We start from the raw sequence: 72,089 nt of genomic DNA, 5'->3' as shown, positions 1-72,089 counted from the left end.
AAAACCTGATATGGTACATAACCGAATTCATTTTATTCGTAACATAAAAATCGTATCACAGTATATCTTCAAAACTAAATACATGGAGAACCATCTCTCGAAAGTAGCAACTGAGTACCTCAGATATAATCAAATGATACCTCAAATAACATTAAATCATAACAGTATTATATGATGGATCTCTCAATACATCATTCCAGCGACGGACCTAGCCCAAGGCAGCTCACAATTAAAATTAATTTTTTATATTAAAAAATAATTTTTAATATAAAAAATAATTTTTTTATATTAAAAAATAATTTTTAATAATAAATTAGTCCCAAAAAAAATTATAGCCCACCCCAAAATCTGTGATGTACAATTTTACATCTTAAAAAAAAAATTCAGCCTCCCTCTATATAAATTTCTAGATCCACCCTTACATCATTCGTAATACATACATTCTTACATTTAACAAGGCAGATTCTCAAAGAAACATAAGTTCCTCAACATGACTAAAACATAACCATTCGTTCAAGAAGAAGCAAAATACCGGAACAAAATGATAAGCCCATTAGACACGTCATCACGTGTCGTTATGTTTCAACCATTTTATTGCCCTGCCTGCAAGTCTCCAACTAGAATGTTTGAAAATTATAGGGACATAGCCCAATTAGAAGATGAACCTTCTAGTGAGAGTCTAAAAACAGATACATGAATGCATGATACAATGACATGAACAAACATATGTCCTAGTGTAACCTCCCTAGCAAACCTGCCCGGCACGGAACCCTAGGTAGTAATCCCGACCTGCTATCGTTAGAAAATTACAGCTACATTATCAAGGCAACATCCTGTCTCGACACAAATATCAATATGCCAATAATATCATGCCGAAATGAAATATCATAACCATCGATGCAACAACACATGCACAGATATGACAAAATGCTCATAGAATACATATAACTTAGCCACCTTCATGATTATCATACTCAACATAAGCAAAACATAACATGTATAAGCTTTTGGGAAAAACCACTCACCTTGTGCTTTGACTCCACGCTTATCGAGCCTAGTTTGCTGTGAAACCCGAGAAACTTGAAAGGTAAGCACCCAATCTATTTGCACAAATACCTTCATCTTATTTTTCTCCTTTTTCTATATTTTTTTCAAAATTTTCTGGCCCTGGACATCAATCATAACTCATATCTTACATCATGGACTTTCAAAACATTCAGATTTCCATAACTCATATCTTACATCATGGACTTTCAAAACATTCAGATTTCAAAATAGCAGAACTTAAACACATGGGCTATATTACATACATTCATCTTATCATTCATTCATTATGTACTTTGTTAAGTGCCATTTCATGCCTCATTCATCCTCATACCTACTACAATCTCTATCTGGAACATTTGAATATTCTAGGAGCAAAGCCCAATTAGATGATGAACCATCTAAGTAAGGGTACAAAAAAATCATTTTCGTGCATGTATGTAAAATGCAAAAATGTCCTCGTAATTTTCGATTTGAGTCGACCGTACCCAACTGCTGCTCCCCATTTTTACAGCCTCCTTCCCAGACCGAGATGTATGGGTGCATCTTTAGTAGAGCAGCAGCGCCAATCCATAATCCCAAACCCTTTATGTAATGCATGATCAATAATAATATCGTAAATGTATGTAATTCATCATCAATACATGTAAATGCAATCTACATGACATAATCACATCAAGACATGACAACATGATAAAATCGTTTTCATCAAATCAGGTTTTGGGTTGAACCCCTTTCATACTAAGCATTTTTCGTAAAACTAAATCTAGTTTGGTAAGTACCACTTATCTCATACGCATCTCATAACATCTCAATTCTCATGCTAGGTTTCTAACGTACTCACTTCGAAACATCAACATACCCTGGCCATCATATTTATTCAATAAATCAATATTCTATTTATTTCCTAATTTCATCATAATTTTCCTCTATTTCTTCCTATTTTTTCTCAATAAATCCAAACTAATATTTTCTCAAATATTTCTCTATAATAATTCATAAAATAATATTCTTAATTTAATAAAATTTTTCAAAAAATTTTACTTACTTTATCTTAGCCTCTCAAGCTTCCTTAGTATATGCGACATGCCTCAATTTTTGTACACAACCTTGATCCTCGAGCCTTGCCTCTATTCTCATGCCCGACCTCGATTCTTGCACACCACATCAACTTTCATGCACTACCTTGATTTTCGTGCATCATCTCAAAACGCATGCTCGAACTATTTTTCTCTCCAAAGTCTTTGGAATATTAATACATCTTCATTTCCTATTTTCTAGGATTTTTCTCTATTTTTTTTCCTTTTTTTCCATTTCTTTCTTTTCTTTTTCTTTTTCCTCTTCTTTTTACTCCCTTCTTCTTCCTCCTATGCCTGCAACTCTCGCGAACCAGCTCCTCTGCCTTAGTCCGCCTTCGCTGCTTGGCCTCCTTCGGTCGCCACCCGCTGCCAACATCGTGCCTTCAGGTCATCCTCGGTAGCCACCAGCCTCCCGCGTCGTCGCCTCGCCGCGATCGGCCTCCCCTGCATCGCTTGCTGCCGCGCCCAACGACTGGCCTGGCTTTGGGCCATTTTCAACTTGCAGTTGTGGCTCATTTCGGCTGCCACTGGTCGACCTCGAGGTTGCCTCTAGCTCGCTGGCCTCCTTTGCTCCACTCGAGCTTGCGGCTACAAAGAGCACCAGCGAGCCATCTCCCGCCCTCTCTGATCTCTCTCTTTTGGCCCTTCTCTTTCTCGGCCATTCCTCATGCTGCAACTCTCGGCCATAACTCTCCTTCTTCCTCTCATTCGATCTCTCTCTCTCTCTCTCTCTATATATATATATATATAGGCGACGACAGCCTTGGCCTCCACTCTCGACATCTCTTAATCCCTCTGCAATTCCCTTAAATGGAGAACAAAATTCCAACATGCTTCTCCAATGCCTCCCACGCCTCACAGATAGAAATCTGGTGTTTCTCTACGCGTGCATTCCTATACTTATATATAATACATATATTTATATATTTTATACTAATAAAATTATAGAAAATACATATTCAATCCCCATAATTATTCTATATTACACTTGGGTAATTTCTCTAATTACAATTATACCCTCTAACACTCAATTAATTTGCATTACGATGCTTTAAACTCATAATTAATAACTTTGAATTTACTCGATAAAATCGATATTGTCCCCGGGCTATTGATTCATCCTGAAACTACCAAAGGGTTCATCCTTATGAAAAATTGGAGCCCCCTTAAGGTTCCGTCGACTTCTCGAAAGCCACCTACGATAATTTGGTATTTCAGCCTCAATCACAGTTGTATTTTAGTTGTACCGAAAACCATCTCAATTCCAATTTCTTTTAATTCTATAATTCCTATCTTGGAACGCTCATTGAGACCATGTCATTTTCCAAGGACATTTACACTCCGGGGCATTCCTTATAGTCGATTCGGCGATTCATTTTACTATCAAGCCAATTTTTTGGTATTTTAATTTTACTGAAATTACGTGGCAACCTTATGCCGAAATGGGGTCTTACATTCTCCCCTTCTAACAAAAATTTCATTTTCAAAATTTGCCAGATATTATAAACCTCAAAATTCCATCCTCGAAATTAACACTTGACTGATCAAACAACTAGAGAAGATCCTACCTCATTACCTTATCTCAATTAATCCTACTAAAGCTCTTTACAACAATCTCATCTCCAGGACAACTATACTGTCTATAACCATCTCTTAATCACAAGATCCCTGGCACGCGTATCTTATTCGAAACATAAGAATACCATTGTGCATAAAAATTAGAACCCTTAGCTGACTATGCTCATAAATCCCGAGACAAGCATACTTGTCAACCATGCATATCTTTCGAATTTCTCTTTCAAAAATCATAACCGCATAACCCCGTCCTTGGGCCACGAGTCTCAACTCGAACTCCCATCCAAGTCAATACACATATCATTGCAATGAGCTTACGACTCTCACATCATCAATTTCAATTTAACTTTTCACTAGGTCATCCAATTGATATCCTTATACATGCCACTTCTCTTATTACCGATTTCCCACGACGTCATTTCTCTTGAACTTATCGATCATGCCTTGATAATCTTCCAACCTTAACACAAAAGTCCTTGATCTTAATACATCTTAACTTCTATCAAATGAATCCACAAAGAAATATTCTTATGTCATCAAACTATTTCATGTACCCTTGGATCCTCAAACATCACATATATTCATTATCACATATCCTCGAAGCTAGATACGCCTCACCTTAAGTCATCACCAACTTAATCATTGCTTGATATTTACTTGTGATAATCTATTCGAGATTTTTTATAATTACCCGATATAACCTCAAGTTTTCGTCAATTGTCCACAATTATCTTTTAATCATGCCATATAACTATTTCCTAAAGAAATCTTTATAATTTATTAATAGATTCTATCTTTCTCCAAATTTTTCTTCCGTAATCTAACTTTTCATTTCAATTGAAATCTAATGTTGTCTTCCAAATCTAGCAATACTAATATCCTTGCATCGTTTTGCTCATAACATTTGTTACTTGGTAGCCAAACTAATACCTATTCATCCATATACTCATAACTTAAATAATTCCTCGCACTTTTCGAAGTGATCCTCAAATAATATTTCATATCAACAGATTAATCATTTGATCCTCAAATTTGCTTGAACTAATCCTCGAGTAATAACGTTTCATGCCAACCAACTCTAATCATGCTTGATCCTTAAGGCACCATCTCATGCCAAATGACCATAATCATACTTTGCCATAAAGAAATCATCTGATTACTTTCCTCGCATCTGATCATCGGCTCTTTTGACTTCTAGTCAATCGTAGCACAGGTTCACTTGCCAACTCGCAATCTCTCAATTACTCAACCGGACTTGTTCCTTGACTCCAAGTATCTAATCGTCTTGATAATAGTGCTATTAACTGTGATGCCCCAGCCCCCACTACCGAGTGCCACCATAGCCCATGATACCACCCCAGCCTATCTTGAAGGACAACTATACCATGCCAACATAAAGTATTAAAATAATATGGGCGCCCTGGGTGGGGTCCAGGCATCACCACATTCGAGTGGTCGAAAACTTGGGTTTAAAAATATTTAGGCAGCAAAAACTCACTCGATTCTCTAATCCGATTAGGCCCTTAAAATATAAAACTAATTTTAAATAAATAAATGCCATTATGCCCAAATAAATACTCCAATCGTCAAGCATACCTAATTCCGACCGCGACCGACCAGTTCACACACACACTCTGAATTACTCATAGTGGGAACCTTAACTTGATCTTAGACAAATTTCATTTAAATCAAAGCCGTCAACCGTAGTTAAACACAAAGCATTTATATATTACATAAGTGACACATGAATTCAACCCGCATCCTCACTGTTTGCAATCACAGTTAGCCGATGTTTCTTCCACCAACACCGTCTTCCTTTCTTGGACCCCGAGCCATCTGTTGGGTTAATAGGGGTAAAGGGAGTGAGTCCAGGGACTCAATAAAGATAATATGCAATGCAGTAAATTAATGAGCATGACATCATAGATAAAAATAAAAGCAACATGCATGCAAGCCCGTCCACCGCACCTTGGTCCGGCTTTTGGTGGCCCCGCCGATTTCATCTAGGACCCCATTTCAAGACTCACATGATCCACTATCTATAGCCTCATGCTTAGGCACTTCCTCAATGTTTTATGCAAGTCATGACAAAAATAATTTACCCACAAAGCATATTAAACCCTTATAGCGCGTTAATCACCTGTTTCGCGTCGGTTTCACGCCCCAATTTTCTATATAATTATAAAATAAAATAATTTAATTAAACGCATAGTTAATTTTAATTATCGCTTCTATACCACAGGATATTGTAACTAACATGCAATTAATTTTAATTAACAATATTAAATAAATTTAAAATATTTGTATACCTCGCATATACGCACGGGCAGAGTTTTAGCGCGTTAAAATTTACAGCGTTTACAGTAGTGAAAATCACTACTATTTATAGGCGTTCAGCAGAATGAGGGTGAAACATTTGGGGCTAGATGAAGCCCCCAGATGCTGCCACGTGGGCTGGGTGGCTGGGGTAAAGCCTCAGCAGCGCCGCGTGGCACGGCAAGGCTGCGCGACCACATGGTCGCGTGCATGGCACCGGGCGTGCCCTCGTGGCATAGGCACCATCTGGCGCACCCCGAAATGGCGACATTTAGCGCCTGGGACCTGCTGGAAAAAATTCCAGCTTTTTCCTTGCATCCTGGTTCTATCCCGCACCGCCCACCTGCACACGCAGACGCGTGATCGTCCATGCTAGCTGCTCCCTCATTTACATATTGCCCCCTATTAAATTTAAACCAATTCTCAACCCATTTTCGGGATTTCCACTTTAGCCTCATAACTTTCAGAAATTAATACATTCACCCAACACCTCATTTCTCCCTATTCCACTTAAGTCCTAAATTTTTCCAAAAATTCACCAAATCAATTTATTTTATTCTTTCATTATCTCCATAAATATTTTCAAATAAGATAATTAATTGTCCTAATTGCTCATTTCCTCAAAACCATACATTAATCACCTTAAAACCCATAGATTGATTATTTCCAAAGTCAAGGATGTTACAATCTCCCCTTCTTGTAAAATTTCGTCTTCGAAATTTTTTGAGCAATCATCTCTACCATATATACATTCCTAAAATCAACATGTCCCTTGAACAAACATCATACACAAACTTCTAACAATCATTTATATAAATTCTCAAAATTCCACGCACATGTCCGATAAAATTAACTATAATCCTCGAATAGATAAGGAAGTTCCTCTCGCCTAATCTGTCAAAAGATGGACACAAATCAATTTCTCTTATAAACACAACATTCACCAAAATCTCACATAATCATTTAATCTTCCAAATATAGAATGGGGCAAATTATTTAGCGTCTATGGCTTTTCCAGAAGATAAGGTATGCACTGATGTCATCAATAAATCCACAATCGCCAAAATAACCTCAATTTCCTTTGAAGTTCAAGGTAATCCCATGATAAAATCTATCGTCACATGTACTCACTCCCATTCAAAAGTCTCTGATGTTCGTAATCTCCTCAGTGATTATCATATTTTCTCACAAATTTAACTTAACTTTTCCATTAATAAATCATAAATAAATGAACACTAATACATAGTCCTCAATATCCATATATTTTCTTCATTCCCAACCACCAATATAGGGTTCCAAGGTGCACTACACACAATTGCAGTGTCACGACATGGCTTACCTTGAAAGCTAACTTTACAAATTTTCCAATCAAGGTTTGCAAATGAGTGATCAAATGAACCCCCAGGTGCACAGTATATCAAGTCATGCGGGTCTCATCTAGAACCCGCTGCCTCAATCCTTAAGGGTTAGGCACGTATATCCTTCCTCGAAACTTGAGAATACCATCTCACATCTCGAAAATCAGAACCCTTGGGCTGGCCATGATCATCAATTTATAGATAAATACATTTGTCAACCGCACATGCCTTCTGTATCTTGTTCATCAGATCCAACTAAGCCGTCAAGCTAGCGATAAAAATAGGTAATCCTTTCAGCACTACACTCACAGTCAGGAGGCTAAAAGCCCTCAACAACTGCCACTCACAACTATCCACCTAGTTATAGTAGGCATACTCCTACTTAAAGCACCAGACACCTCACTGCCACGCCCTGGGTGATATGAAATAGTGTAATCGTAGTCCTCAAGGGACTCCATCCACCGTCATTGCCTCATATTTAGCTCATTCTGCAAGAACACATATCTTAGGCTCTTTGTTGTTCATGGGCATTGATTAGTGGTTAATTTTGTAAAAATTTTGTTATAATTATACCCTTCTTTCGATCTTAAATATGGTTTAAATTAGATATTAATATATATTTTATGGTTATATGTAAATTTAAATTGAAAGATGAATGAAATGAAGTTCTAAAGTAAATAATAATAATATATAAAATTATATATAATACATATATATCATTATATGCATGCATGTAATATATATATAATATAATCTAATATATGTATGTGCCATGTGTAATACATATATATAATATATAATTTATTAATAACATTAAATTATTTTTATTTTTTTTAGGCATGAAGAATTCAAGTCCATGAAGACTTAAAGTCCATGAAGAATTCAAGTCCATGAAGAAATCAAAGCCATGGAGAAATCAAGTCCATGAAGAAATCAAACCCATGAAGACTTAAAGTCCATGAAGAATTCAAGCCCATGAAGAATTAAGGCCCAATTTGAGCAACCCATGGAAAATATTATTTGGAGAAGGCCCAAGGATTATTTTTAATCCTAATGAAGATTAAAAACCAATTTATAGAAATCTATTTTTATTTTTTATGTGAGAGCTTTATTAGGTGTGTTTTTTAGCTAAAATCCATTTAACTATTAGGTGGATATTATAGCTAAAATCCATTTAACTTTATGAGTGCTTTATTAGGTATGTATTTTAGCTAAAATCCATTTAATATTAGGTGTGTATTATAGCTAAAATCCATTTAACTTTAAGTGTGTGAGTGCCCATTAGATATAATTATGTCTAATTGAATAATTGAAATTGTGTGGTTTGTATTGCATCTTGTGGCCTATAAATAGCTCACTTGATTGCATTTGTAAGTGTGATTATTATTCTTGAATAAAAGTTTAGTTGTTTCCTTATAATTCTCTCTTTGAGAATTGTTCTTGTTCTTTCTCATTTTCTATAGTACTTTCTCTTATAATCTTACTTTTTTTTCTTTCTTCTTTTAAATTCTTATGTCATTTATTATTACTTTATTATTCACCGCCTAAATGGCCGGTTAATTTGTGCCTTTAAATTTCTGCAATTTTAATTCTTGTCATTTAATTATTCACCGCCTAAATGGTCGGTTAGTTTATGCCTTTAAATTTATTGTCATTTTAATTCTTGTTATTTAATTATTCACCGCCTAAATGGCCGGTTAGTTTATGCCTTTAAATTTCTTGTCATTTAAATTCTGTTATTTAAATTACGTCATTTAAATTTATGTCAATTAACTTTCAAATAAAAATGAGTAGTTAAATCTAATCTTGGGTTAAGGCAAGAACAGTGTCCAACGCCAATGATTCCCAAAGAAAGCTGCGCTTTAAATAAGTAACATTAATTTAAATTTCAGTATGAGTGTATCTTAATTATTAAAAAATCACTAAGTTTGGATTGGAGCGTAAGCCTAACTTAGAGCTTTCATGCCATGTATGAGAGTTACTAGAACTGGAAACGCTATCATACCTAAACCCAGATGATTAATTTAGTTGTTTTGTGTATTAATTGCAATTGGATTTATGGTGGTTGCTTAAATTAGAATCCCGCATATCATGTATGGGGATTGCTTAACCTAGAACTATCATCATCTCTAATTGCATTTAATAACAAATCCTCATATCTGAAATTAAATTAATGTTGCTAATCTTTTATGCTAAAATTTGGGAATCAACGGGTTGGTACTGAAATTGTCTTAACTCAAGCACTATCCAAATTCATATTTTTACGTTTAATGTTTATTTCAATTTTTGCCTTACTTTATTTTCTAGTATCTGTTGTCTAAAAACAAAACCATAAAAAATCTTGTTGTCAATTTGTCCAAATGCGTGTGCGTGTGTGTGACATTCTTTTTCTTTTGCCATAAATAAATCTCTCAGTGGACGACCTGGATTCATCCAGAAAATATAAATATAAATTTGGACTACAACTGCACTCGTACACTGGCGAGTATAAACCTCTCACTAAAATAAAAAAAATATAAAAGTTTTATTATGATTTGTTTTTATTGTGTTTTAATTGCAGGGTGAGAGTGCAGTCAGGCATATCAAATGTCTCTTTGTACTGGTAGTGCCTCCTTAACCTGGGAGCGTACACCACAACTGCTAGCTCCAATTCTATATTGGGTAGTTCACTTTGTGCCTTTTCAACTGCATAACTCATATGCAATCGCTCGTCTATGTTGCATTAACACGCAACCCAAATCTTTGAGCTCTTAGAAGCTCTTCCTGCCTCTGGCAGACCATTCCCACCTGACTCTCCTCATGAGCCCTGTCATGGATGAAACTATTTCAGAAAACTTATTCACGAATTTTGACATTAGTTTGCTAATCTCAAAAACTTTCAACCATTTCATAGACAGTTTAAGGATCTTATCACAGTGCTCCGGTCGCTTAGGACTTGGATTCTAATCCAAACATAACAACCACGGTTCTGCCCAAACTTTGGTATATGACTGTCTCTACAATTCACTATGTAGCTCTGACTCATGGGCCTCACACCCTTACCTCGAGCCAGCCTCCAAGCTACTCCGGCCATTAGTTGCAAGCCTATCGCTAGTCCTCTGTCTTGGTCCCTAGGCTCAGATCTACTGTTATAAGCCACATACCCATGGTGCTATTGTCATGCTAGAGCCTCTCATCTTGTCTCCGAGAGTTGTAATTGACCCCACTCATGTCACTTTTGACAATTCTTTTAGTACCAACCCCAAATTTTCAAATCTCACAAATCCTTGATCCCTTTTTAGAGTTACACTTGCTCAGGTTACCAATCTTTGAATCAAAACCTACATAATCTCCAAACCTTATGGTGCATATGACAACTAATTTTGATCTTATGTTTACTAATATAAAGCCACATGCTCTCATCATTTCTTTCTTTCATGGTTGTTACGACCTAGCGAGAAAACCCCGATCACAAAATTCCACTACGATGCTTTCAGCAATGCCTCTTAGGATTGCCAAAACTCATATCTCACAAAATAAAACAAGTCGCTTGAGAAAACCCCCACATTCTACTTATCCAAAACACTTGGCTTACCTAGCAAATATTGCTCACGACATCCTCATTCTCGCGTTGGCTCATTCTCATTTCAAAGGCAAACTCATGTTCCTAGGTGTACCAGAATATACCTACTACTACACCAACATCAATATCAACAAGGGCAAGATTCAGGACAATCAAATCAGAATCGATTTCTCATAATCGCTGGGGTGTATAACAATATGCATACCAAACCGAAGGTCAAGTCAGTAACCATAATCATTTCCCCCTTCAAAGGCCAAATTTGGGAATCACACATCCCGATGCTTGCTATCCTGGGAAACACATTTCCTACGCAAGCTCATATCATAACACATGCCCATATCGGGGACTATTCCATTCATGGTTATGACCTACCCCGTCCCTTGTATGCAACAACAATTTCATTACTCTAAAAATCTCACAACCTCTCGAATTCTTAGGCCCACTTAGCACCATGTGCAATAGTCAAAACCCTTGGCACCTAGATCTCCCTTGTGACCTCATCCTCAACCAAACTATGGTATCCTCAACCTAGCTCGGTGAAATGACCCAAATTTTGTAAACATAATAAACTTTAATATCCTCAATTGAATTTCTTAAAACCCATAATTGCCCATAGATCACACAAATTACTAATTATTATGCCATGTCATCATTTTTTTTTCAAATCCTCCGGCTCTGAAAATCGTCTTGCCGGATTGCTATGACATTTCCCTTATTCGCAATCAAAAATATAATTTCCATTTAATTTCCTCAAACAAATCATGTTAAAGACATAAATCGATCACCATATCATTTTCCAGGCTCTGATAATTACCAAACTCTAATATTCACCAGGCTTTGATACCACCTTGTGACGCCCCGGCCCCCACTACCGGGTGCCACCATAGCCCATGATACAACTCTGTCCTATCTCGAATGACGACTATACCGTGCCAACATAAAGTATTAAAATAATATGGGCACCCTGGGTGGGGTCCAGGCTTCACTACATTCGAGCGGTCGAAAGATCGGGTTTAAAAATATTTAGGCAGCGAAAACTCACCCGATTCTCGAATCCGATTAGGCCCTTAAAATATAAATCTAATTTTAAATAAATAAATGCCATCATGCCTAAATAAATACTCCAACCATCAAGCATACATAATTTTGACCGCGATCGACCGATTCACACACACACTCTGAATTACTCATAGTGGGAACCTTAACTTGATCTTAGCCAAATTTCATTTAAATCGAAGTCGTCACCCGTAGTTAAACACAAAGCATTTATATATTACATAAGTGACACAGGAATCCAACCCGTGTCCTCACCGTTTGCAATCACAGTTAGCCGATGTTTCTTCCTCCAACACCGTCTTCCTTTCTTGGACCCCAAGCCATCTGTTGGGTTAATGGGGGTAAAGGGAGTGAGGCCAGGGACTCAATAAAGGCAATATGCAATGAAGTAAATTAATGAGCATGACATCATAGATAAAAATAAAAGCAACATGCATGCAAGCCCGTCCACCGCACCCTGGTCTGGCTTTTGGTGGCCCTGCTAATTTCATCTAGGACCCCATCTCGAGACTCACATGGTCCACTATCTGTAGCCTCATGCCTAGGCACTTTCTCAATATCTTATACAAGTCATGACAAAAATAATTTACACACAAAGCATATTAAACCCTTACAGCGCGTTAACCACCTGCTTCACATCGGTTTCACGCCCCAATTTCCTATATAATTATAAAATAAAATAATTTAATTAAACGCATAGTTAATTTTAATTATCGCTACTATACCACAGGATATTGTAACTAACACGCAAAAAATTTTAATTAACAATATTAAATAAATTTAAAATATTTTTATACCTTACGTATACGCACAGGCAGAGTTTCAGTGCGTTAAAATTTACAGCGTTTACAACAGTGAAAATCACTGCTATTTATAGGCGTTCGACAAAATAAGGGTGAAACATTTGAGGGCTAGATAAAGCCCCCAGATGCTGCCACGTGGGCTGGGTGGCTAGGGCAAAACCCTAGCAGCGCTGCGTGGCGCAGCAAGGCTGCGCGGCCACATGGTTGCATGCATGGCATGCGCGCGATCTACCGCGCGTGCCCCTAAGGCATGGGCGCCATCTAGCGTGCCCCGAAAAGGCGTCGTTTGGCGCCTGGGACTTGCTGGAAAAAATTCCAGCTTTTTCCTTGCATCCCACGCGATTTTATACCGCACCGCCCACCTACACACGCGCACACATGACCGTCCATGCTAGCTGGTCCCTCATTTACATATTGCCTCCTATTAAATTTAAACCAATTCTCAACCCATTTTCGGGATTTCCACTTTAGCCCCATAACTTTCAGAAATTAATACATTCAGCCAACACCTCATTTCTCCTTATTCCACTTATGCCCTAAATTTTTTCAAAAATTCACAAAATCAATTTATTTTATTCTTTCATTATCTTCATAAATATTTCCAAATAAGATAATTAATCGTCCTAATTGCCCATTTCCTCAAAACCATACATTAATCACCGTAAAACCCATAGATTGATTATTTCTAAAGTCATGGATGTTACAGTAACTTTATCCGTACTATTCTAGCCTCTTAGTCTACACAATCTGTGACATCATTATCATCCAATCAAAATCTCAGACCATTTACTGTTAGAAACATGATCTGATCAAACGCAATGAAAAAATAAAATCTGATTTTATTGGTATCACGTTTTTTGAAATCTTACGATTTAAATTGATACACAAGACGAAAAGTTACCTCAAAACAAAATCTGATTTCGTACTCGATAACCCGCCTGATATCTCCCATGAATTAGATACCGAGTCGATCCACTCGAAACCGTCAAAACTTCAATAGACTTAAGAGAAAAAGGATAAGAAAATTTTCTCTAAAATTTTCGTTTTGATTCAACTGATTGATTATATGGATTCTAGGTTTAATGTTATATTTATAGACAAATAAAACCCCTAAAACCCTAAGTGATATTGGACTGGGCTTTAAATGCTAGCAAAAAGCCCAATCCAACTTAATAATTAAATAAATAATTATATTACTTATTTAATTATTCTTATTTCTTTAATAAATAATTGCACTTATAATTTAGTAATTCCATAATTACTAAATTTGCCCATTTTTCTTTTAAAACGATTTCTATTGGGTGGAACTTTCTGGGTTCACAATTAAATTGACAACGAGAATTAATCAATTATTAATTCTTGTAAATCATGAGTGACATCTAGCAATATGTCATGATTACCTAATTTAATGTGAAGCGAGAATGTGAACCTTACACTACGGTGCCCTGCAATACAGTTCATCTATCATACTATATCCCAACGAGATATGAGATCACGGTCAACAAGTCAAATTTCTTGATCTCGTCATATGACCAAATCCAATAATCATACTTAACTAATATGACACAACCTCTACGGAATCCAAATTCCATCGTCATATTACCTCAGCCAAAGATTTATCGTCAAGTGACCACTGGATCGCATAAGATATCCTCCTCGTATATCTCGAGGTGATAGATTCCATGTCTAATGTACACATACCTCGTGTGCCACTGAACTAGGCACATAGATACGTACGGTTATCCCTGATTAGGACAACCATATAATATCGTTGATATCCTAATCCACCAACACATAGATATCCATGTCATCTCAAGTCTAAGGACTAATGCAAATTCGTTGTTAATATTGACCCGTGAGATAAAACCCATGTGATTCAATATTAACAGTCCCGTTTGGTGAACTCGTTCCTATAACGAGCACCCACTCATCTTCCTTCTGTACCTCATACAGAGTGGTACAAGACCCACCAATCTTATCGTTCGGTATCTTATACAGAACAAGAAGGAAGACGATGTGTCGGCCTTTGCGAGTTGCTAATTATCTGGATTAGGAACTCTATGGCCAAGAACAAATTTATATTATAACGTATTGTGGATTATCTGTCTCGATTATTCTTAACAATTAAGAATGGTATCCATTCCTTTTTATACTAAATGATATTTGTATGTTCAATTCAAACCATATTGTAATTTAAATTAGATATAAAACTTGCCATTAAATAGTGTTTGAAGAATTATAAGATCAAACCCTATTATGTCACTAAAACTGGTCTTAAGAGCTTATATCTAACAATCTCCCACTAGCCCTAAGACCATTCTGAATAGTATCTCATACCCCATCTATCTAGATGAGAATCTAGTTGCTTCTAGTTCATGGCCTTAATCAGTGGATCTGCTGCATTCTCTGATGTATCTACTCTCTGCACATTGACATCTCCTCTACTAACAATCTCTCGAATGAGGTGGAAGCGTCTCTCAAAACAAGGGCACGATAGACTTTGTTGAGGGAACCACTCCAAGTTCTGTCACAAACTTCTTGATCCAGACGACTTCCTTCGCAGCATCAGATACTGCAATATACTCGGCTTCTGTAGTAGAATCGGTGGTAGTATCTTGTTTGGAACTCTTCCAACTAAATACTCCACCATTGCAAGTAAACACATTACCTGAGATAGACTTTCTATCATCAACATCTGATTGAAAATCAAAATCTGTGTAACCTTCCACTTTAAGTTCTCCCGTTCCAAATGTAAGAATCAAATCCTTAGTCCTTCTCAAGTACTTAAGAATGTTTTTAATATCAATCCAGTGTTGCTCACCTAGATTAGATTGATATCTGCTTGTAACACTTACAGCATGAGCGATATCAGGCATAGTACATAACATCGCATACATCAGGCTTCCTATTGCCTAAGCATAAGGAATCTTGACATGCGATCTCTCTCTTCTTGTGTTTTGGGACACATATCCCGAGAGAGGTGGATTCCATGTTTGAAAGGCAGCAGGCCTCTCTTGGAATCCTCCATGTTGAACCTCTTCAACACTTTTTCTATGTACTTGGTTTGGGAGAGCCCTATCAATCTCTTGGTTCTATCCCTGTAGATCCGAATGCCAAGAATGTAGGCAGCTTCTCCCAAATCTTTCATGGAGAACGTACTTGACAACCATGCTTTTATTTTTTATAGCAATCCTACATCATTCCCAATTAGTAGGATGTCATCAACATATAGGACCAAAAACGTAATCGCGCTCCCACTAACCTTTTTGTATACACAGGGCTCGTCAATATTTTGAATGAACCCAAATAATTTGACTTCATTATCAAAACGAATGTTCCAACTCTTGGATGCTTGCATAAGACCATAAATGGATCTCTTAAGCTTGCATACCTTCCCCGTTTGATCCTCGGGTGTGAAGCCTTCAAGTTGTTCCATATAGATATCATGATCTATATAACCATTTAGAAAAGCTGTCTTCACATGCCATTTGTCAAATCTCATAATCATAATGAGCGGCAATGGCTAGTAGAATCCTAATGGATTTAAGCATGACAACTGGAGAAAATGTTTCCTCATAGTCAACACCTTGCCTTTGATGATAACCTTTTGCCACTAGTCTTACTTTGTAGGTCTTTACCTTTCCATCCAAACCTATCTTCTTCTTGAAGACCCATTTACATCCAATAGGTACTATACCTTTTGGTGGATCTACAAGAGTCCAGACCTGATTCGAATACATGGAATTCATTTCAGATTCCATAGCCTCTAGCCATCTTTGTGAGTCGATGTCTGACATCGCCTCTCGATAAGTGATAGGGTCATCTAAGTGATTGTGATCTCCTATTACGAACAACTCTTATTCACTTAGAAAACCATATCTTTTAGGTTGCCAAGGTATCATCTCACTCCTCTTATTGGGAAGTATAAGACTTGGCCATAGCTCCTCACTTGGTAATTGGACATCTTATGGGATAGATTCAGGTTTGGCGAACCCTTCGCCAAGTTCTATTTTCCTTTTTGTTCCACCTTCTTGAATAAACTATTTTTTAAGAAAAATGGCATTTCTACTAACAACTACTTGTTGCAGCTCGGGAATATAGAATTCATATCCTAAGGCATCCTTAGGATAACCTATGAAACTACCCTTTAAAGATCGAGTCTCAAGCTTTTCTGATTTAAGCTTTTTCACAAAAGCTGTACATCCCAAAATCTTAACATGTTTAAGACTTGGTTTCCTACCAAACCATATCTCATGTGGTGTTGTAAGAACTGACTTGGAAGCTACTCTATTTAGAAGGTATATTGCAATAAGAAGGGCATAACCCCATAAGAACAATGGTAAGTCAGACTAACTTAATATACTTCGGACCATATCTAATAGAGTCTAATTCATTCTTTTTGAAACCCCATGCAGTTGAGGTGTACCTGGTGGAGTGCGATGTAAAATAATACCTGAGACTTTAAGTAAATCTTCAAACTCGTGACTTAGATATTCGCCTCCACGATCTGATCATAAGGTTTTATCTTTTTACCAGTTTGATTTTCTACTTCAGCTTTAAAATCTTTGAACATTTCAAAAGATTTGGATTTATGTCTCATGAGATAAACATATCCATATCTAGACATATCATCTGTAAAAGTTATGAAGTATTGATAGCCCCCTCGGGCCATTACATTAATTGGCCCACATACATCAGAATGTATGAGTCCCAACAATTCTGTAACTCTAACCCCTTGTCCAACAAATGGTGATTTGGTCATTTTACCTAGGATACAAGATTCACATGTTGGATAAGGTTCAGAACCCAATGGGCCAAAAAGCCCATCTTTCTCTAATTTAGTGATTCTGTCATCTCCAATATGACCCAATCGATGATGCCACAGAATTTTGGGATTGGGGTTATCCCTTTGTCTCTTGTTATTATTCAATACACGCAGATGTTTATCATCATCAACAGTTACATTCAAAATGTAAAGACTATTGACAAAATTACCAGAAACAATCAATTTATTTCCAAAATAAATCTCACAAACATTATTTTTAAAAGAAAATTCATAATTCTCTTTCACTAAAGCAGAAATAGAAATAATGTTCTTAAAAGATCCAGGTACACATAAGCAATTGTTTAAAACTAAACTATGTCCATGCGATAAAGATAAAGTAACAGTACCAATAGTGGTGACTGCAACTCTTGCCCAGTTTTCCACCTTCAGCAAGATCTCATCATCTACGAGCCTTTTACTTTGCTCCAGATCTTGTACAGAAGCACAAACATGAGTTGTCGTTCCAGAATCTAGAATCTATAAAGTAGAACAATGAGCAATGGAAAATACTCGTGAACTATCATCAAACCTTCCGCTTCCTTCTTCAAGGAATTAAGGTAATCTTTGCAGTTCCTCTTCCAGTGCCCGTCCTTACCACAGTGGAAACATTTTCCTTTGGCAACAGCTTTGCTCTTCTTCTTGCTTATTGTCTTGGCCCCCTATAGTACTTACGTGACCTTTTTCTTGCATTTCCCCTTTCTAGTCTTACTAGAAGAGGTAACATCCATCACAATACCTGATTTCATGTTACTCTGTGCTGTAATGAGCATGTTCATTAACTCTGCCGGAGTACACTCTATTTTATTCATATAGAAATTCAATATGAAATTTCTATACGAATCTGGCAAAGATTGAAGGATCAAATCAATTTGGAGGTGAAGATTCAACTCATCCCCCAAATCCTTCAACTTCTCTGATAAGGAGATCATTTTGAGAATGTATTCTCCCACTGATCCTCCCAGAGATATCTTTGCCCTAAATAGTGCCTTAGATATCTCATATCTCGCACTTCGACTTTGTTCACCCTACAACTCTTGTAGGTGTGTGATGATAGAGTATGCATCAAGCATATTCACATGTTGACACTGTAATTCACTACTCACTGAAACAAGCATATAACTCCTAGCGGTGAGATCATCATCTCGCCACTTGGTGAGAGTATCTTGCTACTCTTGAGTAATGTTTTGAGTAACATTTTCCCCTCTATCATCATGAGCAAGCACAGGTACAGGAGCATCCAACACATAAGTAATTTTCTCCAAGTTCAAAATCAATTTCAAGTTTAAGAGCTAATCATTAAAATTTGGTCCAGTTAGTTGGTGCTTGTCAAGATTTCTTGTAAGTGGGTGCAATGAAGCCATTTGATGTATCTGTAGAAAATAAATAGATTATTAGATATCTTGTTTTCCTTAATTATTTTATTTTGGTCTTTAAATCAAATAGTGCCTCCCACTAAGTTTTTCAGATTCCTTACTCCCAATGAAGGAAAATGTGAATTCACGTTGGCATGAATTCCAGTGGGTATTTGAATTCTTATCAAACTTATTACTCCTTACTTAATAGATTCTTGGAATAACAAATTCAATAAGTGGACAACTCTTGTCCAATGCATCTCATGTACGACCCAAATATTATTTTGGCTCCCAGTCCAATGTACCTCATATAATAGTTTCTTGGCAATTGAACATGGTTAAATTATACCATCACGTTGACAAGTCTACACAGTTGAATATCGATCCCATCACATAATAGATTCTTGGATCTCGATATTTGTGCATCCCCGTCTCATCAAATGATAAATAGAAATTAAAAACATTTTAACTAGTGTGCAAACCCTATGTATCCATAGTCGATCAACACACGAATTAAAATGCCCTAATCTCTATCGTGATGAAGAGCCCCGATTAAATTGCATTAACTCTTAAGGTCTAACCGGTTACAATTTAATTTTATAAAATGGGAGATTTTTAGCCTAATTTTAGGTCTCACTTTACACATGCAACGTTTTAATCATCATACATCAACTATGTAAAATAAACATTGCATAAAGTAGTCGATATGGTCATGGACTCAAACATGCATTCTAGGCACGATTCTGGCCATTGGAAACATGCGGTGCATATGTGGGTGCATTAAAAGAAAACCGCTTACAACTATTACAAGCATAACCCGTTTACATAGGGTCTTCGTTTCCTCGATTGTTTCGCCTTTGACAACTCTATTCCACGTTATGCCTCCATCAGTTGAATTCCCGTTTTTACATTCACTATAAACTACTTTTACAATAGAATAAAAATGAAAATAAAATTAAACAATTAATTTTACAACCGTTATCCAAAACGGCAAATCTCGGCATGCAGGCCATCAAATAAAACAATCCATACATCCACACAACACATACATCATCTATGTAGTGTCCTAAGTCCATGACCAATACCGATATGCGGCAAGGCATCCACAATATGCTATTTAACAATTAAAAGCATATTATAAAATTTATATGTTTGTCAGACATGGGTATAACAATTATACCTAATGTGTTTTGAAAACCATTTTTTTTAATTTATTTTGCTGGAAATATAAAACAAAAAAATAAAATAAACAAATAAAAATTAGGGGGGGAATATAGGCCACACACGTGCAGCAACGTGCGTCATGCGCACACGCGTGGTCGCCTGCGCAAGGCATGCAGCCGTGCAGGCTGTGTGCATGAGGCGTGTGGCCAGGCCCTTGGCTCGACCCATGAACGCAGCCAAGGCCATGCTCGTGGGCCAGGCCCACAGCCCAACAAAAGGGACGTAAGGCAGCCGCGAGGCATGCCGGCGTCGTGCGCCCCTCGCCATCGCCATCGCCTTAGGCGGTGGCCCCTCTTCCTAGTCGCTGCCCAACAACTATCTCTCACCCACGTGGCCACCGTCACCGACAGCGACGACGGTCGCGACCTTTGGCAATGGGCGTCAATTGCTGCATCCGGCGCCGCTCAGCGGCGCCGACCGGCCTGCCAACACCGCCCAGCAATGCCGTGGCCATCAACGCCGCCAACGGCAACGACGGATCAAATCCGCCACCTCACCTTCCCCGTTTCTTCTTTCTTTTATTTGCTGCAAATATATATATCATATATACATACATATATAGTTTTAACTATCCCAACAAACAAATGTAAATACGAACATATATATTTTAAAAACAAACAAACTTTTGTATTGTTCTTCCAGCTGCAAATATTTACGTATATCACATGTACATAAATTATTTTTGATTCAAAACACGAAATTGAGTTCCAACAAGCACATAAATCAAAACCATAAGTTTGAAAAACGATGGCTTTGATACCACTGTTAGAAAACATGATCTGATCATACGTAGCGAAAAAATAAAATCTGATTTTATTGGTATCACGTTTTTCAAATCTTATGGTTTAAATCGAATACACAAAATGAAAAGTTACCTCGAAATGAAATCTGATTTCGTAGCCGATAACCCGCCTGATATCTCCCACATGTGAGATGCCGAGTCGGTTCACTCGAAACCATCAAGACTTCAATAGACTTGAGAGAAAAGGGACACAAAAATTTTCTCTAAAATTTTCGTTTTGATTCAACTGATTGATTATATGGATTTTGAGTTTAATGTTATATTTATAGAAAAAAAAAAAACCCTAAAACCCTAAGTGCTATTGGATTGGGCTTTAGATGATAGCAAAAAGCCCAATCCAACTTAATAATTAAATAAATAATCATATTACTTATTTAATTATTCTTATATCTTTGATAAATAATTATACTTATAATTTAGTAATTCCATAATTACTAAATTTGTCCCTTTTTCTTTTAAAACGATTTCTATTGGGTGGGATTTTTTAGATTCACAATTTCATAAATCATGAGTGACATCTAGCAATATGTCATGATTACTCAATTTAATGTGAAGCGAGAATGTGAACCTTACACTACGGTGTCCTGCAATATTGTCCCTTTATCATACTATATCCCAACGAGATATGAGATCACGGTCAGCAGGTCAAATATCTCGATCTTGTCATATGACCAAATCTAATAATCACACTTGACTAATATGACACAACCTCTACGGAATCCAAATTCCGTCGTCATAGTACCTTAACTAAGGATTTATCGTCAAGTGACCATTGGATCGTATAAGATACCCTCCTCGTATATCTCAAGGTGATAGATTCCATGTCTGATGCACACATACCTCGTGTGTCACTGAACTAGGCATACAGATACATACGGCTATCCCTGATTAGGACAACCATATAATATCGTTGATATCCTAATCCACCAACACATAGATATCCATATCATCTCAGGTCTAAGGACTAATGCAAATCTTTAGTTAATATTGAATCATTGACCCGTGAGATAAAACCCATGTGATTCGATATTAATAGTCCCGTTCAGTGAACTTGTTCCTACAACGAGCACCCATTTGTCTTTCTTCTGTATCTCATACAGAGTGGTATGAGACCCACCAATCTTATCTTTCAGTATCTTATACCGAACAAGGAGGAAGACGATGTGCCAGCCTTTGCAAGTTGCTAATTATTCGGATTAGGAACTCTATGGCCAGAAACATGTTTATAGTATAACGTATTGTGGATTATCCGTCTCGATTATTCTTAACAATTAAAAATGGTATCCACTTCTTATTATACTAAATGATATTTGTATGTTCAATTCAAACCATATTGCAATTTAAATTAAACATAAAACTTGCCATTAAATAGTGTTTAAAAAATTACAAGATCAAGCCCTAGCCCTATTGTGTCACTAGAACTAGTCTTAAAGGCTTATATCTAACATGTACCCTCAAGCATCACAATGAATGTCTATTTTTCCCTCATCTAGAGTCACATATGACCTTAATATCAAAGGGGTTTACTTTACTCTCGATCGCGCATCAATCTTAGAAAATCTTCTAGGCTCTAGCAGCTGGTTAATAAATCATTAATTCGAGGTAAGAGTTACCGACTCTTAATTATCACCTCAGTCAAGCCACATGTAGCTAATCATTCAATATCCTCAAGCTATCAATGGCAGCTCCAGACTTTTCATTTAGAAATAATCCCAATAAATCTTCCGAGAACACATTCTGAAATTTCTCTCACTACCTCAACTTTCTCACGGCTTTTCATTGACCACAAGTGCTCGCACCACATATCAACATGCTTCTTATTTTCATAACTTACTGACATCACTTTAGCGATTGTCCAGCTATACATCTTCCAATCTGCTTGCTAGGGCTAACTTAAACTAACTGTTTAGCCCAACAGAAGTTTCATTCTCCAAAATTGAAAATCCTAAATCTCTAATAGATTTCAATTTATTACTGTAACCTGACATCCTGACACATCTTCCATTTTCTATCTCTCTCAAGCACGTCAAAAGATTCTCAAAGACCTTAATTCGTAACCATCCTGCTAACTGGAGCGGGTAGGTACTTACATCTCCTATGGTACTCTAAACCTTGTTGGATCATAGCTTTCACAACTTAAGAGATTAAATCTCTATTTCCTTAAAGATATTACCCCAAGACCTTCTAGATCTTTTCTTGAAAAACTTTAAAGACTCATCACAAATCCTTAGATTCTCAATCCTTAGGGGAAATTCCTCAAAAATCCCCAAATCGATTTATCTCTAAAGATCCTAAATTAGATCGCGTTAACTGGCTCCAATCATTTTCTATAAATAGCCGAAGCTTAAAACTTCCAAGGACTCTTTACCGAATGGTACTTTAAACCTCAAATAACAATTCAAGTCCCCATGCAATTACACAAGGCATAACTTCTTCATGTGCCTCTTGTAACTCCTCCTCGTCTCAAATAACACGATAGGTTTACACCTATTTGCCCAAGAGCCGTTAGGAAACCCTAGCAGCGAAAACATTGGATCGAACCTACCGAAATATTTATAGGGTTCCCATACAAGCTAAACATGCACAAACCTTTCGTTAAGATAAAATATAAGTCTAACATAACAAAAGAAGTACAATCTTTGAATAAGTGCATAACTTCTGAAATAAAATTGCATATAATGACAAAAATAGCATTTAAACATCCACAGACTCATTCCCATTTGCCTCCCTCGCTTCCTTAGCTCCTGGTACACCAAACATACCTAGAACGCAGAACGTTCCAGGGGCATCAACTCAAGTTAGATTATATAAATCTAAGTGAGATGGTTTCAAGAGAAGAATAGCTCATGTATGAAATGCAAATATGCAAAAATGAAACCCCCTTTGTGGAAGCTATGCCAGGGTGTTGCAATCACCCCCGCGCATGCCATGCTCACCTCAAAACACGCATATGTGACTCCAAGAGACACTCATGGCGGCCACTAACTTGCCACAAACAACCACATGCCATGAAATGATGAAATAAGTAAAGTTTCATGCCAAACAAAGGAAGTAAGTGAGTATGTCCACATATAACACAAATGATTCAAAGGATGATCAATATGAAGCATAAAGGATGTAGAAAATCACTCACACTTGCTGTAATTCTTGCCAGTCCACCGATTTACGAAATTAAGCCCTATTAAGCTGCAGTTTCATACAGTTCGTGTCACCAAACAAGAATATTTTTACATAGGATCATAGGAAATTATTTAAGAGGAAAACCATAAAAATTTCAGAGCAAGAAGCCCATCCACGCGCCCTCACGCGCCACCAGAAGGGTGGCCACGCACAGCTGCGACAGGAGCGTGTGTTACACGCGTCGATCCCCCAGTTCTTACGGATTCTGCTTTCAATGTTTAAAACGGCTATAACTTTTTCATTTTAACTCCGATTCACCTTCCGTTTGAACCTACAGACTCCCCTTTCAGTGTACTACGATCCTACGAAAAGAAAAGCGGCTTACCTTTTTGGTTTCTCTTCTGTTTTTGGCGATTTCCCAATCTGGCCTTTCTATTTTGGCTTCTTTGCTTTCTTTTCTTTGGGTCCTTCTTTCCTTTGCTTTTCTCTCCCACTTTTTACTCTACATGACCCTCCTTTCTATCCCTTTTTATAGTCCTTTACCCCCAAGTTTCAAGATCACACTTAGCCCTTAAGTTATCTACTTTTCTTCCTTAGTAATGATGGTTATCTTTGAAATTCTTTCACTTGATTCTTCCTTCCTTTAAAAGCCTTTCATTCCTCCAATCCCTTGCCTCCAATTACCTCTCACGTGGCCTCCAAGACAACTCTCCTTATCCTTTCCTTTTGGTGAGCCAATATAATTCTTCCAAGTTCCATTTACTTTTGACTTAAGGGTGTAAGTAATTATTGTTATCACAAAACTTTAAGACTTTTAGGGTTTACTCTCCAATCCCATTTCTCCAACTCAAGACTTCTTAAATAAGCATTTATCATTACAATATTCTTATTGTTGGAGAAGTTATCCTTTGATATTTGCATTTAGGTCCTTAAAACCATTTCCTATTTACACTTAAATCCAAAACTTCCATTAAAATACTTTGTTGCATCATCCAACCTTTACATTAAATTTTTGGGGTATTACACCTCTTCTAATGGAACTTTGAATCCTCAAGCTTACTTGGCACCCTGAACCGTAGTCACAACCTCTGTTGACTAGGTCTCTCATCATCCTAACTTAGGATCGGTACAACCTACAGGGAACTCTTTCCTTTTAGGCATCCAATATATTCCTCGAACTGAAATTGTCATCTCACAATACATCGTTAAGGCCCTAAACTGACCATGTTCTACTACCTGAAATCTCATTTACCGAGAATCCACTGACTCTCGCATTTCGATCTTTAGATCCAGCTGACTATCGGCACACGACCATTCATGATCCCATTGCCATACTAGATACCAAGGTATTCTACCTCTCAAGCCTCACGATGTTTGTTGTGTCACCAACTCCTAAGATGACCACGATCCCATGCACAATTCTTTAAACATGACACACAACCCATACTCAATCCATCTCATTTTGGGTCGATTTCCTAGGCTTCCCAACCTCTTTTAACCAACTAGGGGCACACCTCGCACCCCAGACCATTGGGACTTAGACCCCATCATCTTAGCCAATGCTATTTTCCTATTCCTAGAATAGAAATATCTAAGTCTGACATCATATCTTTTGCCTTTACCCAAACCCTAGGGCCCTCAACTACATCCCCTATCTTAAGATCATAGTCAGACTTTTGATCATCACATGCCGCCTCAGCACGTGCATACCTTCTTCTATAAGATCCATACCATTATTCTCCAAATTCATATTGACTCTACTCATATCAAACCATTAAATCACGTCCCCAATCGGGAACGGCTAAAATTTCCAACTTGAAACCTTTCGAGGCTCAAGACTATACCTTGGCCATTTTACCCTCCAAGTTCAAGCATACATGACTCGATCACAATTCCTAGGATCCTTGATCCATGCATCTATTCCTCAGAGTCACTAAATGATCCTCGAAAATACTTATCATTCGATCCTAATTCAACAGCTAGGCTATGCCACATCAAACTAATCATCCATGACTCGTTCTCAATAACTACCAGTTATCATATCACTCATTGTAGGAATTTCGACTAATGACCTCAAATCAACCGATGAATCTTCCAATTCCTATCATTTCCTTCCTCAATATTTGATCAAAATCAACAATCACTAAATCCCTCGGATCCATAATCATGGTTACCGAGTCAACCTTACATCCAAATCGTATCATCGGACCCTGTCTTCAATAGCTATGTCCATTCAACCAGTTGTTTTATCGCTTAACAAGGTCAATTTCCTCATAACCTCTAAGACTTCAACTGATAATCCCCGAACCTCTAAGTAGGCACTTCATTCTACGAACCATACATGATTCGATCATTCTTGACAACTATCAGTTACCCTATCCTTCATCGTAATGATTTCAACTAAAAACCTCAAATCAACAGATAAATCCTCGAATTTCTATCCTTTCCCTCCCTGAGATTTGTTCTAAATCGACAATCTTTAAACCATCAGCAATTCCTAAGTTGCCAAATAAAACATAAGGCTCCTAAATAAACTTAAGTTCTGATACCAACTGTAATGCCCCACTTTCTCGGGCGCATTAATTCTCGGGACAATTCTAGGACAATAAATTTTTTTCATTTCGAAACTAATACTAAACCACAACATTCCTCATATCTATCCTAGGATTTTCTATCATTTTATCTCTAAAGAGGGAATCATCATACTCATCTATTGCAGAAGCTAGAATCGAACCTGACATCTTACTTTAACCTTAATCATAAATCAATTCTTACATCACCGTTTCTCGAACTTAATCCCAATCCAAGGCTATTCATCAATGGAACACAAGTTCCTCAACATGACTTAAAACATAACATAAGTTCTCGACTAACATTAATATATAATATACGTCTTCAACATCATATCATACATCCTCATTAACCATAAGGTTATACATCATCGTTCCTCAAACATCAATCATAATTCATATCTTACATCATGGACTTTCAAAACGTTCAGATTTCAAAATAGAATAACTTAAACACATGGGCTACATTACATACATTCATCTCATCATTCATTTATCATGCACTTTGTTAAGTGCCATTTCATGTCTCATTCATCATCGTACCTGCTATAATCTCCATCTGGAATGTTTGAATATTTCAGGGGCAAAGCCCAATTAGATGATGAACCATCTAAGTAAGGGTACAAAAAAATCATTTTCGTGCATGTATGCAAAATGCAAAAATGTCCTCGTAATTTTCCATTTGAGTCGATTGCACCCAACTGCTGCTCTCCATTTTTACAGCTCCATTCCCGGGCCGAGATGTATGGGTGCACCCTTGGTAGAGTAGCGGCGCCAGCCCATAATCCTAAAGCCTTTATGCAATGCATGATCAATAATAACATCGTGAATGTATGCAATTCATCATCAATACATGTAAATGCAATCTACATGACAAAATCACATTAAGACATGACAACATAATAAAATCGTTTTCATCAAATTAGGTTTTGGGTTGAACCCCTTTCATACCAAGCATTTTTCATAAAACTAAATCTAATTTGGTAAGTACCACTTATCTCATACCCATCTCGATTCTCATGCCAGGATTCTAACGTACTCACTTCGAAACATCAACATACCCTGGCCATCATATTTATTCAATAAAGCAATATTCTATTTATTTCCTATTTTTCTTCAATAAATCCAAACTAATTATTCCTCAAATCTTTCCTCAAATATTTCTCTATAATAATTCATAAAATAATATTCCTAATTTACTAAAATTTTTCAGAGAATTTTACTTACCTTAACTTAGCCTCTTAGGCTTTCTCGGTATACGCGATATGCCTCGATTTTCGTTCATGATCTTAATCCCCGAGCCTTGCCTCGATTCTCATGCCAGGTCTCAATTCTTGCCGAAATGGGGTCTTACATAAAAAAAAAACCTTAGAAACAAAACAACTTGCCATTGTAATTTCCTTCTCGAGTCAAGGGAATCCCTCATTTTCAATGGTTGCAAGGTAGGTCCTTAATTACTTCTACTTAAGATGCCTTTCTCTTGTCATTTTAGAAAATATATTAATTAAGTAATTAAGCTTGACAATCTCTTACCTTTTCCATTCTAGAAAGTAGAGGCCAATGCATATATATATCTAGAAATTTTTTGTTACCCAATGTCTAACGTAAACAAATTAAGAGGGGGGCATGAATCCTATAAAAGAAATGAGACTCACACACCCACCCCTTGTAACATACTATTGCTTGACACAGACAACATAACAATTATATATCTATAAACATGGGCTTCCCATTTACAACTCTAAAAATTAATTGTGAGTCAGCCATAGGACAAGATTAATACATAAGCCTCGGATTAATTTCCCCATCACCAACTACAATATTAACCTTACTCCACCTCTCATTTGACCTTAAGCCGCCCCAACCCCAAAGAGATCACTTTTATATACATACATGGTCATTGATTTCCATGCCCAGTGGTCGTGTAGCTAGGCAACTAATAATTAGGTGTCAATACTATAGATTTGTCTTTATGACATTTTCCAAAGAGAAATTTAATTATAATAATTACATATAAAATTAATTTATTCATTTATAATTAAATTATTGTACAGCAATAAATTACCCATGTTCGAAATGAAAATAGTATTATCATGTAAAGATATTGAGTCTCCTTGGGTGGGATACGTCGTGGTGGTGGTGGAAGATGTTAGAACCACAACACAATCTATCAGGAAACTACACAGTTAACTAATGCCCCAAAACTATGCAAGTAATGCAAAAGCCCCAAAGAAGCCAATAGTAGCAACGTATATATTCAATTCATCAACTATAGTAGATAGCAACACAAGAAATCACAGCAACAAAATCAAAAGTAATAGCAGCCAGCAGGGGAAAGACAGACTTAAACCTAGAGTCTGGAAATCGCAAACTGCACAAAGGAAGAAGCATTGACCGAGGCACATTTGGAAGCGTCGACCTGAAGACAGACTTGCCATGCTTCGGTCACAGGCAAGCTCCTACGACTATCAAAGCAAGATATAACAGTCTCGCTTTGGCAAACGGCAACCTTGATCGACTGGATCTAGCAAAACCTGGAAAGCATTGACTCTCTGCGACTGACTGCACTCAGTGGAGGAAAGAACAAATTAAGGCTGCGGAACTCAAAGTCGATGATAGAGGATGAGACTCGACCAACCTTTTATAGGCGAGTCGAGGGCACCGAAGAGACAATGCAATGAAGGCTCATCATTAAGCTTCGACGCTTGGGATAGCCAAATAGACAAAAAGTTATTAATGCAAGCGTCAGGCATCTGAACCGTCTCTAAGAAAATTAAAATAAAAAATATAATTTTTTTTATATAAAAATATATATATATATGTATCAAGTCGAACTGTCTACTTGTCTGGTGGCGGTGGCGGTGGCGGGCAAGGGCCAAGGGATTCATCCGTTCACAAAATCTAAATACCCCCGGAGCCCAAATCCAAGTAAAAAGATAGAATATAAATATTAATTTCGAACTCTTTACACAATTAATGTGAGGACAACCGCCCACACACACTTAATTTTGAACTCTATACACAATTAATGTGAGCGCAACAACCGACACACACTTAAAAAACACAACAGAAGAGGAGGAGATATATTGTTGAATTCTTGTAAGTAGTTGAATTTTCCGTCAAACCACTAAGTATAATCAAATTCTGACAGGTGCATAATGAGGCTACATCAATAGCAACCCTTCATTTATTTATTTATTTTTGGTTTGATTTTGGTTTTGATTTTGGTTTTTACAAAGATTAACGCTCCCCTCCACCACTACTTTTCCCCCAAGCTCTATGTATGACATATAAATGTCCCACCCACTGCAAAGATGACATGAGAACGGGAATGTTCATCAATTAATACATGAATATATATTTATATGTGTGGCTGGCTGTTATTATTGGGAGACATCTAGGGCCCACAGCCCTACCCCATGGCCCCTACCCCAATATTTGGTGGGTGAAAGTCAAAGATATAATTAACACAGCACCTCCACAGAAGAACCAAAGAAATAGAACCACCAAAGAGGCTAACTAGAGTGAGCTACGTAGGTGAGTTTAGTACATACAAATATGCTTGGCAGAAGGCAGTCTTCCAAAACTTTACCCAAAAAATTAGGGGTTCATTACATTAGGTTCTGATTTTAAAATTATTTTTTAGTCTTTCTTTCTGATGACTGTTTTAAAAGTAAAGAATTCAAGAAAATGGTTTTTAAAAGCTATAATTTCTGGAAAACTGACTTTAAAATAACTTAGACTTAGAGAATAACTGAAAAATATATTAGTTTTTGCCTGGTAACAGAAATATTTTTTCTAGCTCTAAAAATGATTAGGGTACGAAAATAAAACCATACATGGATCAGTAATTAGTATAGAAAGGGGAAGGGATAGGTAGTAATGATTGTCGGGGTTGGGGGGGTGACTACAGGGAGCTGAATTTTGTGCATTTGTGGGTCAGTCCACTAGTACAGAGTCAACTCACCCACATTCCTAGCTAGCTCGGATGTTGGATGGACATATAATTGTCACAAAGCTTTAATTGTTTGGCCAACAGGAAGATTAATTTTATATATATAAGTGTGTGCGCAGCATGCAAACGCACTTGTGACTTCAACTCAGGATCAGCAAGCTAGCTCAAGGAACCCCCCTTTCTTAATTTATGGCAAGATCCAGATCAGAGAGATCTAACTAGCTAGCTTGCTTTTTGCTTACAAGATAATTCAGCACCTTTGAGTAGAGTTTGAAGAAATCGCTGCGGTGTCCATAAACAAGAAGGCAACAGTACTGGTGGTATTACTAGCTAGCTGCTGCTACGAACTGGCTACTGCTGGGATAAATTTATAAGGTAAAGTAATTAATAATTTAAGATTATGGATGAAGAATTGGGAACAGCAGGAAAGAAGTTGGAATTAGGATCATCTGCTGCCGCTGTGGAGGAGATCATGTCTGTTGATTGGAGAGGCAGACCCTGCTGCTGCAACCCTAGAAGAAAGCATGGTGGAATGCCTGCTGCTGCTTTTGTCCTTGGTCTCTCTCTCTCTCTCTCCCTCCCCTCCTTAATTTATCATATCGTGAACTTTGTGAATAAAAATTTTGATTCATATATGTGTGTGTGTGTGTGTGTGGGCATATATATCTACCGAGCTAGCTAGCTAGTTTGTTTCTTGCATGCATATTGCAATTTCTTCAATCTTATAAATGAATAAGCTTAGTTTGGGCTGTGTTGAAGAAGCAAGTTTCAGTCCTATCACACCTATATAAATATATATATATATATATAGTTAATTAGGCCTCGACAGGAATATTGTCCGCATGCAACAAGTCACTAAATATTGACTCTTCGTGAGTCAGTCAAACACACATGATCTCCCAAGCAAACTGCCATCTTCATTAGTTGGTTGTTTCATGCATATAATTTCATCCATCCTTCATTAATCTCCACCACTTGAATTCTCCAGCCTCTCTCTCTCTCTCTCTCTCTCAGAAAGAGCAATTAGAGAAATGTTGGTATGGCCCATGATTTCTATATATATGTATGTTTTCTTTTCACTGATCGAATGAATGTTTTATAGGACCTGAAAATTCTAGAAAATTAATATTGCTTTTATTTGTAGTTTTCTAGTGGGAAATTAACGTTCTCAAAATAGAATAGAACCCATTGAATTTATTCACTTTCAAAGTCAAAAAATAACTTCCCGCAAGCAAGAATGAAAAAGGGAGGAGGCACTGAACCTATGGTAAGTTAATTAACGATTGAGATGCCTTCTTTTTTATACATAATAATCTCAGTGCGTGTGCCCTCTCGTTTGTGTGTGTGTCTCCTTTTTTCTACACGCTCCATATATATAGAATGAAAATAATATTACATATATATATATATTGTTGTTGGTGGGTGGGGGGATTGATATTCTGTATATGTGCAGGGTTTCAAGCATTTGAGATGATGGCGATTGCAGCAGTGGGAAACAATCTAATAACATACGTGTTCAATGAGATGCACTTTTCATTGTCAAGATCAGCCAACACTGTCACAAACTTCATTGGAACTGTGTTTCTTCTTTCTCTCCTTGGTGGCTTCCTCTCTGATTCTTATCTTGGCAGCTTCTGGACCATGCTAATCTTTGCCTTTGTTGAGCTCACTGTATGTAATTATTTTGTTTGTTAAGCACCCAAGCATGCTCATGCTGACGCTGATCCATCCATCCATGCATCAATCAATCAATGAATTAATAATCTGGCTGTAAACTATATATAGGGTTTCATCTTACTATGCGTGCAAGCCCATCTGCCGCAACTAAGGCCTCCACACTGCAACATGGTCTCCTCTTCCGGCCAAGGCGGCGGGCCCGGGTGCGTGGAAGCGAAGGGCTTCGAGGCCTTCATCTTCTTCGGGGCGCTGTACTTGGTGGCACTGGGAAGCGGCTGTCTGAAGCCGAACATCATCTCGCATGGAGCCGACCAGTTCCGGAAGGAGGAGCCGAAGAAGCTGTCGAGCTACTTCAACATGGCCTACTTGGCCTTCTGCATCGGCCAGCTCTTCGCCCTGACCCTTCTGGTTTGGGTGCAGACCCACTCGGGAATGGACGTCGGATTCGGGGTATCGGCGGCCGCCATGGCTGTGGGACTGTTCAGCTTGGTGTCTGGGACGCTTCTTTACAGGAACACGCCCCCTCGTGGCAGCGTCTTCACTCCCATTGCCCAGGTACTTACATCCTAGCTAGCTAGCTTGTCTTGAATGGTCAATTGAGGGGTGTCCAAATTCGAATTGAGTTTTAAAATAAAAGAAAATTATTACTGGGTTTTTGATTAATAATTTGTGTTCTAGGCTAGGCTTTGTTTGTTTCTTGTTTTTAAAATAACCCATCTTTCCTATTGCTTCCAAAATTTGTTAATTTTATGAAGCATATCCCCATAACACACTTAAGAAACTAATTAAAATACGTTCTGTTCGTAAAAGGGTATATAATAATACTTAATATCTTATTTACTTTTTTTTTTTTTAATTTGCTTGGCAAGCATATCTTAGTTAGTTACTTTCTAGTTGTGACTCCGCTTCTATTGAAGGTATTTGTGGCTGCAATTTCAAAGAGAAAGCAGATATGTCCTTCAAGCTCGGAGATGCTTCACGGAGGCCAACACATCAACACCACTTGTGCCCCCTCTTCTAAGTTCAGGTGTTCAATTCTCCCACTCACTTCAAAGAGAACATGAAGATAAACAAAATTAGTACAAACTTGATGGTATTTTATGGTGTTGCTTTAGAATTACAAGAAACTAAAACATCTTAATTAATATGAGTGGGGATGTAGGTTCCTAGACAAGGCCTGCATCAGAAGCGGAGATGGAAGCTCAAGTGAAAGTGCATGGAGACTATGCACCATAACCCAAGTGGAGCAAGTGAAGACAATCATCTCAGTTCTCCCCATCTTTGCCTGCACCATAATCTTCAACACCATCTTGGCTCAGCTCCAGACATTCTCAGTCCAACAAGGAAACTCCATGAACAAGCAACTCACCAAACACTTCCAAATCCCACCAGCTTCTCTCCAGGCCATCCCCTACATCATCCTCATCTTCGTCGTCCCGCTTTACGAGACCGTGTTCGTGCCCGTCGCCAGAAAATTCACCGGCAACGATGCCGGGATCTCGCCTGTGCAAAGAATAGGCACCGGACTCTTCATCGCCACCTTCTCCATGGTTTCAGCCGCACTGATGGAGAGCAAGAGGAGGAAGGCGGCCCTGCAGGGATCAAACCAAGCCCTCTCCATCTTCTGGATCGCGCCCCAATTCTTGATATTCGGATTGTCAGAGATGTTCACGGCGGTTGGCCTCATCGAGTTCTTCTACAAGCAGTCCTTGCAGGGAATGCAGATGCACTCATTCTTCACAGCTCTCACTTATTGTTCTTACTCTTTCGGCTTCTTCTTGAGCTCCCTATTGGTTTCTTTGGTCAACAAAGTTTCCTCCACCCCATCTGGAGGTGGCTGGCTCACTCACAACGATCTCAACAAGGATAGATTGGACCTTCTCTACTGGCTGCTGGCTGCTCTCAGCCTTGTCAACTTCTTCAACTTTCTCTTCTGCTCCACATGGTATTCTTCCAACCCACCTCCTAAACTTTCTGACCACCCAAACAGAGCTACCCCTTGAACCGCGTTGTCTCTGCTTAATTATGGCCTTTTCCCCCACCTTTACCTTTTGACTTCAAATAAAACCCTAGCAGGATGATTAACATGGTAGACTTAGGCCCACTAGGAATAGAATAGAATCACCCATACTTTTTCTTTTGTTTCTGTAAGGTGGATATCTGAGGGACTTGAAGAAGGTCTTTAACCTAATGATTACAAGGATCCATTAAGGTATTCAGATCTTAATCCACGAACTATATTAGTATATATAAGATTAGATGCACTTTGCTGGTTATTCCTTCTCCATCTCCATCTCATTAGCCCTCAAGTGGTGGAACTCCAATGATCGCCATTTTTCATTTTTTACCTGTTCTTTTGATTTTGTTTCTTTTTCTTGTTTTTTCTTTAAAACCCAAAACTTCATTTGTGAATTATCATTTAAAGAGGAATTGCATTAGATGGTCAATAACGAGCCTGATCACTCGCCAAATCAAACAACATAAATTCTCCTTTTACCTTAAATAATGTATAAGTGGTGGGGTCATGTTTTATTTAGTCGAAACCTTCATTTTTTTAAAAGCACAAAATGGGAATTTTGTAGAGTGATTCATGAATCTCGCTAACAAAAATTAAAAATTAAACCTAGGCAACTTCATTATTTACTTGAATATAATCAAGGAAAATGCATATTCCTCAACTCTTCGTTCAGGACATTTCATCCTCATGCCAACTATAGTAAAAGAGAAAACAGAAATGGGAAGACAAAACTAAAAGAAGGAAGAGAATCCAGTAAACTCAAACAGTTACAATAACAAATAGAAAGATCATATATGGATCAATTATCTCGCCATGCAATCGCCGGCAATAGAGAGTGTTCAACATCTTTGACAGATATTTAGGTCTTCAAGGAGACCAAATAAAAATTTGCTTTGTCTCCGCATCACATATGTGGCTGGGAGTGTCCATTCTTGAGCAGCTAGGATTCGAAATCAGTTCGCGTGGTCACTGATCATTTAATATGCTTCCTGTTGGCATTCTACAGAGGCCATTATGAGAAGAATGGCTCTTATCATATAGGCAACCAGATAGCACAATCACTATGACAAACAAAATATATAAATAACACCGGGGGGGAGGGGGGCGCATAACCAGGACAAAACTTTTCATTACCTTTGGCAAACTCTGGATTATTAGTCCGTCCTTCCTTTCTGGTTTCATCCCTACCTTATTGACCCCCTGGATATGGATGAAACCTTGCACACGCCTGCTGATGTGGTGAATGGTAAATCCTTGTAGCAAGCAACTAGTTCCTCGTTAGTGCCAAAATCTGGTTGCAATGTTTCCCAGACCTTTTTCTTAGGGTTTAAAACATCATCAGGATCACCTTTGAATCCAGGAAATGTCACTCTCTCCCCAACAGGAGCAGAATGGGGTGGCTCAACCAATTCAACCTGAAAGTGCACACGGCATTAATCAAGGCTATTTGTTTCCAACAATCTCTATTCTGTCGGCCAATCATCAAACATTCCAACTGATCATAAAAGCATATGGATATAACAGTCGAACAATGAGTTCTACAGCAGACAGGAAGCTGAACATATGCCAATAAACCTCTACAAGTCCAGAACGACCATGCTGCATTTTGAATCTAACATACAAAAATCATAAGACTACTGTTATTCTCCAGTTTCACTCTCTTTCAACTGCTTAATTTCTTGTTCCATCTATTTCTCCACCTCTTTTTGGTAGTTAGGCAAGAAAAAATTGTGTACGTTGACTACTTACTTTGGTGTGATCAGAGTCGGATGCAGCAAGAACCATTGCCTGTGATTTTATACCCCGCATTGTTGCTGGCTTTAAGTTGCATAGAACACAGACCTTACGGTTCTGATAAAAAGACCATCAACTTTAACAAATTAGCTAAACAACATGCAACAGGTAAAAGGAAACAATGAAACCTAGAAATGCAGAGAACAGAAAACCTGCATGTCTTCAAGAGGAATGTACTTGACAAGTCCACTAACAACAGTCCGAGGTTGTCCTTCACCAACATCAATCTCTTCCACATATAAAGAGTCGGCATCAGGATGTTTTTGAGCTTTTGTAATAAGACCAACACGGATATCAAGTCTACTAATTGAAATTTCTGCTTCAACACTGGCCTTTGGTTTAGCTTCAGCCAGAGATTTAGTTGGCCGTTTCTTACCCTTTCCATCTGTTGAAACAATCGATAACTCCAGATGTAAGTGACAATATGAAGCATTATGTTTCACACCTTTGAATTCCACAGTTACACAAATATGTTTGTTCCAGAACTAAAAGCAAGATTTTGGATCAAAATTAAAGTAAATTTCTTCCTCTAGAAATACTCTCATACTAAAATCAGCCATGAGCATTAGAAAAACTAAGCAAACTAATAATGAGCTGAGAAATATGAAGAATGTATACATTATCTGGAAAAACCAAATCAACCAGCTTTGTTCTTTAAATGGGGATAGCAATAAGGCAAAGGCACAAAGAAATAAATTCTTGTCTATAAAATGCTCAAGGACCAGACATTAGCAATATGTAGAAAGAGATCTAAATAAATTTGTGCCCGCAAAAGGACCAAGAACTAGATGCTAAAAATATTTAGGAAAGATTGACTTGAACTAAGTACAAGAGTTTATATCATTACAACCTTCTACAATTTATTTCTTACATCCACATACAAAAGGCTAAAACTTGTAGAACATGGCTACATGCACCTCCCAACACTATGATGTGACACTTCAAGACGCTAAGCATTCAAGAGGACATTCATTACTGAGTAATAGAAGGCTACACGTAGTTATGGCCAAGAATTTTTAACATATTACACCCTCAACTGGTGAGATTCAGGCCAAGCTTCTAGCAAGTCATAAGAACAGATATAAAGCTCATCAGAAAAATGCATCCTCTGAATATCTCTTATACAAGCATGTATGCTCTCTCCAAAACTTATTCAACAGTTACAAATTCCATTGATCATGCACATATACACCTACTATGCACAAAGTATAAAACAGAGATACAAAGTACTACACCTAAAATGTTTTATTATAAGAGCGCGTAAAGCATATTAAAAATGTTCTACTTGTAGCAGTGACATTGAAGCATTAAATCCAAAAAATCTCAAACTCTAGTGATTAACAAATTGGACACATGCTTCTATACAACATATTTTACAATAACAAATCAAGCCTTAATTCCACTAGGAGGGTTAGGCAAATTGATTTCTTACTTGCCAATCATCTCCATGATCATTATTTTCTGTAAGATCATTATAATTCATATATTGGCTAAGAGTTTCCAATCACATTTTTCTCAGTTGCCTCTACCTCTTTTGCAATAAACTTTTCCAGCTTCATTCACTCTCCACGCAGTAGCACCTATTGATATCCTTCTCACGTCATCAAACCATCCTAATCTTGCCTCGCATTATTACAAACATATTCATTTCAAATATTGTTGTTTATTGTATGACCATACATTCATTGTAACATGCTCATCTCCATTAAGCTCATATTTTGCCCAAAAATCAATACCACACAACAAACTTCCCTTTTAGTTTTAAAAGGATTGTGCAATTACATAAAATGTTGAAAGAACTCCATTTTAACAATCCTACTTAATTCCATAAGTACATTCTCAATAATCTCCCCATCTTTTTGGATAATTAATCCAAGATATCAAAATTGGTCTCTCCTTGGGATGATTTAGATCTTTAAAGTCTCAATCATAACAACATCCACAATTCTATACTATTTTTATTAAACTTACATTCCATATATTCAATTTGTATTTTGGTCAATTTTAACTCTTGGATCCTAAGGTGTCCCTCTATACGCCTCTTCCTTTGTTAGCGTAATGTCGCTCACCAAAAGCCTCTCTTCTTTTGTATAACATAGAAGGCTTTTAACCTTACACGCAAGGTTGGAAATGTTGAGTTTGCCTAGAGTTTGGGCAGTAGAAGATCAGTAAAGTGTTGAAGACTATCGGCTGAAAAAATAGAACAGTTAGGGCTTTAAAAAATACACGTGTAATTACTTAGTAATTTGGGGGGGCCTAATTGTAATATCCCAATAGTAGTTAGTTACTTTGAGATGTTCGCCCTTTCTATAAATAAGAGAACAGGGGAGGTAGTCGAAATTCAATTCTGAGAGAGCTTCTAACATTGTCTATGATCTAGTGCTGGGTTTCCATTCTTGAGAAGAGAAATGCGGGTTTTAATCTTGTGTATTCTTAGGAGAATGTGTACTTGTACTCGAGGATATAGATGAGGGTTTAGAGGTTTGATGTACTGATCAATTTCATCCTAAATAAAGGCTGCTCTGTGTGGGTGTTGACTGCTGGATGTAGGTTTGCCAAAGGCATTCCGAACCAGGATAATTCTCGGCTCTTGTTGGTTTGTTTTATCTTTCTGTATTTTTTGTTTCCATTTCTGTTTTGTCTGATTCTTTAATTTGGTTTCTAAGTTCCGTGAGTTTCTAAGAATTAGAGAGGGGATTCTCTTTGGGTTGGCTTCGTTTAACAGTCCTAAATAACAACAATCTAGTATCAGAGCCATCCTTCGACCAAGATAAGCTTTCTTGATACTTTTTCTTGATATATTCTTGTTGAATTTGTTAGACTTTAGTTCTGATTATGGCTGCGAAAAGATATGACATACAAAAATTCACTGGCCAAAATGATTTCAGCCTTTGGAGAATTAAGATGAAGGTGCTTCTAGGGAATCCAGGACTGGAAAGGGCATTAGAAGAAGAGGAAAAATTACCCGAATCTAGTACTCCTGAACAAAAACAATAATATAGTAAACAAAGGGAAGAAATAGATGAAAAAACCTATAATACTTTGATTCTTAGTCTTGGTGATAAGGTTCTACAAGAGGTCTCCAAGATGACCACTGCTCTTATCCTTATGGAATAGGTTAGAAACCTTATATTTGACCAAAACTCTTTCCACCTGGTTGTTCTTGAAAACCAGATTTTTCTCATTTAGAATGGGAGAAGGGCAGAAGCCGCAAGACCATATAGATGAATTTACAAAGTTATGTTTAGATCTTGAAAACATTGATATAAAATATGATGATGAGAATAAGGCTCTCGTCTTATTATTGCACTCGTTACCAAGATCTTATCAGACTTTTGTTGATATATTAAAACATGGTAGAGAAAAACCTGTCTCTAGATGATGTTATTGGAGCTTTAAACTCCAAAGAACTTCGACAAAAGATAGAAGTCAAGAATTCTATAGGAGATGCTCTTACAGCTAGGTCAAGGACAGAAAAGAAGGATCAAAAGACTAAGGGAAGGTCTAGATCAAAGTCAAAAAAGGTAAGAAAACAGTAAGGTGTTTCTTATGTCACGAAGAATGTCATATTAAGAGGAATTGCCCTATGAAAAAGAGGGAATTTCAGAACGAAGGGAATGCTGAGATATCATTCTCAATCTGTGAATTTGATTATGATAGTGCTGATGCACTAGTTGTGTCAAATATCGAGGATAAACAAGCTTGGCGATTAGACTCTGGTTGTTCTTTCCACATGACTCCTCATAGGGATTGGTTCCTAAGCTTTAGGGACATAGATGGGGGTAAAGTCCTTCTAGGAAATAACCAAGAATGTAAAATCAAAGGGGTTGAGGATATTAAAATAAAAATGCATGATGGAATAATTAGGACATTAGGACATTAGCTACTGTAAGATATGTACCAGATTTGAAAAGAAATTTGATATCCCTTGGAGAATTAGACAAAAACGGATACTCCTATAGAGGAGTTGGTGGAGTCCGTAAGGTAGTAAAGGGATCCCTCATATGCAAGAAGGCTATCCTTCAAAATGGCATATATATGCTGCAAGCATCCACAGTATGTGAAGAGGCAGAATTAGGTGAGGGAAAATCCTATGAGCAGTCTCGGCTGTGGCATTATAGGATGGCTCACATTAGTGAGCAAGGACTTAAAGAATTGGTTAAGCAAGGGATTTTAAGTGCTGGAAAGGTTACAGCTATAGACAAAAGTGAAACATGCACATTTGGAAAATCTGTAAAAGTTAAATTCCCTAAAAAGGCTATTCACTCCACTAAGGCCCCTCTAGAATATATTCATTCTGATTTGTGGGGCCCTTCCCAAACCTTATCTCATGATGGAGCTAGATATTTTCTATCCATAATTGATGATTATTCTAGGATGGTTTGGGTTTATGTTTTAAAATCAAAGGATAAAACTTTTGAAACCTTTAAAACTTGGAAAACCATGATAGAAAATCAGAAAGGAGGCAAAATTAAAATCATTACGACTGATAATGGTTTGGAATTTTGCAACAAGTAATTTGCCCACCTTTGTAAACAAGATGGTATCCTAAGATACCAATCAGTTCCAGGAAACCCCAAACAGAATGATTTGGCCGAAAGAATGAACAGAACTCTCTTAGAGAGAGTTAGGTGCGTGATTATTCATGCTAGGTTGTCCAAATCTTTTTGGGGAGAAGCCTTGTCTACAACAACCTATGTTATAATAAGTCACCATCCACAGTCATAGGTTTTAAAACTCCCTATGAAATGTGGACTGGTCACAAGCCTAATATAGATCATATTAGGGTGTTTGGTTGTATAGCTTATGCTCATTCCAAGCAAGGCAAGCTGGACCCCAGAGCAATTAGGTGTTTGTTTATAGGATACCAGGAAGGAGTAAAGGGCTACAAATTGTAGAGTTTAGTTCCAGATATGCCTAGGACCTTTGTAAGTAGAGATGTTACCTTTAATGAGGAAGCTAACATAAAAGACTTTTGAGGGAAAGGAAGAATCAAAAGATACTGAGAAAGGAAAATCAGTGGATGTAGATCTATCTGAAGAACCAATGGATAAAGGCCAAAATAATCCTCAAGATCAGGATTTAAATCTTCAAGAAGAAAATGAAGGGTATGGAGAATTTTCTCCAAGTCAACGGGATGATTATGAGGCATCCTCTTCTAGACAGCAAGAGGATTATGAAGAATCCTCCGGCTCAAATAATCCTCCTAATCCAGAGAGATATAATGTAGCTAGGGATAGGCAGAGGAGGGTTTCCAGAGCTCCTATAAGATATGGCTATTCTAATTTAGTTTCATATGCCCTGTTAAGTGCAGTAACAGAAGTGGGGGATGAACCCCTTTCGTATGAAGTAGCAGTAAAGTCCAAAGACACTTAGAAGTGGCAGGAAGCCATGAAATCTGAGATGGACTCCCTTAAACGAAATAATACTTGGGTTCTTGTAGAAAAACCCTTAGGAAAGAGGGTTGTTAGCTATAAATGGATATATAAAATTAAAGGAGCTGGGAAGGAAGATAAGCCTAGATATAAAGCTAGGCTAGTGGCAAGAGGCAAGTAGCTGGTGTAGATTTCAATGAGGTATTCTCACCCGTAATGAGACACACCTCAATAAGAATCTTACTTGCAATCACAACTCATCAAGACTTAATTTTAGAACAAATGGATGTCACTACAGCTTTTCTACATGGAGATTTAGTGGAAAATATTCTTATGGAACAGCAAAAGGGATTTGAGGTAAGAGGAAAGAAAGAACTAGTGTGTCTTCTTAAGAAATCTCTTTACGGTTTAAAACAATCCCCTAGGCAATGGTATAAGAAGTTTGACTCATTTATGTTGTCCCAAGGGTTTAAGAGGAGCTCATGTGATAGCTGTGTATATTTTAAGCATATGCCAAATAATGTATCTATATATCTTCTCCTATATGTAGATGATATGTTGATTGCAGGCCAATCAACTAAGGAAATCATGAATCTCAAACAAAGTTTGAAATCAGTTTTTGAAATAAAAGGATTAGGAGAAGCTAGGAAGATATTAGGCATAGAAATTAAAAGAAACAGGATGCACAGACAGCTAATTTTGTCTCAAAAATCCTATCTTAGCAAGTTGGTTATGAGATACAACATGAGTGATGCAAAGGGTGTATCTGTACCTTTTGCCCAACACTTTAAATTATCACATGAGCAGTCTCCTAAGGATGAAGAAGAAATTAAGGAAATGAGTAAGATTCCTTACTCTAATGCGGTTGGGAGCTTAATGTATAGCATAATCTGTACAAGATCAGATTTGGCCCATTCTATGAGTGTGTCTAGTAGGTTTATGGCCAATCTGGGTAAAGCTCATTGGGATGCTGTAAAATGGACCTTTAGGTATGTTAAAAGGGACTTTAGGTATGGCTTTGGTTTATGGTGGAGGAAAATTGGAAGAAAAACCTTACACCTTAGGGTTCACAGATGCAGATTTTGCTGCAAATATTGACAAGAGAAGGTCTTCAACAGGCTATGTGTTTCAGCTATGGGGATCATCCATTAGTTGGAAAACAAACCTGCAATCAGTAGTGGCGCTATCCACAACCGAGGCAGAGTATATTGCTGAAACAGAAGCAATAAAAGGAGGTCTTTGGCTTAAGGGAATCATTAGTGAACTGCTAGGAATAGTTACGGTTAGGCTAATGTGTGATAGCCAAAGTGCTATTCATTTGGCTAAGAATCCCTCACACCATGAAAGAACCACACATATAGGTGTTAGGTATCATTTCATTAGGGAAATTCTTGAAAAAGAGGAGATAACCCTAATAAAAGTTGAAGGAGAAGAAAATGCAGCTGACATGTTTACCAAAGCAGTCCCTAAGTTTAAATTACGGCATTGTTTATCCATTCTTAATGTTCTTTGTGTTTAATATGATTAATGTTTTTGTCTTCATCCCAGATAAAAGCAAGTTCAGGGCTATCGAATGAAGAACTCAAGGCAAATGGTGGAGAATTGTTGAGTTTGCCTAGAGTTTGTGCAGTAGAAGGTCAGTAAAGTGTTGAAGACTATCAGCTGGAAGATTAGAACAGTTAGGGCTTTAAAAAATACAAGTGTAATTACTTAGTAATTTGGGGAGGCCTAATTGTAATATCCCAATAGTAGTTAGTTACTTTGAGATGTCCGCCCTTTCTATAAATAAGAGGGGAGGGGAGGCAGTCGAAATTCAATTCTGAGAGAGCTTCTAATATTGTCTATGATCGAGTACTGGGTTTCCATTCTTGAGAAGAGAAATGCGGGTTTTAGTCTTATGTACTCTTGGGAGAATGTGTGCTTGTACACGGGGATATAGATGAGGGTTTAGAGGCTTGATGTACTGATCGCTTTCATCCTAAATAAAGGCTGCTCTGTGTGGGTGTTGACTGTTGGATGTAGGTTTGCCAAAAGCATTCCGAACCAGGATAATTCTCAGCTCTTGTTGGTTTGTTTTATCGTTCTGTATTTTTTGTTTCCATTTCTGTTTTGTCTGATTCTTTAATTTGGTTTCTAAGTTCTGTGAGTTTCTAAGAATTCGAGAGGGAATTCTCTTTGGGTTGGCTTCGTTTAACAGTCCCAAATAACAACAGGAAATTTGTCAGCTTTTGGTCATTTATTAAAAATGACTCAGAACCTTTTTTAATGAATTTTTGAAAACAAGGACCCCTTGCCTTGAAGATGAAAAACTTTAAATTGCATAAAGTTCATGAACTTTACTAGACATCATATTTCAACTTTCTATTCTCAAGGATTTGACTTTGTAATATTATTATTATTAAACTTAATTGGGGGTGTTTTCTTATTCATATTTATGTCATAAGTAAATTGAAAGTAATATATAAATAAAACGAAAATGCCAACATTATTTCAGTCAAAAAAATTAAAGGAAACTAACGTAAACGTAAATAATTGCAGTTCAGTACATGTACAAACCAGTTGAAGAATTTAAGGAACCTTCAATCAATCCTAACAGTCCACTATCCAAGCGACAACCAAGGTAAAACGGCCACTAGTTTGCACAGGTGACCATCCAACTTTACCTTAAGAGCTGGTAAATCAATCTCATAGTCCATTGTCAAGTACTAAGGGTGTGTTTGATAGCATTTAGTTGGGAAAAAAAAACATTTTCCAACTTGCATGGAAAACAACCCCCCCCCCCCCCCTCCGGGAAGCAATCTTCCTGGAAAATAGGCCAAAACATGCTTTAAAAGGTTGTGCCATGGAATTCAATTCTACGAAAAATGCAATGTGCCAAACAGCAAAGATAAAATTCAATTCCTCATATGTGACATTTTTCATGGAATTTCCATGCTATCAAACACACCCTAACTGTCTAATTTCTTCAATCCAACAGAATCTCACAATCAGTGCTCTTTCCATATACAAGCATGGGTCAAGTTTCAAGGAAAGAAATCAATTACATACTCTCAAAATTGAAGAAAAAAGGAACTATAACTCAAGAAGAACAAAATCTCACAGCCTTACACTACCTTCAAGCACTCAAAGAGTGTGCCTACATGTTTTTCCATCTATTTAAGTGTACTTTGAGATTCATTCATTTATGTTCAAGAGGTCTGGCTTTTCTACATCTAAGCTTTGGAGAGATTTTTTCTTAGTAAGAAAGTACTCATTCTGGGTGTAAGAATTCCTAGGGGGCGATTCTTGTTGGTGAGCTAGTGCCATATCAACTAGCAAGGAATATTTTGAGAGCTTTTGTGATAAAACCCCTGTTTTTTTTTTTTTTGAAGAGTTTCTGGGATAGAAAAACTCGTATAGATGAGCACTAGATCAACCACAACATAGGATCAACTACAACTAGAGTTGCAAATGGGTCGGGCAGCCATGGGCCCGCCCGCCCGCCCGCCCAGCCCAATACTGCAGCAAACGGGCCGAGCCAGGCCAGTACTTTGTGGCCTAAGGCCCGGCCAGGCCCACCAAAAATGCGGGTGGCCCACCAAAATGGCACGGCCCGACCCGCCTTAGCCAGTTTACTAAGGGCCATAGGGCCATGCCAAGCCCCCATTTCCCATTGCCTGGCCAAGCCCGCCTCCCTCGTGGGCCAAATTCGGCCTGCCCGACGAAATGGGTGGGACAAGCGGGAGGTGGGCCGGCCCGGCCCAGCTCGCCCATTATCCAACTCTAACTACAACTAGCAGTTGTATCTTGTGGTTTCAAGATAGTGGATCTAAATCTCTAATTGGAGCTAGAAGAGTGGATGTAGGCCGGGAATAAATTGAACCACTATAAATTGCCATGATTGTCATCTCCTTTACTCTTTTTTTTTTATGTTAATTTATATATATTTGATAAAATTAATCTTCATAACCACAACCACCCAATGCTAAACTCCATTAATTATGGTAACATAACGAAAAGTTAAGCTAGAACAACCTACCCATACTTGAATGATACAACCCCAAGATCCACCATGGTTAATGGAAAGACATGAGGTCCCTTGAGAACCTCCATGTGATGACATATTAAAAACTAGATAATAACCAAACACAAATTAAATCAGAAGCAAAACATTACACAAAACTCAACTAGAGCATTAAGTTCCACACAAGTATACAGATTAAATATTAAAAATCTTCTTACTTTTAAGGTCCAGAAGGCCACCCTTCAGATGCAAAATAGTGATAAAATCATTCAACCTATTAGCACCTCAGATATGATTTACCTAGACCATAAGTAAGCCTCTTAGACAATGCAGCAAAGGAAAATAAAGGCAGTATAATGCATTTCATGCAATCAGACAAAATGAGGGGGAAGATCAGTGCAACAGAAACGTAAGAATGACAGAAGTTCCAAATTTAATATTCACCACAGCAAATCCATAAAATAAAAGAAGAGAAAAGAAGTTTTCACAAGATTACGAGTTAGGAAAAGGTCTAAAGGCTATAACCTGAAACTTCTGTCTTCTTCAATTGATTAGCAAGCTCCTTGGCTTCAGCTTCTGCCTTCAGAATCCTATCAGCTTGACTTCCAGCAAACTTCTGCCTAAAGAACTCTACTTCTTCATCTTTCTGCGGACACCCCATGTTACCATCAAATAAGCGGGCTACCAAGGACACCATAAGAAACAACTAATCCACAACAAGCTTGCAAATTAACCAATACCAGTTCCTTGAATAATGGCTCTGGAGTTCCAATTTTGTGTCCGGCAGGTACAAATTCCCAGGGCCTCTTTGCTTTTTCAATATCACCTTTTCCATCAGAAAGTGAATCGTGTATATCAGGGGGCAAATTGAGCTGTTTAAGTACCTAATGACATTGAGGCAAAAGCATCCTGGCTTCGGTAAACACCATGTTCACGAAATCCAGAGTCACTAGATGTAGCCACAGATCATCAGAATTACCTCCAGGGAAAAAGATGGCATAAAAGGTTCTAACAGACATGCAAGGATATAAACCAACCCTACTGAAGTCTTCATAACTACTGAACAGGAAGTTTGGTCCTCCTTGTAAAGCTTCCAGAATTTGCTCTCCTGCAAACAAATTGCAAATAAGGTTCCATTCTGATAAGTGAAATATGAGAATTGTAAAAAATGCCAAACTGGAGAAAAATGGCAGGCTTACTTGCAGATAAGCATTTCCCTCACCCGAAATACTCATTGCAATCTTCAATCCTTGCTTGAGTTTAACCTATGATCCAAATCACACAATGAAACATCATTTCCAGAGACACAACATTCCAGGCTAGAACAATACTGAAAAGTAGGGGATGAATCACCTTCTCCATGGCATCCAAATACTGCTGTGCATAATCACCAACTTTTTCTCCAAATTTCTTTGTTAAAGGATGTGATTCTGCTCCCGTTGCATCAGGAATAATGGAGCTATAACCTACCCCTTTACTATCTTCCGCAGCTACATAATTTTGATTTAAGGTTGAGGGGCAATCAGAAGAAAAAAACCAAGAGAAACTAAAATCCACTCTACAAGAATTACTCTCAGCAGAGGACAAGCAAAATTCAGCTATATATAAATTATTTCAAGCCCATGAGGAAAAGAATAGTAAGAATAATGCAATTTAAGCATTAAAACTTGAAGTGCAAAGAACATCAGCTAGATTAGTGTCACCTTACTTCCTGATGATATTTTCTGATTTTAATTACCTAATCAAAATAATGACCACAATGGACAATGAAGCGAATAGATAACTAACTCCATCAATTACAGATGGCAGTTTCAGGAAAGCTGGCAACCACCCATAACAGGAGCATGACAAGATTTTAACAGTTGGCAGGCAGGAATCAGGAGTTTAAGTATAACCTGAGGTGGGGTAAGGACAGAGTTGAGACAAATGGACTACTACTTGACCCACCCTACTTATGTCCTCCCAAGAGAATGTAAGAAATTTCATTATCAACAACCTACCCACCTAGGATTATGAACATCATGGTATAGTTGTAAATTGTAATTTCCAGTAAGGGCTCTAATTATTCCATTTTACTTTGTTTTTCACAAATAATCAACTCATCATATCCTCACATCTAAATTTCATCCCTTCTTTTTGTGAAAGAGATAAGCCTGACCCTGAGAGACCACTAATGCTTAAGTTGTGCAAAAGTAAATAAATGGTGTTCACGCTTGCTATGCAGCATCTAAGTTGAATAGTTTCCATTCAGAGAACGATAATTTTCAAATTTACATGCCAGTTTAGGTGTTGTATGCACACTTGGCCAATGGCTGCAAGTAAAATTATGTTCAAACAGAATGCCACCCATATACAGCCTAAAATGGCAGAACAGAAAATATAGCCATTAAGTAAACTATCATTTCCAAATGACTCTATAAAGTGCAGAACTCTTACCATCTCCAGTCTATCAATTCCTCCACACACACATACACCCCGCCCCCACCCGCCAGGTAAAGGCAAGTCAATCATAGAGGCTCCAAAAAAGAAGGCTATTTTACTTTTGCATCCCCAACACAACCTAGCCTCCCTAATGGACAAGGTCAAAAACATTCATATGACACACACCAATACAAATACCCAGGAATCAAAACGATAGTTTGCTACAAAAAATGAATAATTTGATTAATGACTACCTACTCACCTACACATACAACGCCAATTGCAAATGCAGCAAATTCAACTTATTTGTTTGTTTTCTTTTTGTTTAAATAAGTAAAAAAGTAATGATGAAGCAGTAGCAAGCCATAAGGGGGAAACAATGTACAGAAGCTACAAACTATCAAACCTATCAACAACATATCAAGGCTTAATCCCACTACATGGGTAAACCATGGAACTTGTCAATCTACAAAAATGAATCCTCCAAAAAAGAGGTGGAGGAGGAAATACTAAAAAGGAAATCCTCCTTTGGCCACAAAAAAGAAATTGAAAAATGTTTCCATTCAGGGAATATAAAGAAGCACACAGTTTCATAGCAATCTCAAACCTCCTCACAAATAAGAAATAACAACTTAACCAAGCAAACCAATAATAATGATAAGAATCTAGAACAGAGGCATGCACAATCCAAGTAACTATCAGCTCTCGGGGACCTTGGTTAGAATTCCTTCGTCCAGTGGACTGTTTGAAGGAGAAAGAATACAGATAGGGAGAGAAATTAGGGAGAAAGAGAGAACGGACAGAGAGAGAGAGAATGAGGGAGAGAATGTCAGAATTCTGTTAGAATCATTTCATACCCATCCATGGCAAGGAGCAGCTGAATATATAGCTGGATTCCTTGCCCATGTGCGGCTAACCGCATACAGCTAGGGAATGTACAACCCGCCTAAGCAGCAACAAACTTGTACCCCCCTTACAGCATATACTACTGCTTATATTGCTAGTAGCTATTTCTCCCTGCCTAATACATTTAATTACTCTATCTCCCTCTCCTTGCTACATGGATCATGACAATTACCCCTCTTCAAAATTTTCTTGTCCTCAAGAAATGTGGAGGAGGCTGGTGACTCTCGGAAATTGGCGAAGCATGTCCGGTAGGTATTCCCATGTGTTGCTATCCGAGTGAAGATGAGACCACTTGATGAGTACTTGAGGAATAGGGGCCCCGTGCTTGTAGATCACCCTCCTATCTAGCACCGCCACCGGTTCTTTAGTGTTGTCATTGGCACTGGGAAGGTCGGGTAGAGTAGGACTTGTTGATTGAGTCCCTACCGATTTTTTAAGGAGTGCCACATGGAATACCGGGTGGATGTTGGAGCCTTCGAGAAGTTGCAACCGGTATGCTACATTTCCCACCTTTGCAGTGATGGGAAATGGGCCGTAGTATTTTGGATTCAACTTGGAGCTGGGGTTTTGCAATAATGCCCTTAAGTGACCTGGTTTAAGCTTCAAATACACCCATTCTCCCACTTGAAATTCTCTTTCACTCCTCCTCCTATCTACAAATTGCTTCATCCAGTTCTAGGAAGTAGCTAATTCCTTTTTTAGCACCTGTAACGCTGGCTGCCTTTGCTGGAGATAAACATCTAAAGCTGCCACTGTGGAAGAGTCTCCCAAGGATGGTAGTAGAGGCGGTTTATAGCCATAGAGTGCTTCGAAAGGTGACCTTTTTCTAGAACTGTGGTGACTAGAGTTGTACCACCACTGGGCCATGGGAAGCCACTTGTGCCAAGTTTTTGACTGTAGGAAGCAAGAACACCTTAGATACATCTCCAGACACTGATTCACCCTTTCGGTTTGGCCATCAGATTCAGGGTGGTAAGCAGTTGACATATGTAGCTTCACCTCCAGAAGCCCCATCAGCTCCTTCCACAGCAAACTCGTGAAGATCTTGTCGCGATCAGATACTATGGCCTTTGGTGCACTGTGTAGTTTAATTACCTGATCCAAGAACACCCTTGCTACCTCTTGAGCAGTGTAGGGGTGAACTAACCCGATGAAATGGCCATATTTGGTGAACCGGTCTACTATTACCATGATGCAGTCTTTTCCTTCAGATTTGGGGAGCCCTTCAACAAAATCCATTGAGATACTCTCCCATGGTCCTTCAGGTATATTCAAAGGCTGCAGCATCTCTGGTTTGGCTACATTCTCGGATTTGCATCTCCTGCAAGTATCACAGCTTAGAACAAAATCCTTGACATACCTCTTCATCCCTGCCCACTGGAATAGTTGTTTGACCTTGTGATGGGTGTTTTCAATTCCCGAGTGTCCTCCTATAGGGGAGGCATGTAATGCCTCTATTATTTTCTTTCTTAACTCCTCATCCTCGCCTATCACCAACTCCCCTTGGTACCTGATTACTCCATTGCTCAAAGTGTAACCTAGTCTTGAGGCTGGACTTACTACCAGCTGCTGAAGAAGTTCCTTGGTTCTTCCAGCTTTTTTGTAACTGTCAGCTACCTCTTGGCACCAGTCAGGAACGAGGGTGGTGATTGCTGCTAGGCTTCCTTCCTCAAAGCACCTAGATAGCGCATCGACTGCTAGGTTTTCCTTCCCCTTTCTATACTGGATAACATAGTCCAATCCCATTAGCTTTGTCATCCCCTTCCTTTGCAGCTGGGTGTGAAGCTTTTGTTGTAGCAAAAATTTCAAACTTTCATGGTCTGTTTTAATCACAAATCTCCCGCCTTCCAGGTAATGCCGTCATTTCTCCACTGCCATTAATATCGCCAGTAGCTCCTTCTCGTAGATACTCAGCCCAAGATGCCTAGGAGCTAGAGCTTGGCTTAAGAATGCTATCGGCCTTCCATCCTAAACCAGTACTGCCCCGATCCCCTTAGTGCTCGCATCCGTTTCTAGAACAAAGGTCTTGCTAAAATCTGGCAGGCCTAAGGTAGGTACCTGACTCATAGCATGTTTAAGATCTCTAAAAGCTTCTTCTGCCTTGGAATCCCACTAAAATCCATCCTTTTTCAGCAGATTGGTGAGTGGCCGGCTGATCACACAGTAGTCCTTTACAAACCGTCGATAGTAGCTGGTTAAACCCAAAAATCCCCTTAGCCCCTTGACATTCTGAGGCCTGGGCCAAGCAACCATGGCTGCCACCTTGCTAGGGTCAGTACTCACACCTGTTTTTGATATAATATGCCCAAGGTATTCCACCTGCTTTTGTGCAAAGGCACACTTCGACTCTTTAACATACAATTTATTGAACCTAAGGACCTCAAGGGTAGTTTTAAGGTGGGTTAAGTGTTGGGCAAAAGTGGGGCTGTAGATCAAAATGTCATCAAAGAAAACCAATATGAATTTGCGTAAATATGGTTCAAAAATCTGGTTCATTAAGGCTTGGAAAGTTGCGAGGGCATTGGTGAGGCCAAATGGCATTACTATGAATTCATAATGCCCTTGGTGGGTTTTGAAAGCTGTTTTAGGGATGTCTTCCGGCCTCATCCTAATTTGATGATAGCCGGATCTTAAGTTGAGTTTGGTGAAAACAGAAGCATCTTTTAACTCATCAAGCAGATCTTCAACAATTGGTATGGGAAACTTGTCCTTAATGGTCATGGCGTTAAGTTGGCAGTAATCAATACAAAACCGCCATGAACCATCCTTCTTTTTGACAAGTAATACAGGAGATGCGAATGGGCTATGGCTGGGTTGTATGATGAATCTTTGTAACATATCCTTGATGAGTTTTTCTATTTCAGTTTTCTGTCTAGGTTGGTAGCGGTAAGACCTTAGGTTAACAGGCTCGGCATTTGGGTTTAAGTTAATGGTGTGGTCAAGTGATCTTTTGGGTGGCAAAGTAGTTGGCTCAAAGAAGAGGTCCCTAAATTCAATTAAGAGCATGTTAAGAGAGTCGAGTTCTTGTACCTTCTAGGGCTCATGTGAGCTGCTGTTCACAGCCATTGTCAACTCCCCTTCCTGCACTCCTTGTTCTTGTGTGAGTTCTATGGCACGTATAGAGAAAAGCTGGGCCACCTGGTAAAGTTTGTTTTTAAACATCCTTTGCAACCTCTTCCCGGAAATCATCTTACACACCCCTAACTCTTGGCTACCTGTTAGGGTCTTTTTCTTCCCATTCTTCTCAAAAGTTACCTCCATTTTATTGAAATCGAAACTGATAGGGCTGACCCCCTTCATCCAATCTACACCAAGCACCACATCACAACCCCCCAACTTCAATAGCCTCAAGTCTGCCACAAATTCTTCATCGTTCATTTCCCAGCAAAACCCCACACAGGAGGACTGACTCACAACTTTATTTCCATTAGCTACTGTTACTGAAAGAAGGGGAGAGTTGGAGATCTCACATTCTAACTTTCGGGCCATAGTCTCATCCAAGAAGCTGTGGGTGCTCCCACTGTCTATAAGTACCATGACCTGAGCATCACGGGTTCTTCCCTCCACCTTAATTATCTTACTGCTGATTGACCCTTTAAGGGCGTGTAGAGAAATCTCCCCTTTGTCTTCTTCATCCGCTTCTGGAGTCCCATCTACCCCTTCTTCTTCATCCTCCTCTGCTTCTAATATTAACAGCTGCCTTTTACACTTATGCCCAAAAAAATATTTATCTCCACATTTGTAGCAGAGTCCCGCCTGGCGCCTTTGCTCCATCAATCGTCCCCCCTTAGCAGGATTTGGAACTATTGAAGGCAAAGCCAAGACCCCTTTGCCTCCTTGTCCCGTATCCCTTCCAGCAGCTCTGTTTCCCGCCTGCCATCCTCCGGTGATGACCCCCTTAACTTGGTTTCTTTGTTTTCTCATCAGCGCTTCAATCGTCATCTCTTGCAGCCTTGCACTGTCAGCAGCCTGCTCCACTGTCCCCGGTTGCATCATTTTAACCATCGGTCGCACCTCATCTCCTAACCCACTAATAAAACTCGACACAAAATACTCTTCTGTCAAGTGGGGTTGGTGCATGACATCAACGACCACAGCTCCTCAAACTTGAGCTGATAGGCCTACACCGTTCCTTCTTGTTTGAGCTTGTTAAATTCCTCGATCACGTCCCTCAAACTCTTGTCTCCAAACCTCATACAGAGGTCTCTTGCGAATACATTCCACGGACTCCCTTCTTTGGATGCAAGCCATCCTTGGTACCAGGCATCCCCCGCTTCATTCAAGTAGGCGGATGCCAGGATGACCTTCTGCTGTTCCTGAACTTGGTATAGTGCGAACATTCGTTCACACCTCATGGTCCACCATCTCGGATTCTCCCCATCGAATAGTGGGATGTCTAATTTTGGCACCAGGAAGTTCGGCTGATTCCGATGAGCTTGAACTCCCAGTCCTCTTCCCATCAGGCTCTCTTCCATCATCTCCGGTTCTAATTCAAATTCCGACACCCCAGCATGCGGAGGCTCCATTCCTACCCCAGGAAGGATTGGCTTCGTTCTATCCCTGGGAGGAAACTCTGTTGAAAGTCTCACTGGTTGTTGCGATGCGAACATTCTCACGAATTGTTGCATCTGCTCCATCAGTTGTCCCCTCAACAAAGCACTCTGCTCCCGATTTTCTTCTCGCCACCTCTCCATGGCTTGGGTAATTCGATTATCCACTCCCGCTCCTACTGAGGATTCGAGTGTACCCATTCTGGTCTGCATGTCCGCCATGGATGTCGCCACTTGCTGTAGTTGGTTTTCCATTTGTTTCATTCTCGTTCCATCCGCCATGGTGAGGGTAACTACAGCTCCGTTCGTTGCCCAAGTCGAGCTCTAATACCAAAATGTCAGCTCTCGGGGACCTTGGTTAGAATTCCTTCGTCCAGTGGACTGTTCGAAGGAGAAAGAATACAGATAGGGAGAGAAATTAGGGAGAAAGAGAGAACGAACAGAGAGAGAGACAGAGAATGAGGGAGAGAATGTCAAAATTCTGTTAAAATCATTTCATACCCATTCGTGGCAAGGAGCAGCTGAATATATAGCTGGATTCCTTGCCCATGTGCGGCTAACCGCATACAGCTAGGGAATGTACAACCCGCCTAAGCAGCAACAAACTTGTATCCCCCTTACAGCATATACTACTGTCTATATTGCTAATAGCTATTTCTCCCTGCCTAATACATTTAATTACTCTATCTCCCTCTCCTTGCTACGTGGATCATGACAGTAACACCAAAGACTCCAAGAACAAAATCTCACAATTGGCAAGCCACCAAAGAATATAATAATAAATGATCAACCATATCCCCCCTCCCCCCCGGCACATGAAACACCAGTCTGCTACAATAGGCACAAAATCTCACAATTGGCAAGCCACCAAAGAATATAATAATAAATGATCAACCATATCCCCCCTCCCCCCCACATGAAACACCAGTCTGCTACAATAGGCACCATTGCAAGGGGGAAGCCACTTACTTTCAAGGATGGATAAAAGCTTAAAAGTTTCTCCACTTAATAGGCACCATTGCAAACTACCATCCCCTTGTTCAACTAATGGTTGGTCATTAAGTGTAACACCCGGTGTTACAGGTGTTAAAAGAATGAGAAAGAAAGTGAGAAAATTCCAAAAATGCCCTTGAGAAGGTGTTGGATCCTTGAGATTGAGGCTGCCCTATGAGAGGGGTATTTTGGTAATTTGGATAGAGAAATCCAATAAAGGGTATTTTGATAAATTAAAAATAATTCCTATGTGGAATTAAGTGTGTAAGTGAATAAAAATCTCAATTTGGTATTTATGAGAGATATATGGGATTAATAAATTCACAAAGAGTATTTGGGAAATTTGGAATTTAATTTCATAAAGGAAATTTAATTTTGAAAATAGGGAAAATGGTGGATATTAAATTATTTGAGGAGAATAATTATATTTTCCCTAAGTTGTGAATTAATGTGGTAATGCCACTTGGAGAGATGAGATTAAACTTGGAAGCCAAGGTTAGTGTCATGTTGTGACACTTGGCATTTTGTGGTTCAAGTATAAATGGGAGATTTAATTAAATGCAAAAAGAAAGGATAATTGGTCTTTCAAGCATTTAATGAGAGACATTATGGTGTTGGATTAAAGAAAATCCAAATGAAATGGGAAAATAATCACCATTAATGTTTGAAATTATGGTGAATTAAATAAATGGAATGGAAAATGGGAAAATGGTCACCCACTAATGCTTGAAAATATGGTGATTTATATAAATGAAAAATGAGAGAATTATGTCTCTCAAGTGTGATGGATGTGAAATTAGTCCCATTAATTTAAATGGGAAAGAAATGAAAATTAGTCACTCATTTATGAGTGAAAATGGGAGGATTTATTTAAATGAGAAATAAATAGAAATCTCCAAGTGATCCAAGGGTTAGAATCAAGTCTTGAAAAGGGTGAAATATATCTAATGGCTTGGATTAAGTCTTGAAAATGACATATAATTGTCTCATTAAAGTAAATGAGAAAGAAAAAGAAATGTCCAAGTGATCCAATGGTTATGCTTAAATCTTGAGAAGGTAAAATAATCTAATGGATGAGATTAATCAAGATGAAGAGCATGGATTGTGTTTTCTCCAAGAGAGGAAACTTGTTTACTTGAAATGAGTGGTGGAGATTTAATTCTCCTTAAGCACATGGATTGTGCTTTGAATGGATGGTGGAGATCCATTCTTGAAAATGGGAAAGGATAGTATAAAATGGCAAGTGTGGAAGACTTGTCTCCCTTTTGGCCATTTGTAGAGAGAATGAAAGAAAGAAGAAAGGGAGAAGATGAAAGAAATGAAGAAGAAAGGAAAGAATGGAGAAGAAATGAAGATCAAATCAAGGTATGTTCCATTCTTCTTCTTCTCTATTTGGTATTCTTGTATGCAAAGTGAGTGACAAGTTGGAATGTCATCTTAGATGGAAGAAGATGAAGATGGAAGCTCTCTTGAAATAAAGATTTAAATATTCAAGAATGAGGTAAGGGATGGCCCCATGTGGAGGAGGCCTTGCATTGCATTGTAAGTAGGTTGCATAAACTTTTATGTATTTCTTTGCATGGTTTATTTGTTCATGAGACCTATGGCCATGGGGTGGGAAAGAAATGGTGGGTTGATGCCTCAAACCATGTTGGGTTGTGAGGATGGAATAACCTAACCATGCTTGCATGCATTTGCATTACATAGACTTGTTATGCTTATATTTACTTTGCATATGCACCCTTACTGAGCTTTTGAGCTCATGAGGTTTGTTGAACCTCTTTGTAGGTGTTGGAAGCCTCAAGGGAAAGGTGAAATGGGAGGGAAATGGCTATGTATTTTGGTTGAAATGTAAAATAAATTATGTTTCATTTTGGTTTCATGTGTATGAACCTCCATAAATGAGGTTAGATGTAATATTTTCCACTTTATTGTGTAAGCCTTGTAGAAGAAGAAGATTGATATTTTCTTGTAAGCTTTGTTGCAAATTTGTCGATGGTTGATGTATGTTATGGAAACATCAAGAGCATGATTTAAGCCTTGAATTTGGAGAAATAGAGGCTAAAATTTGAAGGAAAATGAAGTTTATTTATTCATTTTAATTTCTGAAAATTTTGGGTTAGGAGGCCCAAGAAGAAGAGAAAAAAAAAAAGAATAGAAGTGAAGGAGCAGCCAGCCGCGCGGGCGCGGGCGCGGGAGGCCACACGCGCAAGCAGCCGCGCGCACAGGCGGCCACGCGCGAGTGGCCGCGCGCACAAGCGAGCACGCAGGCTGCCGCGCGCGGCATGCACGGCCAGCCAGCGAGGCCCCGTGCGGGCCAGCAAGCCCCGCCAGCCAATTTTTTAAAAAAATTGGAAAAATTGGGGAATTTTGGGGCATTTCTTAATTGAATTTGGGTCCCGGAGGAATTTTCAAAATAAAGGGATTTTTCGGGCATTTTGGAGATTAATGCCGAAATTTGAAAATGATGAGTTTTCCTCCAAAATTGGTGATCCATCAATGGATTGGTTTAAATGGTGATTTTTGGAGCCCGGTAAAAAATTCTTGGTCGGAAAAGAATTAAATTCAAATGAGAAAATAATGATTGGGCGTCTTCGCGAGATTTCTTTTAAACCAAAAGCGGTGTGGTTTAAAGCCCAATTCTGCTAGTAAATCCTGGGGTTTTAAGAGAAGGGAAGGACGAGCCTAGTTCCCACCTAGGGCGTTTCTTCTTGAAACATGGTCCGCCCTTCATCAAAAGACCGGGCAGGTGGACAATTCGGGTAATTGTTCACGAGTAACACCCGTAAGTGGGAACAGGGCATTACATTAAGTAATAAAAAAATGCGGACATGTAGTCAACTTCTCAATCCTGGGGATTTCGCTTAAATGGCAATGACCAAACAATGCCCCTTGCATCAAAGAGAGAGAGAACTTTACCTGCATCTCTATCTCTTGCTAACTTGAAAGGTCAAAAACACCTTAGATGACGATCACCACACCAACTATCAAGCCAAGATTTCAATCTAAATTCATCCCCAACATTAAAAGCAATGTAACGAATGGAAACATTCCACACTCCAAAAAATGTCCCTCCGCGAATCCACAATGGCAAGACCCCTATGGCTACCTATATGACAATATACGAAACCCCCCTCCCCCACCCCACTGGCCACACCTAGAAAAACTGGCAATCAGCTTACTCTAAAAACTAATACATTCAACACAGTGAATCTCCAAAACCATTTTCCTAGTAAAGCTTTGTTGTGAAGTTCAAGCTTCTGACATTTTACTCCAATTCATAAACAATGCCTAAGTTCGTCTCTTATTGCCCCAAAAGAAATTTCTCTAGAACCCTTCTAACCTGTTGCTTGAAGAAAAAATAGGGGATAGTAAAATTGACACTAACTTAACCTGGATTAAACCCAAAATTACATCAAGGAATCGGAATACATCAAAATAAATATTTCTCCTCATACTTTGGATATCTCAGGGTCAGCACAGGCTTAGACAGTAGAACTCCTAATTGGAGGGGTTTGGATAGGAACCTACCCAAGATAAACAACTGACATAAATTTTCATCTTCAGCAAGATAGGAAGAAAAGTCAAATCAGAGAAAAAAGATACCATGTCAAACAAGGGAATGAATTCTCATATCATATTGAACTGTTCATTTAACACTTCACAATCTGCTAAACTTGTTGTGTATGTGAGTAATGAGGAAACAGCAAAACTATTAACACCAGTTAAAAGTCGATAATATTAAATAGAAATTTGCCAGGACTGGAGGCTTCATTCAACAAACAAGTTACCTGGATCCTTAGCAATGAAGCTCAAGACTCGATTGATGAAGTTGCCCAAATTATTCAGCAATTCGCTGTTTAGTTTTGCTTGCAAATCCAACCAGGTAAATAATGTATCTGATACCTAATTATCACAATCATATAAGAATTAGCATTCCCAATAATAGTCCCCTCTTTTTTTTTTCTTTTTTTTTTTTTTTTTTTTTTTTTGGGGGGGGGGGGGGGTGCTTTTTAAGGATTTGCAGGGTAGACAAATTACAGCATATAATTACTGATAATATAAAAAGAGTACAACCTCTGGCCTATTAGTTAACAAGTAATATCTCCATACTTCCACAGGAATGTTTGTATCTTTTGCATCATTCCCAAAAACACCAATGCCCTTGCTCTTTGAGAACTTCCCTGCTTAGACCAATCCAAAATGACAACAAAGTACACAAGAAGAACCAAGACATTACAGATTCATGTGAAGAGATCTCATTTTGTGGTAATCACTTGTATTAGATTAGCCAGTGTTATTAAAGGTGCAAGGCGCACAAGATTCTTAGAGCCTGAGGCGCAAGGCGACGCACGAGTTAATAAAAATATAGTTGAAAAAAAAGGTATAAAATAGGTCCTAACTTCTAATAATATTTTAACAAGCATGATATAAAAAAAACCACTCTAAAGACCAAATATTTCTATATTTTCATCATTAGAAGTATCATCTCTAATATCTTCTTCGACGTCATCTACTCCTCTTGTTGGATGATTTCTATGGTTTAGAAGTGTGATGATAGTTTCATACATTTTTTTGGTAGGTAATATGCTAGACTTGAATTTGCATCTTTCTTTGTTTTGGTGACTTAATGTTGCATTTTGTTATTGCATGCCTTGAATTTGTTCAATTCTCCCTATCCATCTTCATCTAGTTCAAATTCAATTGGAACATTTGAAGTAGTAGCCTTTTTACTTATTGTCAAATTTGTAGTTGAATCAATAAATTTAAACCCAAAAAAGTAAAAAATTAAATAAAGTAACAAACAGTGAAATAAAAAGCATGAAAAACAACTAAAAAACCCAAGGCGCCTTTGCCTAAGGCGCCTCGGGCTGAGGCATGCTTGAGGCGCGCCTTTTGGTCTGTGCCCACCTGGAAGACTTTCAGGAGCCCAAGGTGCGCCTTGTGCCTAGGCGCGCCTTGTGCCTAGGCGCGCCTTTAATAACACTGAGATTAGCTTTGGGTAATCTCGGGAGGATGTATTTCTTTTGCTGTTAGCATTCATATATCATTTGTGTTATTCTAGAAGGGTTAGTTAGCAATTTGAGACCAATTAGTTGGTTTTAACTACCGGTTTAGTTAGCTTTCTGTTTACCGCCTCTATGGTGTATAAATAGAGGTCGGGTGAGAGGGATTTCATTATGCTGTCTTGTAGCAAGAAGGTGAGAGGAGTATGCGCAAGGTTATACTTGAGATCAGCGCAAGGTTATACTTGAGATCAGAGAGGGTATATCTTTGTATTATTGGGTAGGGAAACTCTATTCAGTTCTGGGTATAAGGCTGTGGGAGAGTGTTAGTGCATGTAGGTCCTCTAGTTCTTCATTCAAGATAGTGGAAAATGGCGCCTCAAGACAGTCTGGATGTAGGTCTTCATTAGAAGACTGAACCAGGATAAAATCTGGTGTCTTGTGTGTGTGATTGCTTACTGTTTCGGTGCTTAATCTCTTGCATTGGGTGTTTCCAGATTCTGTTCTTGTATTTTGAGTAATTCTTGGTTGGAAGTCTAAAGATCCTAAGTGCGAGTGTCATAGAGAGCTGTGCGGTATTTTAACACATTTGTTGTTCAGCAATTCAAAGTAACAAAATACTCCAGCAAGTTAACAAAAATTCTCAATCTAACTGACCTGCCTCGTAGTTCAAATATTCAGTAACACTAATCGTTTTCATCATAGTCCACTTTTCACCAGTTCCAAGAAGAGTGGATGGGAACATAACCTGGAAAAAATTATTAACAGAAAATTTTCAAATCTTGAGCCATAATAATCCCAATGAAGCCCACACAAATAATTAAACTACCCTGTGGTCTACATGTGAGTCTGACCAGAGTTACCCAGTTTCATATGCATAATATTAACCTGTTAGGTCCCATCAGTCAACCGTCAAAATCTTTTTAGGCACTTTAGGTCATTCCTACAAACAAACTAGAGAACCACTTAACAGCCACAATTTGATTCTGTGCTCTAGTTTTTTGACATTATTTCTTTCCATAGAAAACAAAAGTCTCGAAAACTGGAACCATCAATAATTCCCCTTGCCTGCAACACTGGACTGACTGAACACCATGACTAACAAACGTAAAAATTATTAGGACTCATTCTTCCCTCTGGAAGTCAAGGCTGATGCAATGGCAATGCTCTTATATGTAACAACAACAAAACTATTAATCCTATCCAATAGCTCTATTACATGTCTTCATCCAAATGGGAGAAAATCCTTTTTCCACAAAAGAACATCACCACCAAGCCAAGAGTCCATTATCAATGAATTATAATATTGATTACCTTTCCATTTCTATCACCATTGTTTTCTTTTTCTTTCCACCACACTCCGCCCCCCCGAAAAAAAAAAATTGGGGAGAGGGAATAATTGCCAATGTGTAATTTTAGCATTCCAACCCTTATTACCTTTCCATTTCTATCACCATTGTTTTCCCCCCCGCGGGAGGGTTTTGGGGAGAGGGAAGAATTGCCAATGTGTAATTTTGGCATTCAACCATTATTTATTTAAATGCACATGCAAGCTATCTAACAAAAACAACAGAATATATGGCAGTAATCATGCCATGTGGTATATAAGCACAAATCCCAAATCAATAATCACAAACATATGACAATAAAAAGCAACAGCCATCTGCTTTCTCAAGGTGTGGGTGTTGACTTTCTTGTCTCAATAGAAATAAATGAATCTCAAATCGTTGAAGATGGAACATGATAAAAATATACTTACAGTGTGGAAAGGCACATTATCCTTGCCCATAAACTGATAGAGCTCCACATTTTCAGGATTCTTCCACCACTTCTCCCACTCAGATGTATAGCATGATGTAATTGAGACATATCCGATCGGTGCATCAAACCATACATAGAAAACCTAATCATCATATTTTCAGAAAAAATGTGATCATTTTTGAAAACTAAGAAACCACTTATAATCTCTTAAATGCTTCTCATTTGACAAATATGTGTAACAACAATCGAAAAGATACTAACTATTATAGTTCACAGGATATTTATTAACCTTGTCCTTGAATTTCTCATGTGGAACAGGAACTCCCCACTTCAAATCTCGTGTAATGCATCGAGGTTTTAGTCCTTCTTTTAGCCATGCATATGTTGATTGGATAGCATTCTGGCTCCAAGACCCAGCTACTGACATCTGTTGTATGTACTCCTCTAGTTTATCCTTCAACAAAGGCAACTCCAGAAACAAGTGGTTTGTATCACGGATGCGAGGTTTGTTTTGACAAACCTGCTTACAAACAAGATCAAGCATTACTTACAAGAAATATTAAGGTAGAAAGTAATGGCTATTATTTTCTACTTTACATTTCATAAGTAATAACTACATGATATTCATACTCAAATTGCTACATCCCTACATTTCTAAGTGCATATGGATTGTTCCAAACAGGGACTGAAAATGCAAAACAAGCATACTCAGATTTCATGTTTTTTGAGAATCCTGCAGGAGTCTCTGAATTCCGAGCCTTTTTTTCCCCTTTTTGCTTTCGTAAGGAGGGGTTTGACATCCCCACCAATTAGTGCTACGTTGAGTGAAGAACTCCAATGGGACTGCATTTTCTAGTAAGGGATGGCAATAGAAAAATCAAACATAGAGAAAGAGATGAACTTACTTTGCATCTGGGATCTTGTAGTTCTGTCGGATTTAAAAGTTTTCCACACTTTTCACATTGATCACCACGTGCAGAATCATAATTACAACCCGGCGTCGGGCATGTGCCTTCTACAAGTCGGTCAGCTAAGAACCTCTTACATGTATCACAGTACAACTGCATCATAAACATAATCCAATGAAATTAGGTCAAAAATATGATTTGAATAGATTGCTAGGGCGATAAGCTTACATCAACTAATTGAACAATTAGAAACAAAACAAGGATGCCCAACAGGTTTCCAGATACCAAATCACCATGTAATCAAAGAATGACAATGTAACATCAAAGGAGCTCAAACCTGCTGCATTGTGTTCTCAGAAAGCCAATTGTTATCCAAAAGTTTCTTGAAAATGGCCTGGCAAACTTCAGTCTGCTGTGGAGATGATGTGCGTCCAAATTCATCAAAACTTATGTTAAACCATTTATAGACCTCCTTATGAATTGCGTGGTACCTGTGCAAACGCCACAAAAATGAGATGGACATGTATATGTGTATTTCTCTGCGTTGATTAATAATGGATGGGTTATATATTTGTAAGCGGCATTATAACATGATTAACATCATCCAGTGGCAGAGATTAATAAGCCATCTCTAGAACTATGGTGACAAATAGTCCAGATAGTGAAAAGACTGGTGCTGTTATGCTTTAAAGGCATTTGGTATTCTCCATCTCTTCATTTTTCTCTTTTTGGTAATTTTTTGTTCAGTAAAAAATAAACTATTAATAATAAGGGAATCAATGCACATAGAAAATGGTAGAAATAAACACAAATATAGGAGCAAAATCCTCGGGACAGCAAATAATATACCTTCACAACTCAAACAACTTAAATCCATCAAAATCACCCAAACAATGACCAATATTGAACCTGGCACCATGTAAGGACTGCACATGAACAGAACATTCGCTTCTTGCCAACCTGTTGCACCTATAGCAGGAATGGAGGGACAGGTAGGCACCACAAGGTCAAATCTTCAAAATCCAGGCTTCCAAGTCTTCAAAATCCTAGATGGTTTAGAACTGTATGTCACATTTCAAATTGATCAAGCATGGAGTGCTATTGGGTCAACCAGGTCTTCAAAAAATTGCTTTTAGGATATGAACTTGTGACACAGTGGTTCCAAAACGGGACACAAAGTGTTATTCCTCCATTATCATTGTGAGCCCACATTAAAGACAAATAGTTGAGAGAGACTCATGCCAAGGTGACCCACCATCCACTCTCAGGGGCAGCCAACGTGATGAGGGTATCATGTGATTGGATGACGGGAAATACCATATCCCAAGTCAGTAGAGGATGGAAGGCCAAATAGGTAACATTAAGTCTTTGACCAACCACATAGAGAGGGCAGGCACCAAGAGAAGCTATCCTGGACAGCACTCCAGAAATCATATTTTCCAGCAATTACTTCTATACGGAACATTTCAATTGAAAACAACAGAATGGTATCAAGCAATAAATCTCATGAAAACTGCTTTCAACCATCTCCTCAACAAGTCCAGTTCTGAGTTCTCTATGCCACTAAATTCTCCATGCAATTACTAACCATTTTCCACTCCTGAGGGAATAGGAAATGATTCGAGGCAAATCAAGGAGTTGCTAAATTTTGAATAGCATTAACATATCTGATTCTAAGTTGATGTGGTTTGGACATAATTGATAATACAAAGGATGCGGACATAGTATTCACAGGCTCTCTTGTGCTAAGTCCAGAGTCCCGAAAACCTGCCTAGGCGTCCAATCAATTAAGACAAAGGCCAATATCATGGGAAGATATCATGCAGCATGCACGTAATCAAAGATGACAAACACTCAAAGTAGAACTTAGTAACAGATGTGAAGACACCGTACAAACAAGGCAGACTGAAGAACCAATTATGGATGCTCAACAAAGAATTTACCATCCTCAGTCAGAAGCGCAAACCAAATATGCGGAAGGGTTTTAAGAGAAATAAAGAAGTCGTACCGAGAGATCATGCCAAGTCAGTCCACTGAGGCATTTTAGTTTCTAATTTTATGGGCACTCAGTTACAGAAAATATTTAAAAGAATACTTAGCCAGTCTCTAAATTTTGGGCAATTGAGTAATACACATCCTCCAATTATGCCATAGATACTTAAATCACGTTATCCATAATATCTTCTCGTTAATTCCCACAGTCCAATCACAAAGAAACAAAAACAGTGATGGCATTTCCAAAGAAATAAATGATTTTCTCTTTTTTCTCTCCCTTCTTGGGCATAAACAGAAATACATACTTGTCGCATATCTGCTGAGGCGTGGAATTATCCTCCATGGCCTTGGTCTCAGTGGCTGTGCCATACTCATCAGTCCCGCATATGTAAATGGTGTTGTAGCCGCGAAGGCGGCAATACCGGGCGAAAACATCAGCACTCAAGACGCCTGCCCATCCACCGCCACCAGCAGAAACAGGCACAGAATAATTAACAACATCCAAATCAAAATCAGAATCAGGAGCCTAAGATAGCGTCTATTACTCACAGCCGATGATGTTGCCGAGATGAGGGACGTTGTTGACATAAGGCAAGGCGCTGGTGATGAGGATGTTTCGGTTGCCTTCGACCGGAAGCTTCACGGCCTTCCGATCACTATCGCTGCCGGAGAGGTCGGCCATCGTCGCCGATGTTCAGTGATTCCTTGGCTGCTGCTTCCTTCCTTGGTGACGTGAGGAGGAGACAGAAAAAGAGAAAGCGCCTCTTCCAACTTCAACATTTGACATTAACATTAATAAAATTGGAATTAGGGCAAGCGCCTTTCTGTAGCTTATATTCATCTTTCCCTTATTACCCTTCTTGTTGGATCCAAATTACCACCACATTTTACTTCATTTAGCATTTTCACCCATCAAATGAACACACACGCACACAGACTATTATCAAATAAACCAACTTACGTTCTTACGGCACAGCGCAAGTAGTAAAATTTTTAAATTTTCTTAAAAGTGATGGGTAATTAAGTTTTGTTGGAAACATAAATATTTCATTTAGTGTGACTTAACTCTGTGTTTATTTGAGAATGTATAAATTTGTGATCATATTCAATTTACTCAGAGTTCGAATTAGAAAGAAAAGTCAATCTCCTTCAGAATTAGGTGGACAAAGTTTGAATTACCTGAGTCATACAAAAATAAATAAATAAACCAACTTACGTATTCTTATTTATTAAGAAAATCAAATCAAGCCCCAAGACATAAGTCAAGTGACTAGTAAGTGATATGCTGGGATTAATATCAGTAGATCACGAGTTCTATACTCGACTTAGACAAGAAACAAAAGACCGCTTGTAATTTATCTCATCTATTGAAATCGAGATCGTGAGTAACGGGAGATAACACAAGAGCTGTAATCCCAAGAAAATCAAATCAATTACTATAATGTGCCCATGAACTTTTGCATAATTACAAAAAATACCTCCAATATTTCTATAATTACAAAAATTACCCCTACCTCTATTATTTATATAATTGACATTTTTATTGATAATCTCGCTCTCATCCTTCTTGCTTTGTCCTCCATCTCACAAAACATATTTTCTAATTAAACATTATTTTCCTAATTACAAAACTATTTTTTTAAAATTATAAGAATATATTTTCTAATCAAAATATATAATTGAAACATTAAATATATAATTAAATTATTACAAGAATAAGTGAAAAACAGAAATATATATTTTAAATTATAAGAAATAATTTCTAAATCCTTATATATAAACTAAATATATGTAATATTTTATTCTTTAGATGAAAATATGTGTTATAGTTTTAAAAAAATGTTTTAATTTATAATTACTTTAAATTGCAATAATAAAATTAAACAATAAAAGCTACTGAACCCTATCGGTAAATTTGAACTAGAGAAAAAAAGAGTTATAAAAAATTATTTTACATTTATAATTGTTTATTTAATTCTTTTTTACTAATTAAGCAAATCTTTTTAACAAAAATGATTTATTGATAAGAAAGACATAGTAGAGTATTTCAAACCAAGAAAGTGAAGGTTAATAATTCGAGAAGAGAGAGAAGGTAAAGATTTACTTACATTGTCACTTTTAAGCACATTGCAAATTTGATCTTATATAATTTAATATGTAATATCTTGATAATTTGGGAGTAGTTAATAACTATTAAATTATGTTTTTGAAGTGATTTTTAATTTATTAGAATTCAATAATTTAGTAGACAATTGATAATTATTAATTATTGCGTATAAGGTGATTATCAAATATTTGTGAATTTAAGAGAAATATTAATCATTACGTGTGTTGAAGAAATAGGTAAGTAATTATTGGAAATTCGAGGTATAACAGTTATTATTATATGGGATGTATGTGAGAAGTTCTGGAAGTAGTGGGGTTTAAATGTAATTTCTAGAAATTGTGTGAGATTACTTTAAAGTTTAAATGAGTGCACCTATGAGTTGAAGGAGAAGTTGGAGCGACTGGCATGCGCGCGCAAGGAGAAAGGCTGGGACGCGGGTTCGAGTTGGGCTAGGAGCAGGTGCGCGGCTGGGGAGAAATGTTGATTTTAATTAGCAGCCTAGCTCCAAAACGACATCACTTTGGGGCTAGGCGGTGGCACTAGTTGGGCTGCCGCGCGGCAGCCGCTGGTGGCCCATTCTTTTGCCATTTTTAAGCTACAAACAGTGTGAGAAATCGGGGGAAAATTAGCAGCAACCGAGGGGAAGATAGGGAGAAAAAGAAGCAGCGCGCATAGGCCATTTTGAGAAGAAATTCAAGATTAAACTTGGTTTAATTTAAGTTTAATTAACTAGGTGAGTGAAGAAATAAGCATCAATAATTATATACGATTAAATTTAATTTTGGGTGTGATTCTGTTAATTTTGAGAAGTTATATTATTTTACAGTGTGTATTAATTTGGTGGCGTGCGAGCTTAAAAACGTTGAAATCTGCTAAATCGAGGCAATCTCCCTTATTCTTTTGTGAGCTCTTTCTATTTTATGAATCTCACGCATTTCCTTAATTTGATTCGATTTCGCTTATTAATTATACAAATCGAGAATTTTATTAGCATGAATTAATTTAAATTAAATATGAGACTTATTGGGGTTTTATTTGTTGTGAGTCTACGAGGTATTGTAACGTCCCTACTTCTTTGAGAATGATATCGAACCTGATCTAGGACTAGGTTCATAGAGGATTAGCGGGATTTGGTTGTGGTTATGGTTTCCCACAAGTGAGAGTCTTAATAAATAGAGGCATGAGTTGTTGACCTGTGGGGTGACGTGTTGACCATTTTATGACACGAAAGCGAACCGTTGACCGGGCCTGGGATGGTCGTTGACTAGTTGATCCTTAGTCACAGATTATCGACCGGTGCCTGGTCACTGTCGACCGACTTTGCCATTATGTGACATATTGCATAGCATTGCAGTGCATGAGATTGGGCTTATATTCATTAGGGATCATGCTTGTATGTGTTGGGGGTGTAAGCATTGGCATGACACAGTTGGCCTGCTGAGTGCTGACTTGTGTATGTTAGGCGAGTATATGCACTTAAAGCATTCGCTTGTGTGAATTCCTACGTGGGCGTAGCATGGCCTAATGCTTGGCCTATAGAGACCTGGTCATCATGTTAATGCTACAAAAGCCATTACATTTATTACTTGTTGCATAGCATGGTTACGATATTGTATATTTATGCTAGTCCGGGCCTCGAGCTCATTTATTTATGCTAGCCAAGGTCATGGGCTCATATATCTTTGCTAGCTAGGGCCGTGGGCTCATATATCTTTGCTAGGCAGGGCCGCAGGCTTATCTATCTTTGTTAGCCAGGGTCGTGGGCTCATATGACTCATACTAGGGCTTCAGGCCCATATGGTGTGTGCTAGCCAGTCATGGCAATGGCAGGTTTGTATGCGGACTTAGGTGTCGGGTTGTGCATTTCTTATGTGGGCCCCAATGACCACCACTGTGTGCATTGATTTATTTATTTATGTTGATGGTTGCATGTTGTTATACATGGCATGGCACTTTGATTTCCATCACGGCATTTGATGAGTGGTATTTAGTGTGAGAAATTTATTTATAGCCTTACCATATCTCTTATGTTATGCTTGCTGAGCCTTGTGACTCACTTTATTTTACCATCATTCTAGGTTGAGAATAATGGTGCTTGGGAATGGTTACTATGGCGATGTTATTCTTTTATTTGGATTCTATGTGTACAAGGCAATTCCAACCGAAAAGATATTTGGGGCATGAGTTGTGATCAGGGACTCTAATAGCGTATATGTTGTATTGGATTGATCGATTTTTTTTTTATATAAAGAAATGCCCCTGAGATGTATATTTATATTTAATTTGCTTCTGCTATTATATAATAATGGGGCAAATTCTCAGCCTATGCTTTTAAGTTATCAGCTGGTTGTAAATAAAAATTCAAAAAATTTTGGGTTATCACATAATAGATATCAACTATTAAGCTTAAGAGTAAGTAAATAAGATTTTGATAGTAACAAAAATATTTGTATGATACAAATGTATTTTTTACTCATGCAAAAATAAATAAATTTATTTTGAATTAAATGTGGGTATAAAAAATAAATTTATTTTGAATTAAAGATAGGTTGTCTTTAAACATGTTTTCTTATTTTAATCATTTATGTTTCTAAAATTTATTTTTGAATTTTCATATCTTAGTAAATACATTTCTTATTCATGCAAAAAGTAAATTTATTTTGAATTAAAGGTGAATTACTTTTAAATATGTTTCCTTATTTTAATCATTTATGTCTCAAAAATTTATATTTAAATTTTCATATCTTCATAAATGCATTTTATATTCAAGCAAAAAGTAAATTTATTTTGAATTAAACGAGAATTACTTTTAGACATGTTTTCTTATTTTAATCATTTTTATCTCAAAAATTTATATTTTAATTTTCAAATCTTAATTTCTCATGTAAAAATAAATTTATTTTAAATTAAATATGAATTATTTTTAGACATATTTCCTTGTTTTGCTTCTTGTTATTTGAGAAAACCTAACAATTTTTGAATTTCAAATTTCATATTAACTCCTTCTTTAATGACTAGTTTGTTTGGAAAATGTATATATATAAAGTAAGTATGGAGGTTTAAGATAGAACAAATTTGATAGAACATTAAAAAAAGAATGAGAAAATTCAAAGTGCTGGAAGTGTGCTGGTTGGTGGAATTCTAAACCGTTAGTGACTTTTTTTTTTTTTTTTTGGAAATGACATTTTTGAAAATGGGTAAGTAAATACGTTTTTACTGTTTTAGAAAATTAAAAATAGCAAAGATAAATGGTTTAATTTCCTTCAATTACTAATAATGCAAATGACATGCATGGAATTTTTTTTTTTTGTTTTTTGAATGTGTTTAACCTACATGTGTGTGTTTGATTGTTATTTGATATATTTTATAAACTTACTTTGTTTGGGTTTTATTCTTTGTGGTCCCAACTTGGTGTGTATTGGATTCTAAGTTGCTTTTTTTCTCCTTTACATTATTTATTATTTTCAATGTAGAATGGGTGACGGGGCTTTCTATTAGTTTTAGTGTCTTAATGCTAATTTAGATGACATCTAGTATGAGTATTGGGCTTAATTATATAATCTTGTTATTTAAATGGTTATATCTTCATTCATAACTCTTCATTTTTATAAGAACAAATCCCTAAATATCATGATTATCTCTATTCTTAAGTTGTTAAGAATATGTGACAAATATGTATATCACATGATTTTTTAACGGTATTCCTACTTATAAAATTCTTCTGAAGATGACTAAAATTAATCGATTATGGAATAGCACATGGACTACTACTTTTAATTAGTCCGAGATATTAATGGTAAAGAATGGTGAATCATATGTCATATTACAAGAGATGAAGATAGTAGACATGTGGGTAGGTGTTAGTTGAATATCTACTAAATGTGACGCTTGTAACATATCACATAGCTGAGAGGATTAATGATTTATTACTATCTTTCGATTGTGTATCTAATCATTTAATTGTAAGCGACAAAGTTGTCTTATGCATTAGTATCGGGGATTTACTATTGAGCAAAACTATCTAATGTGAGAGGTGATGATTCTCTCTGTGCAGTGGTGTATAAAAATAGATGCTAGTTGATGGGACATATTGTCTTCCATTAGATGGGGGTGAACATCCTATATGATATCTCGGTGTATAATTAATTATTATAAAATATTTATCTATATAATTGTTATATATATTATATTATAAAAATTAATTAATTAAAGTTAAAAGGATTTGAAAAGTCAAAATCAAATTAAATAAGGATATGGCTTTGGGTTGATGGCTAATTGATTTGGCTAAAAAGCCAACTAATAAATTGAGAGTGGCAGAAAAGAAATGATCAAGGGAAGAGGAGGGAGAAAAGTTCTCCCCTTAACTGTGTATATATATATATATATATTATAATATATAATTAATTATTATAATTATATATTACAGCACCCTTTCTGATTTTTCTAGCACCCTCTCTTTCGACTTCTTTCTCCTTTTCGTTCTGTTTGTCCGTCCGATTAATCCATTGAAACCCCCCTCACACATCTAATATAATAGTAGGCGCACAAGCTTGGTTTCTCTTATTTCTTGGCATCAAATATATATAAGATACATATTAATTTGGAGGACAACAATAAGTGTGCTGGCAGGTTGGAACGATTTTTGGTTTTCTCTTAGTTTGATATAATCTCTTGATTTGGAGAGGAAAATAGATTGCAAAGAGTTGCAATCATCGCTCCAGGGACAAACATAAACTTGTGGTTAGAAAATGGAAGCTGGAAGAACGAATAACAACGATTTCCCAACGAAGTTGTTCGTCGTCTTTGTTCCAGTGTCGACCGACATGGCAGCCAGTGAACAGTGTCTCCAGTATGGCAAGAGTTCCTGGTGGTCGATAATGTGTTGTAGTCAATGGAAGATCGGTCCCAACTTCTGTTCACATTTGTTGAAATAGTCCTAGTACGGGTCTAACAAAGGATTTCAAGACAGCCTACACGTGGACTGACTTTGTAAGGACCCGCACGATTTAATGAATATTTGAGGATTTAAAGAACTTAAGCGAAGATAATAAGTTGTTTTTTTTTTTTTAAACGAGTGAGTGTTTCATAAAAACTGAAATGTGTTGTATTTTTAAAGAAGGGTGTGATATACTTATTATTTATTGAGGGTTGGTGGCTTTAAGGAATTTTAATGAGGGAAATTAGAATTTATTGTATTTGTGATTGAGGAGATGTTTGTTAATTTTAAAAAGAATTTGGGGTCTAAGCGCAATTTTTGAAACTAATAACCAGATCACTTCAAAAGTAAAATATACATATTAATAAGTGATGAATTGGTGGATTGGGAGATACGTGTGCGAGGAACGAGTTGGGCCAGCTGTAACGCTGTGCTTTTTTAGACCGTTAAATAACTTAGAAAATTTTTGGGATATATTTTTTTTTTCACATAAACTTAAGATAAATCATTATCCGACAATCCTATTCTACATTCTCAGCATACCAAGATAAGAATCATTAAGCTAAAACAGATAATCACCATAAATATGGAAACAATAATCAAAACCTGATATGATATATAACCGAATTCATTTTATTCGTAACATAGAAATCGTACCATAGTATATCTTCAAAACTAAATACATGGAGAACCATCTCTCGAAAGTAGCAACTGAGTACCTCAAATATAATCAAATGATAGCTCAAATAACATTAAATCATAACAGTATTACATGATGGATCTCTTAATACATTATTTGTAATACATACATTCCTACATTTAACAAGCCAGATTATCAAAGGAATATAAGGTCCTCAACATGACTAAAAACATATCCATCTCTTCAAGAAGAAGCAAAAAACCGGAATAACATGCTAAGTCCATTGGACACATCATCAGGTGCAATTATGTTTCAACCATTTTCTTGCCTTAGCTACAAGTCTCCAACTAGAATATTTG

General features: G+C 37.7%; 2 protein-coding genes across 4 annotated transcripts; one reads left to right on the top strand and one right to left on the bottom strand.

The window, feature by feature from the left end:
* Window positions 1-30,790: 30,790 nt before the first annotated feature.
* LOC127807888 (protein NRT1/ PTR FAMILY 4.4-like) lies at window positions 30,791-34,948 on the top strand. Its single transcript, XM_052346081.1, has 5 exons — window positions 30,791-31,198; window positions 32,095-32,312; window positions 32,427-32,873; window positions 33,236-33,345; window positions 33,481-34,948. Exons 1-5 carry the CDS (start codon window positions 31,042-31,044, stop codon window positions 34,319-34,321), a joined length of 1,773 nt encoding a protein of 590 aa, XP_052202041.1. The 5' UTR covers window positions 30,791-31,041; the 3' UTR covers window positions 34,322-34,948.
* Window positions 34,949-35,089: 141 nt separating this feature from the next.
* Window positions 35,090-64,835, bottom strand: LOC127807886 (probable methionine--tRNA ligase). Of its 3 annotated transcripts, none has more exons than XM_052346077.1 (18): window positions 64,597-64,835; window positions 64,353-64,497; window positions 62,390-62,543; window positions 62,050-62,205; window positions 61,434-61,664; window positions 61,143-61,286; window positions 60,041-60,131; window positions 58,455-58,561; window positions 58,169-58,283; window positions 46,861-46,997; window positions 46,707-46,772; window positions 46,487-46,615; window positions 46,248-46,391; window positions 46,033-46,153; window positions 36,282-36,514; window positions 36,085-36,186; window positions 35,470-35,750; window positions 35,090-35,364 (listed from the first exon to the last, which is right to left on the bottom strand). In XM_052346077.1, exons 1-17 carry the CDS (start codon window positions 64,727-64,729, stop codon window positions 35,520-35,522), a joined length of 2,439 nt encoding a protein of 812 aa, XP_052202037.1. In that variant the 5' UTR covers window positions 64,730-64,835; the 3' UTR covers window positions 35,090-35,364; window positions 35,470-35,519. The 3 variants fall into 3 exon arrangements, with proteins under 3 accessions (XP_052202037.1, XP_052202036.1, XP_052202038.1); XM_052346076.1 differs by having other exon boundaries at window positions 35,090-35,335; XM_052346078.1 differs by having other exon boundaries at window positions 35,090-35,324.
* Between the last annotated feature and the right edge of the window lie 7,254 nt (window positions 64,836-72,089).

The sequence above is a fragment of the Diospyros lotus genome, chromosome 8 (genome assembly GCF_014633365.1).
Source record: "Diospyros lotus cultivar Yz01 chromosome 8, ASM1463336v1, whole genome shotgun sequence".
Classification (NCBI taxonomy): Eukaryota; Viridiplantae; Streptophyta; class Magnoliopsida; order Ericales; family Ebenaceae; genus Diospyros; species Diospyros lotus.
This window is presented reverse-complemented; position numbering and strand designations above follow the sequence as displayed.

Excerpts from the sequence above, each read along its gene's own strand:
- LOC127807888 (XM_052346081.1), top strand. The coding sequence starts at position 31,042 with ATGGATGAAGAATTGGGAACAGCAGGAAAGAAGTTGGAATTAGGATCA. Across the intron at positions 32,313-32,426 it reads TTGCCTTTGTTGAGCTCACT|GGTTTCATCTTACTATGCGT; the intron begins GTATGTAATTAT and ends AACTATATATAG. Across the intron at positions 32,874-33,235 it reads TCTTCACTCCCATTGCCCAG|GTATTTGTGGCTGCAATTTC; the intron begins GTACTTACATCC and ends CTTCTATTGAAG.
- LOC127807886 (XM_052346077.1), bottom strand. The coding sequence starts at position 64,729 with ATGGCCGACCTCTCCGGCAGCGATAGTGATCGGAAGGCCGTGAAGCTT. Across the intron at positions 46,998-58,168 it reads CTTCATTGCTAAGGATCCAG|CTGCGGAAGATAGTAAAGGG; the intron begins GTAACTTGTTTG and ends AAAATTATGTAG. Across the intron at positions 46,616-46,706 it reads AGGGAAATGCTTATCTGCAA|GAGAGCAAATTCTGGAAGCT; the intron begins GTAAGCCTGCCA and ends ATTTGTTTGCAG.